At 35.7% G+C, this 72,089-nt stretch overlaps 1 protein-coding gene across 1 annotated transcript; it reads left to right on the forward strand.

The window, feature by feature from the left end:
- Positions 1-936: 936 nt before the first annotated feature.
- LOC149800369 (phospholipid scramblase 1-like) lies at positions 937-58,655 on the forward strand. The gene is made up of 10 exons (XM_089960019.1): positions 937-1,072; positions 10,924-11,056; positions 17,922-18,053; positions 26,470-26,547; positions 27,569-27,708; positions 31,207-31,371; positions 36,100-36,261; positions 37,638-37,685; positions 41,348-41,383; positions 52,219-58,655. The coding sequence occupies exons 2-9, from the start codon at positions 10,960-10,962 to the stop codon at positions 41,354-41,356; spliced, it is 831 nt and encodes a 276-aa protein (XP_089816145.1). The 5' UTR covers positions 937-1,072; positions 10,924-10,959; the 3' UTR covers positions 41,357-41,383; positions 52,219-58,655.
- The last annotated feature ends 13,434 nt before the right edge of the window (positions 58,656-72,089 follow it).

Consider the following 72,089-nt stretch of genomic DNA (forward strand, 5'->3'; position numbering starts at 1 on the left):
ACCATTTTTGTTGAAAACTCTTGAAATTTACATTACACTTGTTAAAAAAACAGCAAATACTATATCTTACGAATACTGTTTAAATAATCTCTCCTTCCCACATGCCAGTAATATAGGGAATTGCTAGGATAAACTTAAATTATTATGTAAGGGAACACAGAAATCCAACAAACATTTTTTTACAAAAATGATTTAGACAGCAATCATCAGCACAAAAATTTTTTGGGAAAATCAAATAATAACAAATATGAAGATGAAATGCACATCTAGTTAAGAAATGGTACTAATATTAGTACCCCAGCTTCGTGGACGTTGCTAGTTAATAAAATGCAATGAAATATACTAAAGTACACTCAGAAAAAAGTGACTTATTTCAATTATCTAATGAAAGAAATGGATGTTTTAATGATTATAAAAAATATTTAAAAAAAGGAAAGGAAATGCACATATCGTGACAACAGTATACAGCTGTAAATCGGACTCGGTGTAAAATTAACAATCTCATTTCAAATTTTTTAACGTATTATATGGTAAGTTTCACATTTTGTTTACTTACAACATATTTTAACAAATAAATTTGCATTATAATGCATTTTAAAGGTGGTTTGCGGTAGGTTTGTGGTGGTTTGCGGTGGTTTATGGTGGTTTGCTGTAAATACATAGACCCTCTCTTACAGTGCAACAACTTCAGCGTGTTTATATTTATGCACTCTTGCCTTTAGAAATGGTCTTTAAAAATAACTTCGAGTAAAATATTTATTTGCGGTTTTATTTTCATTATATATGTCAATGCAAAACATAATAATTCTCCAGGTCCATCACACTCACAAAAAGGCACAGGCACTTGATTCTGTGGAAACTAATGCGTATACTCACTATATATGGTGAGTGTACACATTAGTTTCCACAGAATCAAGTGCCTGTGCAAAAAGCTGATGCTAAGGTGTCGATATCTCGCTCATGGTTTAACAATATCTCGAGAAAGGCCGTAACAACCTCGGATTGGAGTTATTCCAATCTGTTGCCCATCGTAAATACAATTGACCTAGTTTGAGACGAAAGCTTAGCTTAAGTAAGTCATTTAATTAATTATATTTAAACTGCGAATTAACCAGCGAATTAACGTTTCTTTTCACATGTTTTCTCAGCTTTTACACACGTTCCTCGAAAAGACCGAGTTCATTACTGCATACAGTTTAGATACCTCCTAGGCTTCATTTTTTGATTTACTAGATGAATGGTGCCTCTCCCCACAGGGGCTCGTTACAAAGAAAATTTGGAGTATTCGTGCTTGGATCAAGGGATGGGGGTTCTAACCTGTAACAATATAACACTATTGTTACAGGTTTGAACCCCCATTCCTTGATTCAAGGACGGATACTCCAAATTTTCTTTGTAACAAGCCCCTGTGCCCCTCCCTAATAAACATTATCAATTGAGCTGGGTCCATATTGAGAATCATGGGACTTGATTAGCATCATTTCTTTTGATAGAGTTTTGAATACAACAAATATATTTATATTACAACATTCATGGAAATTTGCTTTAATTTTCCAGGAGAATTAAAAAAATACTTTTAATACAAATCAAGAATTTGTTAATTAACTTGAGTCTGGTGCATCCACATTGGTTCGTTACAAATAAAATTAGGAGTATCCGTCAATGAATTAAGGGATGGTGTGTGTGCACAGGGGCTCGTTACAAAGAAAATTTTGAGTATTCGTCCTCGAATCAAGGAATGGGGGTTCTAACCTGTAACAATATAACACATTGTTACAGGTTAGAACCCCCATCCCTTGATTCAAGGACGGATACTCCAAATTTTCTTTGTAACGAGCCCCTGTTGTGGGTGTGTATGTGTAATAGTATTGTTACACGTTAGATCCCCCATCCCTTGATTCATTGATGGATGCTCCTAATTTTCTTTGTAACGAACCCCTGTGGGTGCATCCATTCTTAGTCTTACGCTTTTGAGGCAGTTTTACGGCATGAATCAGGTAGGGACCATGAGGCACAGTTTTATGGAATGAATCAGGTAGGGACCATAAGGCACAGTTTTATGGAATGAATCAGGTAGGGACCATGAGGCACAGTTTTATGGAATGAATCAGGTAGGGACCATGAGGCACAGTTTTATGGAATGAATCAGGTAGAGACCATGAGGCACAGTTTTATGGAATGAATCAGGTAGAGACCATGAGGCACAGTTTTATGGAATGAATCAGGTAGGGACCATGAGGCACAGTTTTATGGAATGAATCAGGTAGAGACCATGAGGCACAGTTTTATGGAATGAATCAGGTAGGGACCATGAGGCACAATTTTACATCATGATCAGATAGGGACTATGAGCCACAGTTTTACAGCATGAATCAGGTAGGGACTTTGAGCCACAGTTTTACAGCATGAATCAGGTAGGGACCATGAGGCACAGTTTTATGTAATGAATCAGGTAGGGACCATGAGGCACAGTTTTACAGCATGAATCAGGTAGGGACCATGAGGCACAGTTTTACAGCATGAATCAGGTAGGGACCATGAGGCAGAGGCACTCAGATTCATTTCTGTCATCAGTGTTGCACATAGACATCAGGCTCATGGACCGCAATGTGCCATCCTATGTTTTCCTATTTAAGTCAGGAGAAAAAGAAAAAAAAATATGTCTGCAACTTATCATTAGTGGCTGTCCAACCATGTCTCTTGACATTAGCAATGACCAAAGTCTAGTGGCTGTCCAACCATGTCTCTCTCAGCATTAGTAATGACCAAAGTCTAGTGGCTGTCAAACCATGTCTCTCTCGACATTAGCAATGACCACAGTCTAGTGACTGTCCAACCATGTCTCTCACGACATTAGCAATGACCAAAGTCTAGTGGCTGTCCAACCATGTCTCTCTCGACATTAGCAATGATCAAAGTAGCAAAATGTGATAACAATAGACCCTATAAGATAGCAATGAATTTCTATTCTGAAACAGTGTATCTGCAAATGAAAGTTTGTGGCAGTCAGCCAAGTGGCAATGTAAAGTGTTTGACAGCCGTTTAGTCAACTGTAAATTTGAGACTCAAGCCATCCCTACAGTGAAGAAGATTCGAGTCAGTTTATTTTGAGATTGCATTAATGACAAAGCATTTGATCAATGATTTGTTAATTCAGAAAACATAGGTATTTATCATAACTTCTGGTAACTAAGTTTACCCTGAATTTAAATCACAACAAGGTCCAGAAAGGAAATTTCATGGCGTAGCTCATTTGAGGTTAAACTGAAACACATTATGAACAAACAGTAAAACATATATTACATCAATTTAAGCATTAAAGGAAAATATAATATTACAGTACTGCAGACCACAAAGTTTGAATGGCAAAACTATTGAAGCATACAAGATTATTTCATTTTATAGCACTATTAGTGCATTATGTGCTATTAATTTCATTTGTCCCAGTAAAATGTTGCATGTCCACCAGATTTGGAAAGAGAAGAACATAGTGTCCCTTGCCCATGAGACCCTGTATGTAACACTGTTATTGTGTGTGTGTATGTGCATGTGTGTGTATGTTTTGGATTTTTAATATATCTTTAACAATTTTTCAGTCATATTGCTATGATATCTGCAGTGTGGCAGTTTAAAGTGATGTCTAGCACTGGGACATCAGGCCGCAGACATGTAGCATCATGTCCCACCCAGACACATTATCCTGACACCAGGCCAACCAGTCCTAACACTAACCTCTTAAAGCTGAGTGCCTAGCGAGGCAGCTGTTAGTACCATTTTTATAAGTCTCTGGTATGACATGGTCGGGGTTCGAACCCACTACTTCCCGCATCCGAGCAGATGCTCTAACCACTAAGCCACCAGCCCGGTCAGTACTGTGATTATAAAAGGGAATAATACAAGATGAAGACCTGTGCACTGATAATCGGGGAATTATCACATTATGGATTTTGTCTATAGCATGATCTTCTGCAGATTTTAAAAATGAAAAGTCTCATAAATAAATAAAATGCCTTAAACTGAGTGTACTTTCATGCATTAATTTATCATTTTTAATCCAATTGTTGCCTGGCAGTCCCTAACACTGTCATCTTGTTTGCTTTTCAAACCAAATGGGAATTTCTTGGCAAACACTATGGCCATATTTGTATAGGTAAGTCTATTTTTTAGACAACAGGAGTGAATAGTTCATCCTTCTCAGTGAATTATGAGTAATTCTGCAAACGTCTAGAACTTTGACTGTTACATAAAAGTTACACCGCTTTTTAGTTTGTTTATTTCATTTCAAGAAAAACTAGACTTTGCATATCTTGATGCAGACAATACTGTATTTACTTTCCATGTATGCATAGTCCTAGGACCTCACCTGTTCACGGAAAATTCGCTTTTCAAGGAACTTGAGAAATGACAGTAAGCTTGTTTACACTGAAAACTTGTTTGGTTTAAAACACGAAAAAGATGTCGGTGTTAGGGACTCCTTGGTGATAGAAAGGTTATAAATTTTAAATCATCCAATGAAATGTGTGTTGGAAACTCCATGTGATAGACCTGTTAGATATTTTATATAAATGAATGAAATGCTGAGTATTTTTTTGAGAAATGTCATAGGGTAACAAATTAATGTAGGGACTAAATCATAATATAATAGAACAGGCATCTGAAACGCATGTTGAATTGAGGACAGTTTTGTTGTATCATCAAGAAGTTATATAATCATTGCTGAGAATGCACAGGGGTAAAATGAAATTGAAAATCCATGATTGTTCCTGTACAATTAATTTTGAAAATCTGGTTTCACTGCAGATTTGTCTGCTTACCCATTGCCTCAGTATTGCAGTAGTCCAAATTATTCAACAACTTTTTGTCGCATATGTATAGCTAGTCCTCATTGATACACATACATATAGCTAGTCCTCATTGATACACATATGTATAGTTAGTCCTCATTTATACAGATATGTATAGCTAGTCCTCCTTGATACACATATGTATAGTTAGTCCTCATTGATACACATATATATAGTTAGGCCTCATTTATACACATATGTATAGTTAGTCCTCATTGATACACATGTATAGCTAGTACTCATTGATACACATATGTATAGTTAGTCCTCATTGATACACATATGTATAGCTAGTCCTCATTGATACACATGTATAGCAAGTCCTCATTGATGCACATATGCATAGCCAGTCGTCATTGATACACATATGTATAGCTAGTCCTCATTGATACACACACACACACACACACACATATATATATATATATATATATACATATATATATATATATATATATATATATATATATATATATATATATATATATATATATACACACATACAGTGGAGCCTCGTTAATCTGGACTCTGTTTATCCGGAAACCTTGCTATCCGGACATAATTCAACGGGAACAGAATTCCTAAACGTTAATTTCCTCCGTTAATCAAGAAATCCGCGTTCCGGATCTGGAAATCAGAATCGGGTACCAAAGTGTAAAATTACATTAAAACTTGTCTCGATAATTCGGAAATAATCTGTCCAAAAATAAGAAAATTCGAAAAACCGTATGTGAAAATACAATCAGAAGAATAATACATAAAACACAGTAGTGAAGCCCTTGAGAATCTATGGCCACTATCAATAACTAAGTATCGTGACCATATTGTAACCAGCGATTGTATAAACAGTGTCTGTTTTAGCTAGTCACCGACGGGGGTGTTAATAATTAAATAAGCACACTGGGATCAAATCGTCCATGCTTTTTGACATAACATATGGTAAATAAATTAAAAGTGTCATTAAGCCTCTTTGTTGTTTACCAATTGTATGTAACAATCACAGTTTATTGTTTGCTGTGCAAATACAGTTGACATTTTTAGGCTGTGGACAGTATAGGGCTTCAAAGAATCCAGGCAAACAAAGGTTACAGACTTCTTCAGGAAATTGACATAATAAATGTATGTACAGTACATACACGTACATGAACATAGTGTGATGTGTTCGATGTGTTAATTGTCTAAACTTCTATTTACTGTATATGTACGTACAAGCACATGTTATAATAATGTGAAATAAACACAAATTAATAGATGTATTCATTAATTTATTTCAGCCATTATTGAATATACAGTACATTACATTTAAAGCTAGCATATACATGTACATAAATACGGTGTGATGATATCATAAAATAAAAAATGTGCATGATTCAATTATCCGGAAAACTCGTTAATCCGGACATATTCGCTGGGAACGAATATGTCCGGATTAACGAGGCTCCACTGTATCTATCTATCTATCTATCTATCTATATATATATATATATATATAGTTTTCACTGATGCACATATGTATAGCTAGTTCTCATTGATACACAGTTGATACACATATGTGTAGTTAGTCCTCATTGATACACATTATTATATAGTTAGTCCTCATTGACACACATATGTATAGTTAGTCATCACGGAATTACAGGTAAATTGATCAGTTTGTAATGATTGTCATTATAACGTTTTGTAAATGTTTTACAGGTAAAAGATGCAGCTTTAGAAGTATACCATACAAGTGGTTCCTTACTGTAAAGCTGTTTGTGAAATTAATAATATATATGTACTTTGTATAACATTGTCCTTGGTAGAACATGGTTTTTGGTATAGCATGATTCTTGGTATAAAACAGACCTTAGCATAACATGGGTAGTGTCATGGATACTGTTATACTGGTTGAATTGTGTCTTTCCATGTAATAATTATTGATGTGTATTATGATATTGCTTTGGTTATGCACATTACTGATGTATGTTATGATATTGCCTAGGTTGTGCACATTACAGACTAGTGTAATAATTTAGCCTGTCTTACATATTACTGATGTGTGTAATGATATAGCCTTACATATTACTGATGTGTGTAATGATATAGCCTGTCTTACACATTAATGATGTGTGTAATGATATAGCCTGTCTTACACATTATTGATGATTGTAATGATATAGTCTGTCTTATACATCAATGATGTGTGTAATGATATAGCCTGTCTTATACATTATTGATGATTGTAATGATATAGTCTGTCTTACATATCACTGATGTGTGTAATGCTATAGCCTGTCTTACACATTACTGATACGTGTAATGATATAGCCTGTCTTACACATTACTAATACGTGTAATGATATAGCCTGTCTACACATTATTGATGATTGTAATGATATAGTCTGTCTTACATATTACTGATGTCTGTAATGCTATAGCCCATCTTACACATTACTGATGTGTGTAATGATATATCCCATCTTACACATTACTGATGTGTGTAATGCTATAGCCTGTCTTACACATTACTGATACGTGTAATTATATAGTTAGGTTTTTCACATAAACATATGTAATCATATAGCCTAGGTCTTGCACATTATTGATGTGTGTAATAGCCCAAATGTTGTAGACTGTTGTTTGCATATATTTTCAGTATAAAACATAATGATGTGTTTTCGGTGTAAAACATAACCATGGGTTTTCAAGTATATAACATATCCATATGCTTTCAGTATAAAACATAACCATGGGTTTTCAATATCAAACATAAACATAGGTTTTCAATATCAAACATATCCATATGTTTTCAATATAAAACATAACCATAGGTTTTCAGTATAAAACATTACTATGGATTTTCAACATAAAACATAACCATGGATTTTCAGTACAAAACATATCCATGGGTTTTCAGTATTAAAATATAACCATGGAGTTTCAGTATAAAACATAACCATGGGGTTTCAGTATAAAACATAACCATTGGTTTTCACTATAAAACATATCCATAGGTTTTCAGTATAAAACATAACCATGGGTTTTCAATATCAAGCATAACCATAGGTTTTCAATATCAAACATAGCCATATGTTTTCAGTATAAAACATAACCATGGGTTTTCAGTATTAAACATAACCATGGGTTTTCAATATTAAACATATCTATATGTTTTCAGTATAAACCATAACCAAAGTTTTTTAGTATAAAACATAACCATGGGTTTTCAGTATAAAACATCTCCATTGGTTTTCAGTATTAAAACAACTATGGGTTTTCAGGATAAAAGATAACAATGGGTTTTCAGTATTAAAACATAACCATGGGTTTTCATTATAAAACATAACCATGGGTTTTCATTATAAAACACAACCATAGGTTTTCAATATCAAGGATAACAATGGGTTTTCAATATAAAACATATCCATGGGTTTTCGGTACTGGATTGTATGATTTTTCAATATAAAATGTAACATACTGTACTTGGTAAAAAGAACTGTTGGTGTCAAAGTCACACTTGAAAAGCGCATCTTTCACAAACAACTTCTCACAAACTGCAGTTCAGAATTTTATAAAATTTTAGAGATAGAATCCTGGTATGATGGCATTTCAGGTGTGTAGAAATGATGCCACCATTGCTGAAAATGATTATTGCTTCTTTTTCCAAGCCACTAAATAAAAGTTTACCAAACTTGACAGAAATTATCCTGTGGTGTGGTCCTTTCTTCAACTGATGCTAATTCACCATAGAATATTGGTGTCACCACTAAATATAGAAAGATTAGTTCCTTTCTTGAACTAATGCTAATTCAACATGACATATTGGTGTCATTACTAAATACAGGGGGCCCCCGAGTCGTCTAAAGTGCTCTTTGTTATGGATCACTGCCATATCACCTCTGTCTGCATAGATCTGAGTCTTGGATTTGGCCAATGTAGGTATGTGAGAAAGCTTGCCAGTATCTTCTTGTGGGTTGGTGGTTCTTTCCGGGGTTTTCCCGGTTTCTTCCTCCACCATTAATACTGGCCGCCATGTATAGCCTATCGTGTGCTGAAAAATGGCGTTAAACCCCACAACAACAACAACGGGTAAATACAGAAAGATGAGGTCCTTCCTTCAACTAATGCTAATTCACGATACAATATTGGTGTCATCACTAAATACAGAAAGATGTGGTTCTTTCTTCAACTGATGCTAATTCACCATAAAATATTGGTTTCATCACTAAATACAGAAAGATGTGCTCCTTTCTTCAACTAATGTTGATTCACCATAACATATTGGCTTGATGAATAATTAAAGAAAAACCTTTAAATGACATCTTCTCAAAAGCTGCTTAACTGAATATGTACAAATTTGATAGAACTCATCTGGACATAAGGAGCTTCCTGGCATGCATCCAGGCATATGGGGCTTCCTGGCATAGAATGCATCCAGGCATAAGGGGCTTCCTGGCTTAGAAAGCATCCAGGCATAAGGGGCTTCCTGGCATAGAAAGCATTCAGGCATAAGGGGCTTCCTGGCATATAAAGCATCCAGACATAAGGAGCTTCCTGGCATGCATCCAGGCATAAGGGGCTTCCTGGCATAGAAAACATCCAGACATAAGGAGCTTCCTGGCATAGAAAACATCCAGGCATATGGGGCTTCCTGGCATAGAATGCATCCAGGCATGAGGGGCTTCCTGGCATAGAAAGCATCCAGGCATAATGGGCTTCCTGGCATAGAAAACATCCAGGCATAAGGGGCTTCCTGGCATAGAAAACATCCAGGCATAAGGGGCTTCCTGGCATAGAAAACATCCAGGCATAAGGGGCTTCCTGGCATAGAAAACATCCAGGCATAAGGGGTATCCTGGCATAGCAAACATCCAGGCATAGGGAGATTCCTGGCATATAAAACATCCAGGCATAAGGGGCTTCCTGGCATAGAAAGCATCCAGGCATAATGGGCTTCCTGGCATAGAAAACATCCAGGCATAAGGGGCTTCCTGGCATAGAAAACATCCAGGCATAGGGAGCTTCCTGGCATAGAAAGCATCCAGGCATAAGGGGCTTCCTGACATAGAAAGCATCCAGGCATAAGGGGCTTCCTGGCATAGAAAACATCCAGGCATAGATAGCTTCCTGGCATAGAAAGCATCCAGGCATAAGGGGCTTCCTGGCATAGAAAGCATCCAGGCATAAGGGGCTTTCAAGTTCATTAAACTGATGCTGCTATACCTTAAAGCATGGCCAGCACTAAAACAAACAGGCAAATATTTTAACTTCTGAGTAGAAATATAACAGCTCACCAAGTAGTATATTTAGAAAGCCATTGTGTCATGAGCATCTCAAGTCTCAAATAAACCAAAAATGTATTAATTTCCTTGTACAATCAGAGATCCATCCATAATAAACACCCACAGGTCATCAATCTCATAACAAAGGATGCCTCCATTGTAAAGATGACATGAGTTTCTGCACTACTTCACTCCCAAAAATTTGTAAATTTGTTCACTTGCTCAGGCCAGATAAGATCTCAAATATCAATTGTCTTATTTCTGCACTACGCAGTGTATTAGTGACATAACATCACAGTTAATATGCTGAACATGCATCATGACTGAAAAGGTTGTGGGCTTGAATCATACTGTCATCAGGTAGAATCATACTGTCATCAGGTCGGCTGTGATGTCATGTTCACCATGGAGGCACAGTTTACTCCAGTGCCATGGCACTAATTAACCTACTGGTGTTGCTGTGCTATAAAACAACAAACCAAACCAAACCAAACCAGTCATTTATTTAATAATAAAACATTGTCCAGAAAATTAAATTGTAACTAACAAAAGTAAATATTTTGTACCCATTCGGCAGCATATACTTCCTTTGTAGGCTGTTGCAGTGGGTTAACTCCCCTTAGCTATTTAGTACTAAACAGTTTTCAGGTTTGACAGTTATTGAGGAATAAAGATATACTTTAATGTCTGAAAGCATCCATTATGGAAATCAAGTTACATGTACATTGCCATCAACAGGAGTACAATTCTAAACAATCCATATAATGGAGAAACCATATAAGATGAAACTTAATGGTTTTATTTATTTTTTGTTTCAGAGCATTTGACGTCAGCATCTTAGAGAACAAAGTAAAATGTCATATCCTAAACAAGCACAGCCTTCAGCTCCACCGATGCCACATGACGGCATTGCTGCTGCTGGTCAGCCAATAGCCATGCAGCCCATACCAGGTACATGTATATTGATATGTATATCAGCCAATAGCCATGCAGCTCATGCCAGTTACATGTATATTGACATTTATGTCAGCCAATAGCCATGCAGCCCATGCCAGTTACATGTATATTGACATTTATATCAGCCAATAGCCATGCAGCCCATGCCAGGTACATGTATATTGACATTTATATCAGCCAATAGCCATGCAGCCCATGCCAGGTATATGTATATTGACATTTATTACAGCCAGTAGCCATGCAGGCCATGCCTCATACATGTATATTGATTGTTATATCTGCCAGTAGCCATACAGTCCATGTCAGGTAATTGAGGGTATTGTTGGGATTACTTTTGTTTATAAACAACATCTTACATGTACATAGCTAATATTTGTCTATGATTGTAGATTATATACTAAGATTATTGTTATTTGTTGGTAAACATGTATACTTGGGTTTGAATTCAGGACATTGGTATTCCCCTTGGGAATTCCTTGTGTACCTGCAGTTTTACATGTTCTTTAATTGGGTCTTGAGTGGCTGAGTGGTCTAAAGCGCTCATTGTTATGGATCATTGCCATCTCACCTCTGTCTGCGTGGGTTCGAGTCTTGGCTTGGCCAGTGTGGGTATGTGGGAAAGCTTGCTGGTAGCTTCTCATGGGTCCGTGGTTCTTTCTGGGGTTTTCCCGGATTCTTCCTCCACCATTTATACTGGCTGCCATGTATAGCCTATCCTGTGCTGAAAAATGTCATTAAACCCTACAACAACAACATGTTCTTTAATAAATTTTTATTAAGAGACCTGAACTTGTTTACAACTTAAAATGTTATGGATTTGAATTTTATTGGAAAATGACCTACATCATGGTGATTGTGTCCTAGTTTTTATATGTATGGGTGAAGTAAATAGAAATTCTTCATTCCTGTCTTAACATCAGTCTTCAGATGAATCAGTTTTATTTGCATTCAGTTTTAATTTTAGAGGATTTATTTATTTGAATTATTCATCAGAATTATAAAGGTTCATTAGTACTTTCTGGTCTAAATAACTATTTTGGATTTATTGTGAATTCATTCAAGGACATTATGGATTATATCATTGTGACACATCAAGACTGTTAGCACATCAGCACTGTTCCAGGGTATTTTTACATCAGTACTTTCAAGGTGTTGGAATTCAGTTCAGAACACCGCTGGAATTCATTCAGAGTACTCTATAAATTTGGACATGATAGAACTTTTAGGACTATTAGGGATTTAATTCACGATACTGTAAGTACTTTTTAAATTTTCACTTTTTATTCTTGGGAAATAAAGTATTTGTTGAATTTTGCTTGGTTTTTGCTCTTTTCAGTCACTAACTTTATGACCATAGAGTCATAACACATCTTTTTATTTTTTTTAGTTGTAAAAGTATATATTTAATGTACTGTATTTCAGTATGAGATGATTTAATTATAGGGCAGTAAACTCCATTGACAGTATTATCATTAGAGGGAACTTTACTTTAGCTAGTGAGAGGGCCAGATTCTGTAGTCATGAATCAGTCTGTAAACAAAAATCTCAGTGTTTGCTGAAATTTAAATATTTTGCATTCAGTTTTAATTTTAGAGGATTTATTTATTTGAATTATTCATCAGAATTATAAAGGTTCATTAGTACTTTCTGGTCTAAATAACTATTTTGGATTTATTGTGAATTCATTCAAGGACATTATGGATTATATCATTGTGACACATCAAGACTGTTAGCACATCAGCATTGTTCCAGGGTATTTTTACATCAGTACATCTTCAATAACTTTGCTCTGAGTTAGGCTCGAAAGACAAAACTAATTTTGGTGTTATCTTATTCAAAGTAAATCTACTTATAATGTACTCATGTTTTTTTTTTTTTTTTGATTAACATTGTTGGAACTGTGCATTATTTCCCCCTGCTGCATTGTAGCATACTGCACAACACAGAACATATTCTTGAATAGCGAAAGACTCAAAGTATTTCTTTTGAATTTTTTGAGTTCAGGTTTTGTATTCAACATTTAGCCTCCTCATACATGCCAACCATTATGCTTTTGGCATAATCATCATGTTTTTTTCCAACCAAATTATGTCTTTTGCTAGATTGTTGATAGATTATGCTTTTTTCGTACAGTAAAAAATAAAATTAAAATAAAGCAATAAAACATTGTTTTTGTCATTCTTATTATCATCTTTTAATTTCACTCATATACAGTTGAGAATATTCTTAAAAAGGGGACTGCTGTGTATGAACAGCATAAGAGCACTTTCCTTATTTGCTATTTATAGCAACTGTATATGACCCATTTCCAAGAAAACAGACGGGTTTCTTTAAATTTGAACTTTAACTCACAGATTCATTTAATTGATAAGCTAGTTAGTTAATGAACCAGAATACTTTAAAATTGGTGCCAGATGTTAGGTGAAATGCTTTACAGTGTGAGTTGTGGATGTTGTATGATGGAAAATGTTAGAGCAGATGGATCTTTTCAAACCTCAAAACAAATCAGATCAGAAAAAACATTCCTTTCAAACTTAAAAAGAAGAATATGAGAATAATGTATTACAGCACTCTGAGCACCTGACTATGATAATTACAGTATTCCAGGTCACGATCATTCAGCAAAAGTTACACATGTAGACTAGTTCGAGTGAGTGCTGGATATAAATAATTTTTCAGTAAATTTTGTGTTTGTATTCTGATTCTAATCAATATGGATTCTGCCCTTTGTGACAAGAATTTTGACCAGCTGCAGAACCAGGTTAGTCGTAACAATGTATCTTATACATACTTGCTGTAAATTTTAATTCTGGCCTGTAATGTATTGATTACACTTTTTACGCCCAAATTATGCTTTTTTGCCACTTATAATAGCCATAATTACACTTATGCCGGGAGGTTGGGGGGTTGGCATGTTTGCCTCCTGTGAGTAGTTACATTATGTTACATATTAATGTAGGGAAATTTGTCAGAGTTGGTCTAACATCATGACCATGGGTCCTGGTGTCAGTAGTTACATCATGTTGTATATTAATGTATGTCAGTGTGTCAGAGTTGGTCTAACATCATGACCATGGGTCCTGGTGTTAGTAGTTACATCATGTTGTATATTAATGTATGGCAGTGTGTCAGAGTTGGTCTAACATCATGACCATGGGTCCTGGTGTCAGTAGTTACATCATGTTGTATATTAATGTATGGCAGTGTGTCAGAGTTGGTCTAACATCATTACCATGGGACCTGGTGTTAGTAGTTACATCATGTTGTATATTAATGTATGGCAGTGTGTCAGAGTTGGTCTAACATCATGACCATGGGTCCTGGTGTCAGTAGTTACATCATGTTGTATATTAATGTATGTCAGTGTGTCAGAGTTGGTCTAACATCATGACCATGGGTCCTGGTGTTAGTAGTTACATCATGTTGTATATTAATGTATGTCAGTGTGTCAGAGTTGGTCTGACATCATGACCATGGGTCCTGGTGTCCGTAGTTACATCATGTTGTATATTAATGTATGGCAGTGTGTCAGAGTTGGTCTAAGATCATGAGCGTGGGTCCTGGCATCAGTGTGTGCCTTACGTCAAAGTTGGTCTAAGCTGGTCTAACATGACCTGGTGTCAGTAGTTACATCATGTTACATGATAATATAAGGCATCATTACTGCACAGTCTGGTGTGAGTAGTATCATCATGTTACATAATGTAGGTCAGAGAGATTTGCATGATGATTACATGACCTAGTGCAAGTAGTCACATTGTGTTACATAGTAATGTAGAGGAGTGTGTTGGAGTTGGTCACACAAATGAGGAGGGGGCCTGTTATGAGTAGTTAAGTCAATTTACATAGTAATGTAGAGGAGTGTGTTGGAGTTGGTCACACAAATGAGGAGTGGGCCTGTTATGAGTAGTTAAGTCATTTTACATATTAATATAGGAGAGTGTGTTGGAGTTGGTTCCACAAATGAGGAGGGGGCCTGTTATGAGTAGTTACGTCATGTTACATATTGATGTAGGGTGTTGTGTCACATTTGATCCCAGATATGACTAGAGAGCAAGGGTTTATAAACTCCACTGGCCTGACTCTGGGACAAGCTCAAATTCGGCTTGGGCAAGCTCAGGTTTCCAAGGTACCTGCCTGTGGGCAAGTCCAAAAACTGTATTCGGATTGTGTTCTGCTAAATACTTCTGTTACATAATTTGCCACAATTTTTGTCATCTACATTGTATTTTATGTCATTTCCATCTGTAGTCAAAGTCAGTGATTTCAGAGTGACTAGATAATAATTGTTAATTCATGGATTAAACAAGAGTTCACAAATCCTTCAGTTGTGAATATAAATAAATCATTAAAAATTACAAACAGTCTTTCTTTCCTTGTTGAAGTACAGTAGTTCCCCACTTACTGTATACTACCATCCCTTCTGCACTGGGAAGTGGCCTTATAAGAGGGGTTGCATTTCCAGAGGGAATCTATATTTTTGTTTGAAGTATATATATATATATATATATATATATATATATGTGTGTGTGTGTGTGTGTGTGTGTGTATGTGTATATATATATATATATATACATGTATATATATATATATATATATGATTATGAAGTAGGTAAACTACATGTACCTTCAAAATATTTAATATCTTCATTTCAAAGTAACATTAATTATCAAAAGCTTCCTATTGTCTGAGGAATATACTTGTTTCAAGCCAACATACATTAATAGTTCTTAATTCATAAGCATGAAATATATATCAAGATTTTTTAGTATCATGTTGTCTACAACACAACCTTGAAAAAACTTAGTCATTTAAATCTTGGCATTCAGAATCATTATCTTTCTATTTACTCCATTTTCCCCTGTGCTGCCAGATAGTTTTATATGTTACGATATCGTTTATTTGACTCATATAATTTGTACTTTTTCTTATAAAGTAAGAATTTTCCATTTATGTGATGACATGTTAAACTTTTGTAATGACTTACTCCTATTTTATTAATTGTACTACAATTTAATCATGCAGACAAAACTTTTATAGAGTCGACAAAATGTCTTGTTTATAAAGGACATGATACATGTACTCTCACATAATTTGTCAGTCTTTGCCTGGTACCCTGTTTTATTCAAGGTTCATTTCTCTGGTGTGAATCCACAAAAGTTATATTTAGCAAATACTATCAAAGTTACAATCTCTGTTTGTAATTACCAAAGAGTTGAACTCGACAGCTGTGTGAGACCAAAAACCCTATCATGGTGGTGGGGTGTGTGTAATAAATATCTTATGCAGGCAAAAAAGGGAGTTTCTTTACAATATCCCAAATTTTATTTCATCTTATTTTTTTTACTCATGTTGGAATATTATCTTTAGGGCCATATTAGATTTCCCAAGGGCAGGTTAAATTTTTATTAAATTTGTTGTTGTTGTTGTTGTTGTAGGGTTTAACGCCATTTTCAGCACAAGATAGGCTATACATGGCGGCCAGTATAATTGGTGGAGGAAGAACCCTGGAAAACCCAGGGAAGAACCACCGACCCACGAGAAGCTACTGGCAGGCTTTCTCACGTACCAATGTTAGCCGAGGCTGGACTCGAACTCACGCAGACAGAGGTGAGATGGCAGTGATCCGTAACGGATTAAATTTGTAAATCCCTGCTGGGGGGCCTGCTGTGTGTAATTACATTTTATTACATATTAATGTAGGGCATTATGTTGGTGTTGGTCACACAGACCATGCTAAAATTTAAGAAAAAATATGCACCTCTGGCCGTAATTAAGTGACTTTAAGCTACAAAGACTTACAAAATACTGCTTTCATTGTGCTGAAATTTGGAAATTTTCCTTACTTAGTTTCAATAAAAAGTGTGTTTTCCTTTCAGTGTTTCAATAGGTAGTTTGTTTTACTTCCTGAGTTTTAGTAAGAAGTCTGTTTTCCTTTCTGAGTTTCAAAGATAAGTCAGGTTTCCTTTCTGAGTTTCAATAAGTAGTTTGTTTTCTTTTCTGAATTTCAGAGATAAATTTCTTTTCCTTTCTGAATTTAGTAAGAAGTCTGTAGAAGTTTGAACTTTGTGACCAGTAGAAAAAATAATATTATAGCAATTTAAGTTTATATGTAATAATGTATATGTGTCTTTAGCGTTTATTTCTCTATTTGCAAAAATTCATTATGTTAAATTGAAAACAACTGAAGTATTTTATTTGTTTTGGTATGTACTGGTTAGTTAGCAGAAGACCTTTTTTGGAGAGAAAAATAATAATAATAATAATAATAATTATTATTATTATTATTATCATTATTATTATTATTATTATTATTGAATTAATTGATTAACGAATGAATGAATAGGAGTGTATACTAAACAGAAGTTTGCACAAACAAAATTTATTTTCAAAAGTTCCTTAGTATGTTATGATTTAGCAGGAGGAAGATATTCTTGTTAATGCCAAGAGAACTTTGTACAAATTCATATAATGCCAAGAGAACTTTGTACAAATATATATATAGTGTCAAGAGAACATTGTACAAATTCATATAATGTCAAGAGAACTTTGTACAAATTCTTATAATGCCTAGAGAACTTTGTACAAATTCATATAATGTCAAGAGAACTTTGTACAAATTCATATAATGTCAAGAGAACTTTATCCAAATTCATATAATGCCAAGAGAACTTTGTACAAATTCATATAATGTCAAGAGAACTTTGTACAAATTCATATAATGTCAAGAGAACTTTGTACAGATTCATATAATGTCAAGAGAACTTTATGCAAATTCATACAATGCTAAGAGAACTTTGTACAAATTCATATAATGCAAAGAGAATTCCTGTTCATGTTGGCATATTCATATTCTAGGAGGCTCCCCTGCACCAGGTGGAGGGTGGATGGGTGCCCACCAACAGATTCAAAGTAATTGCCCACCAGGACTGGAGTATCTCTGCCAAGTGGACCAGCTTATGGTTAAACAAAAAGTTGAGGGTTTTGAAGGTATGCATACAATATTTGTACTTGTGTTCGTATTTGTACAGTGGTACCTTAATACACTGCACATCAAAATCAGAATTTTGTAAGGCCAGTATGGTATTGTATCCCATTATATGATGTATATAGTACATGCATTTGCGAATTTTGAATTGCTGCTCAAATCGGGGATTTTAGACTATGGGGCAAGGGATTAAGTGTATTGGATGGCCACTAAGCCTGTTGGATATCCTTACAGTCTAGTGGAATTCCATCACAGATTTCTGTTTGCATTTGTCACAGAATCTTGCAAGAATCTTTTAAAATTTTTACCATGATGTAGCAGAAGATGAATGTACCATATATCATTTATGTGGACTTTTAATGTCTGAATGTTTCCATGGAAAGTTTATAATACAGGTTGCTGAAGGTTGCAGGTTTGAACCCCAGCCAAGTCATACCAAAGACTTATAAAAATGGTACTAGCAGCTGTCTCGCTTGGTGCTCAGCATTAAGAGTTTAGTGTTAGGACTGGTCGACCTGGTGTCAGTATAATGTGAGTGGGTGGGACATCATGCTACATGTCTGCTGCATGAAAACCCAGTGATTGACATCACTATAAACTGCCACACTGCAGACATCATAGTGATATGACTGAAATTATTAAAGCTACATTAAAAATCCAAATCACACAACCCGAACCCCACTCTCAGACATATATGGATTCTGCAGAGGCTTTTGTAAGGTATTTTTCAAGCCAAACATGGTCGTATTAAAGTGAAAGGGCAATGGTAATGATGCAATTTGGAATCATGGTGCCCTTGCCAATGATACAGTTGAGTTATCCAAATTAATGGTAATGATGCAATTTGGAATCATGGTGTCCTTGCCAGTGATACAGTTGAGTTATCCAAATTAATGGTAATGATGCAATTTAGAATCATGGTGCCCTTGCCAATGATACAGTTGAGTTATCCAAATTAATGGTACTGATGCAATTTGGAATCATGGTGCCCTTGCCAATGATACAGTTGAGTTATCCAAATTAATGGTACTGATGCAGTTTGGAATCATGGTGCCCTTGCCAATGATACAGTTGAGTTATCCAAATTAATGGTACTGATGCAATTTGGAATCATGGTGCTCTTGCCAATGATACAGTTGAGTTATCCAAATTAATGATACTGATGCAATTTGGAATCATGGTGTTCTTGCCAATGATACAGTTGAGTTATCCAAATTAATGGTAATGATGCAATTTGGAATCATGGTGCCCTTGCCAATGATACAGTTGAGTTATCCAAATTAATGATACTGATGCAATTTGGAATCATGGTGCTCTTGCCAATGATACAGTTGAGTTATCCAAATTAATGGTAATGATGCAATTTGGAATCATGGTGCCCTTGCCAATGATACAGTTGAGTTGTCCAAATTAATGGTAATGATGCAATTTGGAATCATGGTGCCCTTGCCAATGATACAGTTGTGTTATCCAAATTAATGGTAATGATGCAATTTGGAATCATGGTGTCCTTGCCAGTGATACAGTTGAGTTATCCAAATTAATGGTAATGATGCAATTTAGAATCATGGTGCCCTTGCCAATGATACAGTTGAGTTATCCAAATTAATGGTACTGATGCAATTTGGAATCATGGTACCCTTGCCAATGATACAGTTGAGTTATCCAAATTAATGGTACTGATGCAGTTTGGAATCATGGTGCCCTTGCCAATGATACAGTTGAGTTATCCAAATTAATGGTACTGATGCAATTTGGAATCATGGTGATCTTGCCAATGATACAGTTGAGTTATCCAAATTAATGATACTGATGCAGTTTGGAATCATGGTGCTCTTGCCAATGATACAGTTGAGTTATCCAAATTAATGGTAATGATGCAATTTGGAATCATGGTGCCCTTGCCAATGATACAGTTGAGTTATCCAAATTAATGGTAATGATGCAATTTGGAATCATGGTGCTCTTGCCAATGATACAGTTGAGTTATCCAAATTAATGGTACTGATGCAGTTTGGAGTCATGGTGCCCTTGCCAATGATACAGTTGAGTTATCCAAATTAATGATACTGATGCAATTTGGAATCATGGTGCTCTTGCCAATGATACAGTTGAGTTATCCAAATTAATGGTAATGATGCAATTTGGAATCATGGTGCCCTTGCCAATGATACAGTTGAGTTATCCAAATTAATGGTAATGATGCAATTTGGAGTCATGGTGCCCTTGCGAATGATACAGTTGAGTTGTCCAAATTAATGGTAATGATGCAATTTGGAATCATGGTGCCCTTGCCAATGATACAGTTGAGTTGTCCAAATTAATGGTAATGATGCAATTTGGAATCATGGTGCCCTTGCCAATGATACAGTTGAGTTATCCAAATTAATGGTACTGATGCAATTTGGAATCATGGTGCCCTTGCCAATGATACAGTTGAGTTGTCCAAATTAATGGTAATGATGCAATTTGGAATCATGGTGCCCTTGCCAATGATACAGTTGAGTTATCCAAATTAATGGTAATGATGCAATTTGGAATCATGGTGCCCTTGCCAATGATACAGATGAGTTATCCAAATTAATGGTAATGATGCAATTTGGAATCATGGTGCCCTTGCCAATGATACAGTTGAGTTATCCAAATTAATGGTACTGATGCAATTTGGAATCATGGTGCCCTTGCCAATGATACAGTTGAGTTGTCCAAATGTATATTTTGGATGCCATCGGTAAGTCTTTCAGTGGACATAGAAGCATGTTTGACATCATTTATGAAATCTGGTGGAATATCTATCTCATTTCTTGCAGTGAGCAAAGACTTGCACCAAAGTACCATTTGAGCAGAATTATCATGGCTATTAAGAACCTAACCATGTGTTGCTACACTGCAGCACACGTTTATAGCATTTCAGCTCATAAACTATCAGAACAACCAGCTGAAAAGTCAGATTTATTCACAAAACTGGCATGGAGATCTCATGGAGGTTAAACAGTCACCTAGAACCTTTCAAAAACATGTTGCTTAACTAAGACAACAATCAAGTCACGTGTCAAAATACTTGGACTGAGACAAAAATGTTGAAACTGACTTGTAGATTTCCCAGCATTCATTAGTACCCAATTTACTCTCATTCATCTTGACTTGATTATGCAGTCTTTAGTGAATATATACTTCAAATCACATGTAGGAGGAGAGACTGGTGATCCTGAGTGTAAATCTATCGCCTTGTTCCTATCTGATAAGTTTCTCTTGTTTGAGGCTGCGAGTGGCCATATAAGGTTAAATTGACTGCCTGAAGAAAATTTGTAGTTGTTGCAATTGAGCAGCAGAAATAAAAATATTGTCATGTTGCTAAGTTTAGGTTGGTCTTAGTGAAAACCAGCTTCTGAAAATAAAAAGTGCAATAAAAAAACAATGATTGGCTCACACTGAGGCCTTCTTTGAAAAGTTAACTGGAAGTGTCCCCATGTGGCTAATCCATACACAGCTTAATAAGCTCAATGCAACAAAATGAAAGCACACCATTGTAACATTAAAGTTGTCAGCATCTGAGGTGATGCAAATGCAAAAGAGCAGTGGAACATTTACATTTCTTACAGTGATTCCAGCCTTTTGTTGGTGGCTGCAGCTTCTAGGGCTGGAAAATAGCTGCATTGGGGGTGTAGGGACTGCATTTGGGATGAAAAGGTGGTTGGTGGACATATAACAAGTCGTAGACAAATAAATAATGGAAAAGGTGTTCAATTAATTTGTTGGAGACAAAAGTTCTCTAGTGGAAACTGTCTGAAATTGTAGCCTCTCCATTGACCAGTTTTGATTTACTCACAATGATTAAATCTGTCAAGCATTTCTGAGGTGTCTTTATTTTGATTTACTCACAATGATTAAATCTGTCAAGCATGTCTGCGGTGTCTTTATACAGAATTAACTTGCTTATGACCTGATTATGCAATTACCTATTGCTCATGGAAGGGCTGTCAGCATTTCTTGTCTCTTAGTAGTTGGTATTGTGTGCTACATGTAGAAAATCTTCGCAAATCTTGCACTAAAATATGGGAAATAAATAGTAGCTTTGACCCAACCTTTGCTTTGGTTTGACAAAAATTTGAACTTGCCTTTCTTTTAGTTATTTTGATACACTATGAAAGATTTCTATTACTAATGGGCATGGGAAAGGCTTATTGCAAATTTCAGATTGGTCCATTATGGTTTTCTCCATCATTCCATCAGAAAAGTGAGTAAAGGGTAAGAGTGGGCTTGGAGTGTTCTTCCCATCCTTAATTGCCTTGTTACAAAATGACCAATTTGTGTTAATGTGCCATTAAGGACCAAATCAAAATCAGACCAGGCTCCAGCTACAGTCATCTTACATGTAATTTGTATTTCAAATTCCTGTGTGCAAGCAAACATTTTGTTTGAATTTGACATGGAAGATTTGTTTTTGGTATTGTTAATATTAAATATTCCAGTTACTATGTACACTTGCTTGTAAGTCGAGTCCAGCTGCATACTGTATACTTGTATGTCAAGTCCAACTGCATACTGTATACTTGTAAGTCCAACTGCATACTGTATGCAAGTCAAGTCCAACTGCATACTGTATACTTGTATGTCAAGTCCAGCTGCATACTTTATACTTGTAAGTCAAGTCCAACTGCATACTGTATACTTAGAAGTCAAGTCCAACTGCATACTGTAGCTTGTAAGTCAAGTCCAACTGCATACTGTATACTTGTAAGTCCAACTGCATACTGTATGCAAGTCAAGTCCAGCTGCATACTTTATACTTGTAAGTCAAGTCCAACTGCATACTGTATACTTAGAAGTCAAGTCCAACTGCATACTGTAGCTTGTAAGTCAAGTCCAACTGCATACTGTATGCTTGTAAGTCAAGTCCAACTGCATACTGTATACTTGTATGTCAAGTCCAACTGCATACTGTATACTTGTATGTCAAGTCCAACTGCATGCTGTATACTTGTAAGTCAAGTCCAACTGTATACTCTATACTTGTATGTCAAGTCCAACTGCATACTGTATGCTTGTATGTCAAGTCTAACTGCATACTGTATGCTTGTATGTCAAGTCCAACTGCATACTGTATGCTTGTATGTCAAGTCCAACTGCATACTGTATGCTTGTATGTCAAGTCCAACTGCATACAGTATTGATTCAAACCACTAGATCTGGGTCTACGTCTATTTGTTAGGAGTAGTCAGTAGTACAAAGACCCTGATCTTCCGGCACATTATGCAATGGCATAAAATGATCTGTGTTGTCTGCAGTTGGACCTCATCTTACAAACATGTAAATATGATATTCTTCCAGATTTTTATATATATTATTTTATTGAACATACATTTTCAGGATGACCCGTGGCGCCCCTTCCCTACGCCAATCGGGTGGGACTTATAACCCGTAAACTGTCAGCTTCCGTGTTGTTTCCTCACTCAATAGCGAGACTGGAGTGTCCTCTCCAGGGCGCAAGCCTGGGCGTGGAGTATGGAGATCCTGGGCTGCCCAGACGTCAGGATCCCCCTCTCGTCCTTGCTGGTGGGGTCCAAAGGAATGCTGAGCATGACATTTGGCACCAGTTTGGATGCAGGAGCTGCCGGAAGGAGGTCGTAGTCGACCCCCAGCCGCCTTAGGGGCTCCACTCCTGATTTTCTGTCTGGGTTTACTCCCATAGCCTTTCCTTCTCCCGAAGATATCCACAAGGCAGTGGAGCCATAATCCAATGGATGGGACTTGGTTGGTTTTGAATCAGAGTTTCCTTCTCCTAGATGAACTGCCTGACAAGGCTAACGAGCTTCATCTGCCCGGGTTTGGGGTCAGAGTTTCCCTTCTCTTAGACTGGTTGCCTGCCAAGGCTAATGAGCCCAGTCTGCCCACCCAGTTATACCGCCGGGTACTCGGTCGTGCCACACAGCAGGCTCTGTTAAAAACAGGGGGCACCACATGAATGTAGTGCTGTGGACACAATAGTGTAGGAGAGGCCATATGCAAGTAACCTCCTGCCCCGCAGAGCGAGACAGTGGTCCTGCGGCGATCACTACACCTGGGAAGGAGAGGCTATGAGAGACGCTTCACTTTCCTTTGGCAAGCGGGACGTCAGGCCCAGGCCATGCACCCCCTGGCAAGACCGTGTTCCACACAGCGAGATCCTGCAGTGTGCAAGTACCCCCAGCATGTACTCCCTGCTAATTAAACGCTGCCTTCGATGGCTGGGTCACGTCCGACGCATGGAGGATGGAAGGCTGCCAAAGGACATCTTATATGGACAGCTGGCCACTGGCATGAGAAGAGTCGGACGCCCCTCACTCTGTTTCAAAGATGTATGCAAGAGGGACATGAAGGCATGCAACATTTCACCCGATGGCTGGGAAGAGCTGGCTGAGGACCGAGGGACCTTGAGACTGATGGTAAACAATGGCATATCAGTCGCTGATGCGAGGAGAGGCCAGTTGGCGGCAGAGAAACGTAAGAGAAAGAAGAACGCAACAACAACCACAGTAACGCAGACTTCCCAGTATGTCTGCACCAACTGCAGTAGGGACTGTCACTCACGTATAGGCCTGCACAGCCACAGCAGACGTTACCAACAGAGACAGACAACACCCCAAGGGCGCTATTCGCATGGTCTTTCGAGACCGAGTCGCCAATGATGATGATGAGAGCAAAGTTCTATAAGTACCGATAGGTACTGTATAAAATTTGTTTGGGTTGTTTGTTTTATTTCATCAAAACTTAATTGAGATCCTTGAGCATCAAAAAGTTGTTTAATAAGTACTTAATACATGCTCATTTTTGTCTCTGTTAACTTTAAATTGTCACTATCGTGCAGTAGTTTACAATACTGAGAACCTTCATATTGCACACATGTGCATGACAGGTGTGCCGGAAGATAGTATACATGTAGTGTATTAGGAACTACATTGTAAACAAACCATGTCCACTTGTGTAGTAGACACTTTAGGTTTTGGTTGATTTGTTTGTGAATGAACTAGAGCAGCTGTTTCATCCATTTGAAAGTATAGATGATGAAGTTAATGATGTGGACAAGTTCATTGAGTAAGAGACAAAAATTTCAAAGAAGCAAATGGATGATCATGATATTCACCATGTCAACAACAAACATGAGAGACACAGTAATTGAAAATACCGCTATTTAGGAGAGTGTTCATCTTTTCGCAAATAGAATGGTTATCACTATGATGAGTGCTCACTAGGGTCTAAAAATAGAACATATAAAAGCACATTGAGGCCAAGGGACGTACCATTTAAAATGTCTGTCAAAATACTAGATTCAAGGAAAAAATGCAACTGAAGGTTTTGGTAAGAGCCTCAGAGCCATTAAGACAAAATTAATATTTGTGCTGAGTAAATGGAGTGTGACACAACAGCTGCACTTCATTTTTCCCTGTATAACTATTTTGATACAATGTTAGGCTTGTGATGGAAGGCACACTGTACGATACAGGTCATAACTGGGGTCCCTTCAACAGTGAGATGCAAGTGACAGGGAATAAGCATGTTTTCTTTTGCTGGTAATAAGAATGGTAAAAAAACATACATTTATGCATCTTGAATTTCCTTAGATTGTACTTTTTTAGTTAGTTCTTCAAATCCAACAGACTTGTCGTACAAAAGCTGATACAGACAGACACTGAACTGGAATTTTGAGTAGCCTACATTACCAGCTGTAATCCATTCACCTTACTGCACTGAATTGACCCAATAATCCAGCCCCTCATAATCAGAAAAGCAGAATTGAGTTGAATCAACATAGAAACACAATCCATGTGCATACATTCACAATATGACTCGAAATTAAAATTTTAAGTAGACATTTAATGACAATTCATTTTGATACTGATGTAGGGCATGCGACTAAGTTAAAAGGTTACTGGGTGGAGCTATTTGCACATGAATACTGTTATCGTGTATTGATGAAGCTATGGTTGTAAATTTATTTTGGAATAAAGCATACATTCAACTACATTGTTTCTTGTAATGCATTTTATTGTTAAGCCTTATGTAGTTAAACAAAATGAGTATATAATAAAAAGGTTACTGCATTTGTATGGGAAAATATGAACTCGTTTTTTTAAATACTGCACTCAATAAGGTCATGCAGTATTTTGTCAGAAAAAACTTGTTCATATTTTCCCATGCAAATGCAGTAATTCATAATTCTCCCAGATTTATATTAATAACATCGTGACTTCATTAATGTGATTTTCATATGTCACATTTAATAAAATTGGATTCAGACAAACAACTGCACAGGTGATGATAAATCTGATTGGTCACTGATCTGCTGGGATTGCTGAGTTTGTTTGCTTATAAATCATGATAGTGCACCCCTCCCCCATAATTATGATACCAGGTACATTTTTCTCTATATTTTTCCAGCAATTACCGGGTTTGAGATGAACAATAAATATGAGATTGTGAACAGCATGGGTCAGAGAGTCTTCTACGCTGTTGAAGGTAAGGTCACAATGTGCAGTACATCTCAAAATTTTTGTAGACACAAAATGGTGTAAAAATTGTAAAAATGCAAAATCAGCAATATTCACAAACTGAAACGATGGCAGAATACATGTAAATGGAGTTCATGAAGGATGATTGCAGATTTAACATCGCTGTGTTTCACTTTAAAAACCTGAAATTTTATTATTCTAACAAGCAAAAGCAGGAATAAAATCAGAGGTTCTATTTTTGAGTTTTTGGGTTTCCATTAGCAAAAGAAAATGTATAGCCCAAGATAGGGGTGGAAGATATAGGAATGCTATTTTGGTACCAGATATTTCTTAAAAATAATGAAGAACAGATGTTTAATAAGTATCTCAAGGATTTCCTTGTAGAAGAACTAACACAAAATGATGTATGCTTTTTTATGTATTGAATTCCAGTTGGAGTATCCTTATCCATTTTTATGCAAATACCTGTGATATATCAAAGAGGTAGCCATTTTGATCAATTATATTGATGAGGGCTACCTAAATATATGATGGCACCCATGGCAAATATTTTTGTATGTACATAAAAACTATAATATTAATTTAACAGTGTGACTCGGATGCCAGTCAGACAAGAAATACCACTTATAAGTTGTCTGACTGCAAACAACACAGACCCTGATCGTTCTACTGTTGCATAATGTGCAGGCACATCAGGGTTTGTGTTGTTTGTTCTACTGATTACTCCCAACAAATTGCATAGACACAAATCTGGGACTTTGTATTTTCCTGCTGTAGATGACCTATAAGCAAGTACATATGGTAATTAAACCATAGATGTTCAGGAAATAGTTTGTTGGCCTTGTACTGGTTTGTTTGCACTAGAACTTTGTATTGTTTGCTATTGTTTTCACACAATGGAGAAATCAGTCTGCTTTATACATATGTTTTTTTTTTGGGTGAATTAATGGAAAGGCTTATGTTGGATAATGTCTGTAACACTGATTATTATTAATAACTGGGTCTGATGTTTCTTTGCTTTCCCACAGATACTTGTTGCTGTTGTCGTAACTGCTGTGGTCATCACCGACCATTTGACATTAAAATTCTGAACAACCAGAGTAAAGAAGTGATGCACCTGTCCAGAGGGCTTAGATGTAGTACCTGCTGGTGTCCATGTTGTCTTCAGGTATATTGAAAAATAGATAATAAATTCAATAGCAACATTTCTTTCATTAAATTTGTTGGATTTTTTCAACCCCGTTACAGTGGCAAAAACTGAATCTCATGATATGAAACAATGATTACAAATGTCAAAATCACAAAAAATAATAGTGATAATTGTTAAAATTCTTTAAGCAGCAAGAAGTAACAGCACAGAAATTGTTCCACGTATTAAGCAACTGTCGCTGCATATTTGTTATTATTGAAAAGCACTGACAGTAAGATTTTTATGATTTTAGCAACAAACAAATTCAAATTTAGACAGCTACATTATTATATTAGCAACAGACAAATTCAAATCTAGACAGCTACATTATGATATTAGCAACAGACAAACTCAAATCTAGACAGCTACATTATTATGATATTAGCAACAGACAAATTCAAATCTAGACAGCTTCATTATGATATTAGCAACAGACAAATTCAAATCTAGACAGATGCATTAATGTGATATTAGCAACAGACAAATTCAAATCTAGACAGATGCATTAATGTGATATTAGCAACAGACAAATTCAAATCTAGACAGCTACATATTAGCAACAGACAAATTCACATCTAGACAGATGCATTATGATATTAGCAACAGACAAATTCAAATCTAGACAGCTGCATTATGATGTTAGCAACAGACAAATTCAAATCTTGACAGCTGCATTAATGTGATATTAGCAACAGACAAATTCAAATCTAGACAGCTACATTAATGTGATATTAGTGGCAAATTCAAATCTAGACAGCTACATTAATGTGATATTTGTGACAGATGAATTCAAATCTAGACATAAAATTCATGGCCTCTTCATAACAGTCTCACAATTATAAATGTGATCAAAGAAAGGAAAGGCTTTTTGACTGAAAGTTTTCATCACTATTGATTGATATGCAAAGAATTGATTCCACATGATTTGTCCTTAATATTTGTGTAGGATAGCTTTGAAAATCACTGTCCCATGAAAGTTAACATGTTGCTGTATCGATATGTATATTTCTGTTGTTTGAAAGTACCTGTATTGGTGATGTATAAACAGAAATAATTGTCATAAAAGCATTCAGAACCGCAGGGTTTTGCCCATTGTAGACTGGTATTCAGTTCAAAGTGTTTAATATTCTTGGATCATAGAACCATTCTGTTGTTTATTCCTTTTGACAAAAGCCAAGGTTTTTGAATGAAAACATTAATTCTATCATTCTGTGTACACTTGGGAAAACAAAATATGGCTGTTGTTTCACTAAAATTTATTTTAAACCCATTTGTTTCATAGCTGAATTACATATTTGAGTAGAAGTTGTCAGCAGGCCTATCTTCTGACACTGGCACTCAAAAAAATGCGTATTTCACAGCATCATTTGGTGGTAGGGGTAAGAAATGTACTTGAACTCTGCAGAGACACTGGTAATGCTCAGGTGATGGTTTCATTCCTTGTATGACTAAGTGAAAAGCTCGTCACTCGTTCTGGCTGCAAACACCAACTCTGGCTGTCACAGCAGACTGACAAGGTATAAACATCAACTCTACCTGTCACAACATTCTGACAAGTTATAAACAGCAACTACGGATGTCACAGAACTACTGTAATTAATAATAATATATATGCCTCTCCCTCAATAAATCATGATCAGAGGGTCGATAAACATCAGTGGGTCAATAAATCATGATCAGTGGGTAAATAAATCATAATCATTGTGTCAGTAAACACCAGTGGGACAATAAATTATGATCAGTGGGTCAATAAACATCAGTGGGTCAATAAGTCATGATCAGTGGGTCAATAAACATCAGTGGGTCAATAAGTCATGATCAGTGGGTCAATAAATATCAGTGGGTCAATAAGTCATGACCATTGGGTCAATAAACATCAGTGGGTCAATAAATCATGATCAGTGGGTCAATAAACATCAGTGGGTCAATAAATCATGATCAGTGGGTCAATAAATCATAATCATTGGGTCAGTAAACACCAGTGGGACAATAAATTATGATCAGTGGGTAAATAAATCATGATCAGTGGGTCAATAAATATCAGTGGGTCAATAAGTCATGATCAGTGGGTCAATAAACATCAGTGGGTCAATAAGTCATGATCAGTGGGTCAATAAACATCAGTGGGTCAATAAGTCATGATCAGTGGGTCAATAAACATCAGTGGGTCAATAAGTCATGATCAGTGGGTCAATAAATATCAGTGGGTCAATAAGTCATGATCAGTAGGACAATAAATCATGATCAGGGGGTCAATAAACATCAGTGGATCAATAAATTATGATCAGTGGGTCAAAAAATCATAATCAGTGGGACAATAAATCATCATCAGTGGGTCAATAAATTATGATCAGTGGGTCAGTAAACATCAGTGGGTCAATAAATCATGACCATTGGATCAATAAATCATGATCATTGGATCAATAAATCATGATCATTGGATCAATAAATCATCAATGGATCAATACATCATGATCATTGGGTCAGTAAATCATTATCAGTGGATCAGTAACATCAGTTGCAGCACAAGCTAGGGTGCAAGATAGCAAGGGAAATAAATTATAGCAACTTTTTATGGATACATGAGAATTATAAATTTTTGTTCATAAGTATTTGGTATAATGGATTTCAATATTAATGAGAATTAGATATTAAAAATAGTTAAGCTTAATACATTGATGACAGACTCTTGATATAAATTAAGTTGATATATTTTACTGAAAAATTAATCAGTACAGATTGAGTTGCCTTTCTTTTAGTATCATTACATGTATATATTCGAAGTAAACACGAACCAACTTAACCTTTATAGCAAGAATTACACTCATAAATCTCTGGAACCAAACCCATCATTATGTTTGCACTGGTTAATTTCTCAAGATAGCAAGTTTAATTGTCACTTTACATTCCTTATCAATAGTACATGTCCTGGAAAACTTAATCTGGATTGAAAAAAAACCCACTGATAAGAAAGTGAAAAGACTTACTTTTGTATATTTTATTGGAATTTGTAGTTTATTTTTAAAATATATCATTGCAAATTTTGAAGAATTCATGTTGTCTTTCCACATGGCCATCCACCTGTGAACATCCACATGGTAACACCATGACTTTTATTCCAGTGCACATATTGAGACCAAATTGTAAGAATAAGGTATATAATACCAAAACTGAGTGGTAATGACTTTCTTTTCAGTGTTTATTTTACCTTTCACATTTTGCTACTTAAGTTGAAAAGTGGGTGCATTTTAGATGAACAATTCTTGTGCACTAAATTGGGTCATTGTGACCAACTTTCCAGGAAGTTCTCTATATTACTTTCCAATATTGAATATGTAACATCAAAAAAGAAATAGTATTGTTGCATTTTTATTGTTGTATAAATTGTGCTTCATTAGCAAAACTTTTATTTATTTGGGATGCAGGTTTTAGGATAAATTGTACAGATTTTGCAAATGTAATCTCTCTGCCTTTCAGAAAGTGACAGTGGAGGCCCCAGCAGGAAATGTAATTGGCTATGTGGCTCAGGCTTGGAGTATTTGTAAGCCACGCTACAAGATTCAGAATGCCAATGAGGAAACAGTGTTACGGGTTAAGGGACCCTGTTGTACCTGGAACATGTGTGGTGACATTGAATTTGATGTAATTACTCAATTTATTTTATATGCCCTGCTGCCCACCAAAAGGTGAAGTACATTGTATTGTCAAGTTGCCTGTCCATCTGTTACCAGTTTAATTTAGCACAAATTGTCCACCTCCTACAGTTGCCAAAAATTGTGCATGGCCTGCACTTGGGGCAAGGAAAAACCCTGTCAGTGTCCTGGTCAAAGGTCATGGTCACTGTTAGTGAAAGAAGAAAAATGGTGTCTGTATAATAACTCAAGTTTTCCACAATGTACAGATACAAAACTCTGGCACATAGTGTGCGGAGGAACTAACCTATTTTGTGTTGAAAAGGTCATAGATCAAGGTTACTGTGGCCCTGGCACATAATGTACTGAGGAACTAATCAGTTTTGTGATGAAAAGGTCATAGATCAAGGTTACTGTGGCTGAAAGAAGATACAAAGTTTTCGCTCTTGGTCGATGTCACATACCTGGACCAAGCTTTGTTGATGACTCGTACTTTGAGTCAGGAAAAATCATTGATTTTGGAGTCTAAAGGTCAAAAATCAGGGTTATTGTAACTGAAAATAGAAAAATAGTTTCAATAAATAAATTTCAGTTATCATCCATGTACTTTCACCATGGTTTGTGGATAAGTTGGGTAAAAATTGAATTGAATTTCAGTTTCAAAAATGGTTTGGTCATAGTTACTGTGACTGAAGAAGAAAAATGGTTATTTCATAACTTTGGTTCCTTAATGTTATGACATTCTTGAAGCTCATACACCTTCATCTCCAGTGCAGGGTGTATATAGTTCAGGATGGTCATACTATTCATCTCCAGTGCAGGGTGTATATAGTTCAGGATGGTCATACTATTCGTCTCCAGTGCAGGGTGTATATAGTTCAGGATGGTCATAATATTCTCTACATGCTGGTAATCAAACTTGCAACTGATATTATCAGTTTTAAGGATGATTGTTCGTGAAATATATTTAACTTTTTGAAAAATACATTTTCTTTCATAGCTAAGGGGTCAGTCAATCAAATATTACAAAATCAGTTTATAAATAAGCAAATCAGTATACAATTAAGCAGATCAATGGACAAATAAGCAAATCAATAGACAAATATGCAAATCAATAGACAAGCAAATCAGTTGACATATAAGCGAATCAATAGAAAATAAGCAAAACAGTATACAAATAAGCACATCAGTATACAGTTAAGCAAATCAATAGACAAATAAACAAAACTACAAATCTGTAAATCAAGAAACAAATCAGATCAATAGATAAATAAGCAAATCAATAGACAAATAAGCCAGTCAGTAGACAGATAAGCAAATCATTAGACAGATAAGCAAATCAATAGACAGATAAGCAAATCAATAGGTTGATGTGCACTTCTAGTGAAGAACAGGAGAGCTTATGCTGTAACCTAGGCAACATTGGTGTTGGGGTAAACTTTGATATCAGAGGGTGTAAATGTTAATGTTTGTGTTTAAGGTTTTCATTATGGTTCTCAGGAGGAAACTATGTCTTCATTATCATATACCTAACATTAGTATGAATCTTTGTTTAGCGGGACAAAATGGAGGTTAACATTTGCGTTTGAAGTATGCTTTATGTTGACAGCCAATGCAGTGTCGATAAGTTCTCTGATGCTTGCGCAAATTCGGCCTTACGGTCAACACAAAGAAGACTGAAATAATGTATCAGCCAGCCCCAGGAAAACCGTATGCTGGGCCAAACATCACAGTCAAATGCTACAAACTGAGCGCAGTGTAGAGGTTCACCTATCTTACAGCACTCTGGCCCATAATGTTGTAATCGATGATGAAGGTAATGCCAGGATTGCAAAGGCCAGCAGACTACATGCCAAGGTCTGGAACAGAAGAGGCATTAGTCTACAAAGTTGAAGGTGTACAGAGTGATAGTACTCCCTATGCTATTATGCACTTGTGAAACCTGACAGTGTACCAGTACCATGCGAAGAAGTTGAATCACTTTCATACAACTTGCCTCAGACAATTCCTCAACATCAAGTGGCAAGACAGGACCTCGCATCATGAGGTCCTTGCCCAAGCAAGCCTTCCCAGTATCTACACCATCTTGACACAGTCACAGTTGCGATGGGCAGGCCCTGTAGCTCGCATGCCAGACCACTGGCTTCCAAAAAAACTCTTTTATGGCGAGCTTGAACAGGGAAAATGCAACAAAGGAGGCCAGATAAAACGATACAAGGACCCTGAAGACATCATTGAAGAACTTAGGCATTAGCTATGACATATGGGAGCACACTGCCCAGGACAGGGTTGTGTGGCTCTTCCATCACTAAAGGTGCTGCAGCATGCAAGGCCAACAGGACAGCCGCAGCAGAACAATGGAGGCAGGCTAGGAAGTCCCGAGCCAGTAACCCCACGCTCAGTGTTGCTTCCATCCCATGTCCACAATGCCACAGAACATTCAGGGTGCACATCGGCCTCATCAGCCACCTATGCACTCACAGACCATTTGTTCCCACTATAACACTGGATGGGATGCCTAAAGTGGTCCTCTTTGACTTGATGGACGAACTTTATATATATATGTAGATAGGTTAAAATTTGTGTTTACAGTTTTGTTTATGGGTTGTAAGATGGAAGTATGCATTTAAGTTTAACTTCTCTGTATTAAATTGCATGTACAACTTTATTCAACTCTCTTTTACCTAATTTTATTGATTTATTGCAGCATTTTATGGTCAAAAGTTTGCGGCGAAAGTTTGTGTTTACAGTTGTGTTTATTGCTTGTAGGATGGAACTGTGCATTTGAATTTCAATTATATATAGCATGTGCTTGACCTTATTTCACATTTTCTTCACCCAGTTGTACTCTGCTCTATTTTGTCAAAATGATAGGAAGTAGTGTTGGGTTAAACTTTGCATGTCAGGTTTGTTTAAAGGTTTTATTTAATGTTTGCTTCATGAGGCCAAAGTTTTGAAATCCTCTTTTGTGTGACATTGAGGCTAATATTTTGGTTTTATTCAGAGGAAAGAACCGTTTTTGTATGATTCTCAATACACTTGAAATGGGTATGTAGGGTAAACCTTTAGTTTTGAACTCTTTAGATGTCTATTAAGGCACTTTCACTCATATTGTCTTTTAGTTTAGTATGTGGATCTAATTTGGAAAGAACTAATCGGTCTTGCCAGAAGTAGGTAACCATGACCTAGGTTTCATACTCAGGTGATGTCTTTTACCTTAGGCATTCAGTCAGTGTGTCACACAACTTCAGATGTACAGTCATGTATCTTTGTCAATAAATCCATTATGCAGAGGGCCACTTGATTAAAAAAAGTAGATCACTACAACTTATATTTCATACTCAAGTGACATCTTTTACCTTAGGCATTTAGCTAGTGTGTCACACAGTTGCAGTTGTACAGCCATGTATCTTTGTCTGTGAAACATGTGGAGGACAACTTGATCATAAAAAGTAGGTCACTACAACCTGCATTTCATTCTGCTATGACTATCAATGAGCTGCACTTTTTTATTACTTTCTCAAGCAGTCTTACTGGTAGGCCTATATGACTTTATATGGATACTTTATGGGATTATGATATCATCATTCCAAAAGTATGTCACTATAAATTAAATTTCATGTTTCATTCACTTTTCTAACAGTTTTTTGTGTAGAAATTTTGTTTTGTGTACTATTGACTGTGCTGGAATGTGTTTATTTCTGCTTAATGATGATGGTGAGTAATGGCCAGGCTAATTAGAGTGCTATGCTCAACTCACAAGTTTCTACAGTTTTCTAAAATTGAAATGTAAAATGCCAAGTTAATTGTGTCCCAAAATGAAAGCTATGCTGTCTGCAGGGTTTGTGATGCTGAACCTTCATCGTAAAAAGAGTTACAAATTACCTCACAAGCTTGAATTTCCTTGGAACAGTTTGGCCTTCATCAAATTACCTCACAAGGTTAAATTTCCTTGGAACAGTTTGGCCTTCATCAAATTACCTCACAAGGTTAAATTTCCTTGGAACAGTCTGGCCTTCATCAAATTACCTCACAAGGTTAAATTTCCTTGGAACAGTTTGGCCTTCATCAAATTACCTCACAAGGTTAAATTTCTTTGGAACAGTTTGGCCTTCATCAAATTACTTCACAAGCTTGAATTCCCTTGGTAAAGTTTGGTCTTCACTGAATTACCTCATAAGCTTGAATTCCGTCAGAACAGTTTGTTGGTCATGAAATTACCTCACAAGCTTGAATTTCCTCGGAACAGTTTATTGGTCATGAAATTACATTGGCATTGATGTACAGCCTGGCAGTGCTTTGTTTGGTCTTTATCAGATGTTATCTGTTGGCATTGATGTACAGACTGGCAATGCTGTGTTTTGGTCTTCATCACATGTTACTAACTGGCATTGATGTACAGACTGGCAGTGTTTTGTTTGGTCTTTATTGCTAAATCACAAAGGTATAGATGTTTAAGATGCTTGAAATAAGTTTTACATAAAAATGTACCCTGATTTCTTAAATGTAATGAAAATGAAATTAATAGTGAGTATGCAAGAAAAGATAAAAATGATTGACATCACTCTAGGTGTTGTCATTGCAATTTCCAGTAAGATTTTTGTTGAGCCATAGGTAATTAAGTAGATAAATAGTTAGCAGGTAGATAGGAATAGGTAGATGGATAGACTAAGAGAGAGAGGGAGAGATAGGAGCAAATAAATAAACTGATAATTATTGTTACATTTTTATTATACAGGTGACAACTGCAGATGAGATGAGTTTTGTGGGACGCATCACCAAACAGTGGAGTGGTTTGGTCAAGGAAGCCTTCACTGATGCTGACAACTTTGGAGTCTCCTTCCCAATGGACCTTGATGTCAATATAAAGGCTGTAATGATGGGAGCTGTGTTCTTAATTGTATGTTTGCACAAATATATGAGAAGTTCAAAATGTTCCCTGGGCTGATATCATGATGTTAATTCAGATAATCTGCTAAGCAATTTAAAGGCCATGTAGCTGTTAAATTTTATATACTATAATGAAATCTGGAAAGCATTCAGTAGGGTCAGTGGTTGGCCAGCAGTAGGCAAATAATCCTACTGTATAGGGTACCAAAATGATCCTACTGTACAGGCTGCCAAAATAATCCTACTGTACAGGCTGCCAAAATAATCCTACTCTACAGGCTACCAAAATGATCCTACTGTACTGGCTGCCAGCGAATGATGCATTCAATAAGGCTAGTATTAGGCAAGCACTAGGCAAACAATCCTACTGTACAGGATGCTGGCAAATGATGATAGATGGCAGATGTTAGTAGTTGAGAAAAGTAGCTCATTGCAAGCAGCTCATGTCAATTTTGTTTCATGCACTGTAAAGTTTGCCAACTGAGATGTATGAGCAGAGGTTTGTGTTATGTATATCTGATTTAATATATATATATATATATATATATATATATATATATATATATATATATATATATATATATATATATACACATATATACATATATATATATATATATTTAAATTTAATTGTTTGTTTGTCAGTTTTAAATTTTTAATTTTCTTACATGCTGTTGTAATGTAAATTTATTCACTGGAGATGATATTTTTTCAGAAAATTGGTTGACCTGAATCATTCTTTTCATAAACACCAGGTGTTGGCCTGGAACCTGACCTTGATTCAAAATTAGTAAACAAAGTTCTATTTTATTTTAAAATGATTGGTTGTTGTCAAGGTCATGATAGGTTAATAAGTAAACACTTTTTTTATTTTAAAAAGCATGTTGTTTTCACTCTTTCTGTGCTACTGTTTATTCGAGCCTAAACACGTAACACTTGGAGAACCTAGATACATGGTTAATTTACCATCGATATCATATGCTTGATGTGTATTTTGACCTGGTTCATGAATTATGCAGATAATTTATATATTTTATAAATGGAGAAAGTAATGTTTATTTATTAATCATTGAAGAGCATGATTTAAAATGATATAATTCAGCACTGTTCCAATTGCTGATTCAATGCATTCATTTTCCCATCATGTTGAAAATTCCATAGAGGTCAGGCTGTTCAGTAGAGGAGTATTGCCTTTCACACTAACAGTGAACAGTACTATCCATAGTGAATGCAGCCAGGTGTTAGTATTGTAGACGTGTAATATTATTTTGATGATTTGGCTTCTTGGAAGCTGTTGTATTTAGATTTTTATGTTCTCTTTTCTTTGAACAAAATATGCATGTATTTCTTTTTAAAATTTAATGGTGTTATAATTTTTACTTGCAGGACTTCATGTACTTTGAAAATAACCAGAAGAAAATCAAGAGCAAAATTGTAAGTACCCTAATCAAAATTGGAAACACTGCCATTTGGATTTAGCTCACCCTGATGCTTATATTTTCTTCTATCTTCACCATCTTGTACTACATCCTTGCATCACACTACTATAAGAAAATTTTGGATAATTGCTGGAAAAAGTTGCAATATTTTATTTTCTTAGCCACTAATGTGCACAGAGTGCTGTTAAAAACCAACCAGCAATATTATTATATTTATACATTATTTTCATTTTGGATAGTCACATCTATGAACAGTACAACATATCTTTAGTTTCTATGCATTTTGATTTACTGGTTTAAGTAAAATGTGTTTAGGAGAGAAAGCCAAAAAACCAACAACATTTGTACACACTGCTTTAATTACCATAGATGTGCATTAGAAAGTATCAACATATGTACATAATGCTTTAATTACCATAGATGTGCATTGTAAAGTATCAACATATATACACAATGCTTTAATTACCATAGATGTGCATTAGAAAGTATCAACACATGTACACACTGCTTTAATTACCATAGATGTGCATTAGAAAGTATCAACATATGTACACACTGCTTTAATTACCATAGATGTGCATTAGAAAGTATCAACATATGTACACAATGCTTTAATTACCATAGATGTGCATTAGAGAGTATCAACACATGTACACGCTGCTTTAATTACCATAGATGTGCATTAGAAAGTATCAACATATGTACACAATGCTTTAATTACCATAGATGTACATTAGAAAGTATCAACATATGTACACAATGCTTTAATTACCATAGATGTACATTTGAAATTACCAACTTACGTACACAATGCTTTAATTACCATAGATGTGCATTTGAAGTATCAACATATATACACAATACTTTAATTACCATAGATGTGCATTAGAAAGTATCAACACATGTGCACACTGCATTAATTACCATAGATGTGCATTTGGAAGTATCAACACAGGTGCACACTGCTGTAATTACCATAGATGTGGATTAGAAAGTATCAACACATGTACACACTGCTTTAATTACCATAGATGTGCATTAGAAAGTATCAACACATGTACACACTGCTTTAATTACCATAGATGTGCATTTGAAAGTATCAGCTTATGTACACAATGCTTTAATTACCATAGATGTGCATTTGAAAGTATCCACATATGTACACAATGCTTTAATTACCATAGATGTGCATTAAAATGTATCAACACATGTACACACTGCTTTAATTACCATAGATGTGCATTAGAAAGTATCAAGAGTAGATTTATTGCATTTTTTGTTATAACAAGTTAGAGGTTTTCTTAAATTTTATTAACTTGTTTGTTTTCATGTACAGTTCAATACCAGTATCATTCTATTATATACTTTATCTTGTATGTGGAGACATTTCATTAGCTAGTTAAACAGTCATGTTGTTTGATGTAATACTGCAATATAGTGAGTACACATTTTTCACAAAACATGAAATTTGCATGAGTTTTTTCAGGTAGAATTAAAAGTTTTTTAAAAAGTGTTAATAGATGCATGTTTACACACACACACTGTTAGCAAATAAATGGTTAAAATTTTGTCAGGTATGTTGAATGTAGTGCAATTCCAAAAATTATTAGGACTCTAAATTGAGGTAAATTATTTACTTCATTTGAAGTCATTCATTTGTGTAAATTGGATTGTGTTGTATAGCATATCCACTGATTGTCATTATTACTTGACAGGGAACTGAGAAAATTTGTCAAAATTATTTTTTAATTATTTAGTAGCATAAATAGCAGATGTTGGATGTTTGTTAACATCTGTCATGCTTGCATTAGTTGATGGTGCTTAATAGGAAAGGCTTGTATTAGTTGATGGTGCTTAATAGGAAAGGCTTGGAATAGTTGGTGGTGCTTAATAGGAGAGGCTTGCATTAGTTGATGGTGCTTAATATGAAAGGCTTGCATTAGTTGATGGTGCTTAATAGGAGAGACTTGCATTAGTTATGGTGCTTAATAGGAGAGGTTTGCATTAGTTGATGGTGCTTAATAGGAAATGCTTGCAATAGTTGGTGGTGCTTAATAGGAGAGGCTTGCATTAGTTATGGTGCTTAATAGGAGAGGTTTGCATTAGTTGATGGTGCTTAAACATTCTTGCATTCGTTGATGGTGGTTAATAGCAAAGGCTTGTATTAGTTGATAGTGCTTAATAGGAAAGGCTTGCATTTGGCAATCATGCTTAATAGGAAAGGCTTCCAGTAGTTGATGGTGCTTAATAGCAAAGTATTGTATTAGTAGATAGTGCTTAATCTGGCTTGCTTGCATTACTTGTTGGTTTTTAATAGGAAAGGCTTGCATTAGTTGATGGTGCTTAATAGGAAAGGCTTGCATTAGTTGATGGTGCTTAATAGGAAAGGCTTGCATAAGTTGATAGTGCTTAATAGGAAAGGCTTGCATAAGTTGATAGTGCTTAATAGGAAAGGCTTGCATTAGTTGATGGTGCTTAATAGGAAAGGCTTGCATAAGTTGATAGTGCTTAATAGGAAAGGCTTGGATTATTTGATGGTTCTTAATATGAAAAACTTGCATAACTTGATAGTGCTTAATAGGAAAGGCTTGCATTAGTTGATGGTGCTTGATAGGAAAGGGTTGCATTAATTGATGGTACTTAACAGGAAAGGCTTGCATAAGTTGATAGTGCTTTGTAGGAAGGGTTGCATTAATTGATGATATTTACTAGGAAAGGCTTGCATAAGTTGATAGTGCTTTGTAGGAAAGGGTTGCATTAATTGATGGTATTTAACAGGAAAGGCTTGCATAAGTTGATAGTGCTTGATAGGAAATGGTAGCAGTAATTGATGGTACTTAACAAGAAAGGCTTGATTAAGTTGATAGTGCTTTGTAGGAAAGGGTTGCATTAATTGATGGTGCTTAATAGGAAAGGCTTGCATAAGTTGATAGTTCTTTGTAGGATGTTGTTGTTGGGTTTAACGCCATTTTTCAGCATATGATAGGCTATTCATGGCGGCCAGTATTAATGGTGGAGGAAGAACCCTGGAAAACCCCGGGAAGAACCACTGACCCACGAGAAGCTACTGGCAAGCTTTCTCACATACCCATATTGGCCGAATCCTAGACTCGAACCCACAAAGACAGAGGTGAGATGGCAGTGATCCATAACAGAGAGCACTTTAGACCACTCAGCCACTCGGGACATTAATTGATGGTGCTTAATAGGAAAGGCTTGCATAAGTTGATAGTGCTTTGTAGGAAAGGCTTGCATAAGTTGATAGTGCTTAATAGGAAAAGCTTGCATTAGTTGATGGTGCTTAATAGGAAAGGCTTGCATTAAGTTGATAGTGCTTTGTAAGAAAGGGTTGCAATAATTGATGGTACTTAACAGGAAAGGCTCATAGTAACAGTTGCTGATTGAATTGTATCTTTTCTGTTGTGATATTCTTATTTTATCTTAAATATATTGACATTCTTGGAAAAGGTTTATACAGTTGTGAATTGAATTATATCATCATTGTGGTGTTCTGACTTTGTGTTGCAGATTGTTAAATTTGCATAAGATCACATTAGTGTATGAGAGAGCCCCATGAAAACCTGTTTCACCTCATTTTGATCTTTTTTTGCACAATTTAGTTCTACCTTGTAATTTTAACTATATTCTGATTTTCAGCACCATTAAGAGCCGTGTAGAAGAAGTTTATTGGAGGTATTTCTGAATGTTTGCTTGCAAGCATCGCTATTTTTTCTTGGGGCATGGAAATGGAATTGCTAAATCTTACTTGTGCAAGTAATAATTGCTTTATTGATGTTAGTAAATTTACTGTATATACTAACCTATAAATCAGGTGTAGGCAACATAGACCCTGATCTGCTGTTGTATAATGTGCAAGCAGATCAGGGTTGTGTTATTCATCTACTTAATAATCCATATAAGCTGCATATACCAATGGCAGATCAGTCAGTGTGGTTTGGAGTTGGATCCAAGGTTTATGTGAGTATACATGATAGGTTTCATAGAATTTCTATCAGAATATATTGGATATGTTGGATGGTTGCCATTTGAATATTTGTTACATGTATTCACAAAGATTATGAGATCATAAATGGAACCAAGCTGAGTTAGGAATTTTTAAACAATTATGCAACAAAGAGTTTGGTGTTTGTTGTTGTATTCAAATGAAAAGGTATAAAATTATCCCAAAAGGGGCTAAAATCTACACAGAAATGTTTTGTAATGAGAAAAACATTGTTTCATTAGCATCTAGAAGAAACAATTCAAATAGATCTTTTAAAATTTTGTCTCATCAGCCAATTCTTCATTTATCAAAAACTTTCGCTTTTTTGACAAATATTTGCTTGCCCAACAGTAATTTATTTTTGTTCAGGCTAGTTGGGCTACATAATTGTCATCCCCTGTCCAAGCTAGTTGGGCTAGAGAGTTGTCATCCCTTTTAACAGGCTGGTAGGGCTAGAGTATTGTAATCCCCTGTAACAGCTAGTATGAGAATTGTCATCCTCTGTCACAGTTTAGTTGGGCTAGAGAATTTTCATCCCCTGTAACAGGCTAGTTGGGCTAGAGAATTTTCATCCCCTGTAACAGGCTAGTTGGGCTAGAGAATTTTCATCCCCTGTAACAGGCTAGTTGGGCTAGAGAATTGTCATCCCATTAACGTGCTGGTAGGGCTAGAGTATTGTAATCTCCTGTCACAGGCATGTTGGGTTAGAGAATTGTCATTCTGTATCACAAGCTAGCTGGGCTAGAGTATTGTCATCCCCTGTGACAGGCTTAGCTTTTTTTGAATCTTATAGATGCAGTTTATTGAAAAGCAGTTATCCAGATGACCATATTTACAGTCGTTGTCTCTGTGTCTAATCAGTGTGTTACTGTTACAGATCTTGCTGAAACAATTTTCTCGTGACTTTTCATGAAAAGCTTGGTTTTAGTATCCAAGTTTTTGTCCATCATTCTTTCCATCCATCCATCACATCCATTTCAGCTCTGTAACTTTGATGCTATTTGAGATTAAAGGATGAAACATGCTTTACTGATTTGTCCTTATTAGGATGTGTGTTGCATATCACCTGGGTGTCCATTATGATGTGTGTTGCATATCACCTGGTTGTCCATTAGGATGTGTGTTGCATATCACCTGGGTGTCCATTATGATGTGGGTTGCATGTTGCCTGGGGGTCCATTAGGATGTGTGTTGCATATCACCTGGGTGTCCATTAGGATGTGTGTTGCATATCACCTGGGTGTCCATTAGGATGTGTGTTGCATATCACCTGGGAGTCCATTATGATGTGGGTTGCATGTCGCCTGGGGGTTCATTAGGATGTGGGTTGCATATCACTGGGTGTTCATTATGATGTGGGTTGCATATCGCCTGGGGGTCCATTAGGATGTGGGTTGCATATCACGGGGGTTCATTAGGAGGTGTATTGCATATCACCTGGGGGTCCATTAGGATGTGTGTTGCATATCACCTGGGTGTCCATTAGGATGTGTGTTGCATATCACGGGGGTTCATTAGGATGTGTGTTGCATATCACCGGGGGGTCCATTAGAATGTGTGTTGCATATCACCTACTGGTCCATTGGGATGTGTGTTGCATATCACCTGGGTGTCCATTAGGATGTGTGTTGCATATCACCTGGGGGTCCATTAGGATGTGTGTTGCATATCACCTGGGGATTCCTATCTTCAAAGCCATGTTAATTGCTCAATATTTTGCTTCTCATCATGCTTTCTTTCCTACTCCAAAGCTTTCAATCCATTTGAGATAAAGGAATACAACTTGGTGTAATTATATACCATCAACAGCAGGTGTGTCTTGAACCATATTGGGATTCTGTTGTCAAGGTCAAGGTCACAGTTCAGTATTTCTAGTATTTCCATACACTTTTCATTCCATTTTTAACTATTGAGCTATTTGATGTTAAGGACGAAACCATGAATACTTATATATTATTATAAGACAGTGTCTTGCATACCACATTAAGGGTGCTGTTTTCAAGGTCAAGGGTCAGTAGTTTATAATTATTTTGACACTTTTCATTCTGCTCATTAACTTTAGAAACTCTGAGAGATTATATTATGGAATCTAGAATCCTAATACATCATCATTAGAGGTGTGTTACCTACCACAATGGAGATGATATCTTCCAGATTAGGAGAGATAATATCATCAACATAAAGGTCACAATATATTTAACATTTTCCAGCATAATTTTTTAGAACTTCAGAGGTATTAGGGGTTAATGAATGAAGCATGGTATACTTATATATCATCTTTAGAAGCTGTGGTATCTACCACTTAGGGATCCTATCTGCACGATCAAGGTCAAAGATCAATATTTTTCCGTAACATGTTCGTTTTGCTCTTTAACTTTAGAGTCTTTTGAGATCTGTGGATGAAATTTGGTATATGCAGTTTATACATTGTCATTAGAAAGTGTCTTTTTTATCACTATGGGAGTTGCATTTTTAAGGTCAAGGTCATGGGTTAGCACCATAAATTTTCTATCACATTTTCCTTTCCTGTCTATGAATTAGGAACTGTTTGAGTTTAAGAGATGAAACTTGGCAGACTTTTTAACTGAAATTGTGAGGAATTCCCCCCCCCCGCCTTCTTTGTCACAAAGGGGGAATTTTCTGAAGCATTTAATGAAGTGTTAATGTATGGCATGAAAATGTTTTGCATGATTTTCCCACATTCAGTTGATGTTTTAAAAAAAAACGAAATAAGCACAGATCTTGTAATCACACATTCTTGAATAGACCCAGCTCAACATTCTTACACCTCATCATTGGCAGGTGTCTTGCATATCACATTTTGGGTCCTGTCATCAAAGTAGTGGGTCAGTATTTAAGGTTTTCTTTCATACTTTACTTTTTATCCTTTAACTTAGAGCCATTTGTGATTAATTGGTAGAATATGGTTTATTTATTGAGTTGAATATTAGGGGTCCTATCTTATGTTCAAGGCCATAGGTCATATGTTGTATGTTTTAGTTAAATTTTCCCCCTGTGTTCTATAATGTATAAGCTATTTTAGATAATCAAATGAAATTTAATATACTTCTGTATTGTCCCCAGAAGATATGTTGCATTCCAAAATTGGGTTCCTATCTTCAAGGTCTAGGTCACAGGTATATATTGGTTGTTTTTCTTTCTGCTTTACATATTGAAAGGTGTTTGAGGTTCAAGGCATTGTACACTGATACTTCAGTCTCATGGTATCTGATTAATTTCTTCTACACTTCCTTGCTTGTATCCTTTGAGATAGACAGATGAAAACTTATTAGATTCCATGTTTATCTGGTAACTCTACAGCTCTGTCCACAACAGCTACTGTCTGATTCCATATTTGTCTGTTAACTCTGTGGCTGTGTACACAACAACAACTCAGATTCCATGTTGCCTGTTAAATGTTAAATATTTGGCTGTTTACACAAGAGCTACAGGCAGATTTCATAAATGTACACATTTGGAAACCACATCATAGTAGACAGAGTACAAAATGAACTTAATTTCTTTGTTGTTCTTAATGATAATCCTAGATTCTTAAACTTCCTAATTGACCAGTTGGCTATTAAGCTTCCTAATTGACCAGTTGGCTGTTAAACTTCCTAATTGACCAGTTGGCTTTTAAACTTCCTAATTGACCAGTTGGCTTTTAAACTTCCTAATTGACCAGTTGGCTTTTAAACTTCTTAATTGACCAGTTGGCTATTAAACTTCCTAATTGATCAGTTGACTATTATTATTCGTCTTTTTTGTTATAATTTCTTTTAGATTCAGGATTCAACAGCCTTTTTGAAAATTTTGCTGAAATTATGCAATATATATTTTGCTCAAATTGATCAATATATTTTGCATTGTTTAGTGAAAATCTCCCAGGTGGCAGAGGTCTCTTTCTAACAGCTCTGATGAACAACTGGCACCTTGGTGATTATGTAATTCACTAACATGACTTTTAATATGATTGGTTAAGGGTGTGGTAAAATTACTTGTATCCATTTGTTGATTGATGTCTGGACATAGGTCAATTACCCCTTGTTAGCTGCTGTATGTCTTTTCTGTATTCCTTATTATAATTCAGATCCCTAACACAAATTGTACGGTATTGTTAGAATCTTTTGTATCTTTAGAATTGAAAACAGAAATCGGTTGTATATTATTCTTCTGCTGTACTAAAATCAATACTGATGAATATTCTGTATATATAATAGCTTATATGTATTTTCCTGGACTGCATATTCAAAAATGTTACCTGCCTGCAGTTGCTGCATGATATCCAATATTATTAAATGTTAAACGCATTGCACATAATGCAGTATTATATTAGATATTTATGTGTCTTATGTTATACAATATTAAATATTATACATGTATGTTATACAATATTATTAAATATTATACATGATATATGTTGTACAATAATATTAAATATTATACATGATGTATGTTATACAGTAGTAATAAATATATATATATTGCATGTTATACAGTATTATTAACTCTTCTATATATGGTGGGTGCTATGTGCACATAATTACTGTTACTGTGTATTTCATTAACTTCACTTGTCTGTTTACTTTGGAATATAGCAGAAATTTAGACATTTTGTTTCGTGTAATGTGTTCTTTTTGTTATTTAGCCGTAGGTAGAAAAACAAAATGAGGTACAAAATATGAAGGTTACTACATTTGTATAGGACAGTATGAAATTTTAGCATCATTACAGTATAGCTCAGAAAAACTCATTTGTATAGGACAGTATGAAATTTTAGCATCTTTACAGTATAGTGCAGAAAAACTCATTTGTATAGGACAGTATGAAATTTTAGCATCATTACAGTGTATCTCAGAAAAACTCATTTGTATAGGACAGTATGAAATTTTAGCATCATTACAGTGTATCTCAGAAAAACTCATTTGTATAGGACAGTATGAAATTTTAGCATCATTACAGTGTATCTCAGAAAAACTCATTTGTATAGGACAGTATGAACTTTTAACATCATTACAGTATAGCTCAGAAAAAGTCATTCATATTTTCCCATACAATTGCAGTAGCCCATAATTATTAAACATTATACATGCTGCATGTTATTCAGTTTTATTGAATGATTTATGTGCAATTTTTTACTGTTGTGATATCATTGACATCAAGTGACATTATAACATATGGCATTATCACTGTTTAGAAGTAGGTTTGATTTATAAGTTGTGCACTAAAACATGTAATTAAACAGTTATTACTCCCATGAAGAAAAGTGTGGATTATGTTCTCCTACTTGTCAGGACTTATCATGCCTGCATGACTGGTGTCATGTAAGGCCTCCTGCTCCATTTAAAACTGCGATTTCAGACCTTTAGTAGAAATTTGTTTCATTGAATATGAAGTCCTATAAACCAGAAAACCCATTATACCAATGTTGGTTTTTGGTTTGTCAATGTTATATATTTAGGATCTTACAAAATATAACAAGAAAAAAGTGAAGACAACAAGCTTTATAAAATTTAACAAATAATTTATTTCCCTAGAAAAACAAGTTAAAAATGAGAAAAAGCACTTACAGTTTTACAAATCAATGAACTCCTGAATGGAAGACAATGATGTCAGTTGTAACCTGTGAAGTGCTGCAGTGTCAACAGTCTCTTGTTGAATCACAGAAAATAATATTCCAATTTGAATTCTGTATATACTTTGATAAATGTCCTTGTCCAAGAATCAATTTAGGGCACTAGTATTTCCAGAGAAAAGAATCACTTTTCTTTAAAATAAAATAATGAGCCCCAAAACTGGTCACAATATAAAACACCTGGACTTCTCCAGCGTTAAGGCAGGAACAACTATTATTTATCAAAACATCAACAATAAATCTAGCTACAATGCAAAACAGATGCCCAGATGTGGGTCAATCCTCTGGAAAAACTTAATTGATACTTGTTATTTGTTACATACTCCAAGTATGGCCACGATTCCACTTTATGAATCTTACCCAGAGAAAGAATAAAAATAAAAAAACAAAAAAGTTGTTTACTACAAACTATCACTGGTTCTGAATCAAGGTCAGTTACTAGGTCAGCATTAGATACAATGTTTCTATAAAGTTGTTTACATCAAAAAATTTAAAAAATCAGTCAGAACTGAACTCTGTTCCAGTAAAAAAGAAAGGTTACATTACAATAGCAAGTGTGTGTGTGTGATTTGGAATTTTAACATAGTTTTAACAGTTTTTTAGTCATATCGCAACAATGTCTGCGGGAGGTCATGGGTTCGATCCCTGGCCAAGTCATACCAAAGACTTTAAAAAATGGTACTAACAGCTGCCTCGCTGGGCGTCCAGCATCAAGAGGTTAGTGTTAGGACTGGTCGGCCTGGTGTCAGGATAATGTGACTGGGTGGGACATCATGCTACATGTCTGTGGCATGGTGCCCCAGTGCTAGACATCACTATAAACTGCCACATTGCAGACATCGTAGTGATATGACTGAAAAATTGTTAAAGCTACGTTAAAAATCCAAATCTCATCACACATTGTCTATATTAGGTTTCATCATTCCTAAAGCTTCATATTCACCTCAGTAAAGGTAAATTTTTTGCACAGTATGGTACTTTGGTTGAGGCAACATGATGGACCACATGGAACCAATATTGACTGAAGCTAGGTGTCATGGTCAAAGCTTCGTCAAGAATTCATAGCAGACATTAACTCACTATAATTCACGAGTGTAGAACAGGCCCAATTACACCTGTATCACATAGATATCACAGTGTAGCGGAGTGTACATCAAAGGCAGTTACACAGGCATGTTGAGTAAACAATGGTCAGTATACTTTCTGTGTACTGTAAAGCACAACATGCTTAATTGACACTGTGACCGTAACATTGACACATGGAAGAAAAATGAATCAGATGGTTTTGAATATACATGTACTTGCTTATAATGATCAGTAGATTTGTTTTACATAATTTCTCATTTTTCTGATTTTGATTTTTCACAGATTGTTTCAGTCTTAATTAAGAAGAACAGTTTTAAAACAATTTCTTTAAGTTAAAGGGAAACATTCATGGTGCAGCATTTAACATTATTTTGGGTAGAATGCATGTCTCACCAATCATTGTCACATTTTTATACGCCATCAGGGAAACAGTATCAACATAGGGTGTTACCCTTTTGCATCCATATGTACGCATGTCCATGACACATCAATTGAGTTTGGCATTTCTATCATTTCAGGCACTATTATGGGAAATGCATGCTATATGAAAAAGATTCTAGTTTTTAACCCAGGTGGCCCTATGTCTTTGTGCATAATTTGTTGTCCATCCATCAATATTGCTTGTTATCAATTTGGAGTCCAAAATTTCTGGTCCAATTTCAGACTTGAAATAGGGCATATATCACCAAAATCACAGACAGTAGTGTGCAAACTCCATGCATATTAATGAGGTGATCCTGCATCTGATTTCTTGACTTTGTTAAAACTCAGCTTCTAAATTTATGAATTTATTTTGATCAAATTTGGTATATTGGCCTATATCATCAAGATTTTGGGTGAGTTCGATAATGAACTTGATCCAAGCGTACTGATAAAATGATCTTGCCTCAAATTGACTGAGCAGGTTAGCACTATCGATGCCATATTTCTGATCCAACTTTGATCCAGTTTGGAATAAGCTTTTATCTTCAAGATCATGGACATGTTCAGTAATGAGCAAAATCGACACATATTAGTAACACGATTGGCTAATCTTGTCATTATTTTAATGACTATTTTTGGTCAAGCCTTATTTCACCAACATAACTGAAGTGTTGATGTAAATTTAAGTCTAGTATACAGTGATTTGTTTGGTTGCAATATAAATGTGACTTAAAACTGACCAGTCAGATTTCTTAAGATTTAATCTTCAAATACATGTTGGTAGAATTGGGACCATACTTTACTCAATCTTAGTAGATAAGCTTATAAAATCATTTTATCCAATATGTTTTACTCTGATGAAGATTTGCATAAATTTCTGAAATTAAGTTGAAATAGTTCTTTATTCACTTGATGTGTAATCAGTTTATTTTCTTTTTAACAATTGTTTCTCTCTGTCTCTCTCGCTAAAGGAAAGCAAGGGAAGTAACCCTTAATAGTGACTGTTGACAACCGATTAGTATTTTAGAGTTCTTTCATTTGCTTTTAAAATATCAAAGTAGATGCAACAATTTATCAGAAAACAAGATGTATACATTTCAGTAAAACAATGTATAAAATGAGCAAACTATTTATACTATGCTATCAATTTCTTTTGGATTTCTTAAATATTTTGGATGCAAGTTTGGTATGTTTGGTGAAATTGAGTTTGATTATTGCTAGTATTAACACATGTTGTTGTTGCATGTTTAATGCCATTGTTGTTCATATGTTGTTGCATGTTTAATGCCATTGTTGTTCATATGTTGTTGCATGTTTAATGCCATTGTTGTTCATATGTTGTTGCATGTTTAATGCCATTGTTGTTCATATGTTGTTGCATGTTTAATGCCATTGTTGTTCATATGTTGTTGCATGTTTAATGCCATTGTTGTTCATATGTTGTTGCATGTTTAATGCCATTGTTGTTCATATGTTGTTGCATGTTTAATGCCATTGTTGTTCATATGTTGTTGCATGTTTAATGCCATTGTTGTTCATATGTTGTTGCATGTTTAATGCCATTGTTGTTCATATGTTGTTGCATGTTTAATACCATTGTTATTCATATGTTGTTGCATGTTTAATGCCATTTTCAGCACATGATAGGCTATACATGGCAGCCAGGGTAGCTGGTGGAGGATGAACTTGGGAAAACCCTGGCTAGAACCACGAATACATGGGAAAACCCTGGCTAGAACCACGAATACATGGGAAAACCCTGGCTAGAACCACCAATACACGGGAAAACCCTGGCTAGAACCACCAATACATGGAGAAACCCTGGCTAGAACCACCAATACATGGGGAAACCCTGGCTAGAACCACCAATACATGGGAAAACCCTGGCTAGAACCACCAATATGTGGGAAAACTCTGGCTAGAACCACCAATACATGGGAAAACCCTGGCTAGAACCACCAATACTTGGGGAAAACCCTGGCTAGAACCACTAATACATGGGAAAACCCTGGCTAGAACCACCAATACATGGGAAAACCCTGGCTAGAACCATCAATACATGGGAAAACCCTGGCTAGAACTACCAATACATGGGAAAACCCTGGTTAGAACCACCAATACATGGGAAAACTCTGGTTAGAACCACCAATACATGGGAAAACCCTGGCTAGAACCACCAATACTTGGGAAAATCCTGGCTAGAACCACTAATACATGGGAAAACCCTGGCTAGAACCACCAATACATGGGAAACTACTGGCAAACTTTTTCACATACCCACATAGGCTGGGCATGGGACTAGAGCTCACACAAAGAGAGGTGAGATGGCAGTGATTAGTAATGGCAAGTGCTTTAGACCACACGGCCACCTGGGGCCCCATAGTATTTGACATATTATTGTGACTGAAACATTTGTTGTTGATATCTTTATTATTTTATGGCATTTCATGTGTTCAGTGTTATTTCTCACAAATCATTTAAAATTTATATTTTGTAGTTTTAGTTTTTAATAAATAAATGCACCAGTATGCATTTCTCCTGAAACCTTTCCAAATTTAATTTACCAAGAGTAGCGAAACCTGTGGCCATGACTATAAAGTTGAAATTTAGAGCATGTGAGACCATATGTCTATATAGGCCACACATTAAAGCTTCATCTGTAACTTTAAAAGATCTTGGATGGCTTAGATTGAATAAGAGATTTTATATTAATTATCATTGGAAAGAATTTGCAACAGACTTTAGAAAAATATAATAAATTAATTTGGTACAAAGTTTTTGAGATGGTTTACATATATTGTTTCACAAAGTACTACATAGACCTGCTTAGTGAAATTGTAAGTTGTTACATTACACAAGCCAGGTGAGCTGTATCAGGCCCACATGTGACTCTTGTTTTCAAAATCAACTTTTATATAAAAAATATTAAAAAATATTAACTTCCCTAGGATGATGTATGGACTCTTAATTTGAGGTACTCAACTTGTTTTTAGAACTGTTTAAACCCAGATCTCATGACACATTATGTGATGGCAAGTTCGGGTCAACACAGTTCATGGTTTATGCACTTTATACACTGCTTACTGTAGCAATCACTTCAAAACGAGGTAACTTGGCAGCATATTAACGGACAATAAAAAATGTATTTTTAAAACTTGAGCAGTCAGAACCCGTCAATTCATTTTTAGCAAACTCCACCTTAGAAATACTTGAATGGAGTGATACATCATAGAAATTACTGGGAGAAAAAAGGCAGAAAACTCACATGATGAAATTGCAACATACCAAAACAAAGTCCATAGGTTACTGTAATATTATGTGACATAAGATTATTTATGATCATGCACAGTAGCTGCAGTGGTTGCTTTTGTAATATTTCAGAGATGTTTTACCAATCATTGTTGGAAAGACCAACCATTTGAAGAACAAAGGGGTTGACAACTATGAGAAAAGCATCACAGGAAAATTTTGGGAAACCAATAAAAGTCCTAAGTAACAATTTCAATAATGTTACTACCTCTATTGTGTCTTTTTGAAAATTGCATTGGAATGATCTGTAATATTTGTTTGACATTGAAAATATGTTTAATTTGTGACTTTACAACAGTAATGTTTTTGAGCTTCTTCCATGGCTTAAACCTTAGCCGAATTTTGTTTCTTCCAGAGTGGAATAACAGGAACAACAGCAAAAATCTCTCCAATAATATTACTTTATGGTTGGTTTATATACATTTGAGTTACTTTTAATTTTGAACAATATAAATTTCCTGCTTGGAGATTGGTTCTAAATATAGAACCAAGTAAAGTAAAAGATGAGTTTTGTCAATTTCTAGAAACTCAGGAACAAATTACTGACCTTTTTGAAGCTTTCTGTTGCTTTAAATTTTGATGTCAGATGAATCTGATAGCAGGTTAGAATTTCTTATTGTCAGTATTTTTCCAAGGTCACAAGTTACATTTCAGAAATGTTTCTGTATACTTCAAATGCTTTGAAACTATTATTCGTTAATTTTTTTTGCATTTTTAAGATCTTTTGTTCCTATTTATTGTTTTGAACTTCCTATCTTACAGGATTAATTAAGCCATGAAGCTTGCTGTATGGACCATTGTAGTGAGGTCAAGGTCATTTATGTATAGTGTGTAATCGATTTTTGGGCTTTAAAATTGATTACATACTCTGCATGGACCATTGTAATGAGGTCAAGGTCATTTATGTATAGTGTGTAACCGATTTTTGGGCTTTAAAATTGATTACATACTCTGCATGGACCATTGTAGTGAGGTCAAGGTCATTTATGTATAGTGTGTAATCGATTTTTGGGCTTTAAAATTGATTACTTACTCTGCATGAACCATTGTAGTGAAGTCAAGGTCATTCATTTATTGTATGTAATCGACTTTCAGGCTTTAAAATTGATTACATACTCTGCATAAACCAGTGTAGAAAAACCAAGGCCATTCATATGAAATCGATTTCCAGGCTTCATTACTTCATGAAGCCTACAAAATATGAAGTTAAGTCCTGTAGTTAATTTATTAGAAGTATTTATAGAAATCTTAATGAATCTTTAGAAATAAATAGAGGAATTATACATTTTTGTACCATTTATTATTGGACATGTATACAAGAAATAGTTCCTTTCTGATGTTAACTAATTATTTCAGGCATTCTACCTTACCGGAAAGTGATCAAATTCACTTTAAGTGCTTGTTACAGAGGTTTAGTAAAAAATTTTAATTATCTCACTTTCAGTATGTCAAGTTTGAATAATGCAGTCCATTTTATATAGCCATTTTAATTCCATAAAATATAAAACTAACATGCACCTGGCACTTTTTTCTTCCTTAAAAAGATTGTAAAAGCAGCAAAATGGATTTTACTTTACCTGGTGTGTAAAGTTCTAGTTTTGATTGAACAAGCCTCAGCATTTGTTCCTATACAGAAATAGCATCAATACACAGCCTTATATGTTTGTTTATTGTTGTTGCTGTTGAGTTTATTACATTAGTTACTAACCAATATAAATTTGAGTAGATTGGTCAGTCTGCTTACTTAATTTTGTATTAATATACTAAGTTAAAATCTTTATCAGATTTTATTGCTATAATATGTTTTCCATCTTTGGAAAGAATACTTCCCATTTTAACTTGTTGATTTCTCTTTTACAATTTACTTTACATGTACTTTTTTAATATATTTTCATTGCAATATTTTGTAAAAAAGTTTGATATACCTGTTTATTGTAACTGGAGAAATCATACTTAATGGCTATGATAGGTTTTCAAGGCATGTAAATTTATTATTTTGCTGCTTTCATATCAGTAACCAAGGTTATTTCATTGTCATTGTGAAAAATATGTACATACCAAGCCTGTATGATTTGTACTTTCAGAGCTCAAATATTTTACAATACTTTTGTTTATATCAAATCTGGATTTAGTAAAGATGAGACATAAATATCACTCTTTTAGTTGTGCTGGTTATAAGCCAGAAGAAATTGTGTGATGAACTTTGTCTAGCATCTGGTGTTTGCTGGTACAAGTTTATTATAGCTACCACCGGTTAAACAGATGGTTGATATAAAAAGATACTGCTACAGTACCCATCTTAAAGGTATGGTTGAAACTAGATCATTATAGATTGCCATATAGTGGTTGTAACTCCTTATGATTGTCATATAGTGGTTGTAACTCCTTATGATTGTCATATAGTGGTTGTAACTCCTTATGATTGTCATATAGTGGTTGTAACTCCTTATGATTGTCATATAGTGGTTGTAACTCCTTATGATTGTCATATAGTGGTTGTAACTCCTTATGATTGCCATATAGTGGTTGTAACTCCTTATGATTGTCATATAGTGGTTGTAACTCCTTATGATTGTCATATAGTGGTTGTAACTCCTTATGATTGTCATATAGTGGTTGTAACTCCTAATGATTGTCATATAGTGGTTGTAACTCCTTATGATTGCCATATAGTGGTTGTAACTCCTGATGATTGTCATATAGTGGTTGTAACTCCTAATGATTGTCATATAGTGGTTGTAACTCCTTATGATTGCCATATAGTGGTTGTAACTCCTTATGATTGCCATATAGTGGTTTTAACTCCTTATGATAGCTTGTTGGCTCTAAATAAAAATAAGGTTGTACAACAGTGACCATCAAAAAAATCCTGTTCTCACTACTACTTTTAAAGGGACTGTTGTTTCAACACATGGTGTCAGTAAGACATTTCTTACAATGTAAAGTTGTTACTAAATGGAAATGATGCCAGTGTGACCCCCTGTTTAGGCAAGTTCAGTAATAAGAAAGCTTCATGCATATGGATGATACTGGCCTAGCTTGTTATCACTCTGGAAGCAATATTCATATTTTAACTCATTTTGATTAAATTTGGACAATTTGCTTATATTTCAACCAAGTTCGATATACTTGCTTATAAGTCATGTCCAGCTGCATAGACCCAGATCTGCCATTATAGAATGGATCAGCTGGATTGTGACTGTGTATGTTGTTAGGTATAATAATTAGAACAAAGAACATAGAACCTGATCAGCTGGATCATGACTGTGTATGTTGTTAGGTGTAATAATTAGAACAAAGAACATAGAACCTGATCAGCTGATAATGATTGTGTATGTTGTTAGGTATAATAATTAGAACAAAGAACATTGACCTTGATCAGCTGGATCGTGACTGTGTATGTTGTTAGGTGCAATAATTAGAACAAACAACATAGACCCTGATCAGCTGGATCATGACTGTGTAGATTGTTAGTTGTAATAATTAGAACAAAGAACATTGACCCTGATCAGCTGGATCATGACTGTTTGTAGTTAGGTGTAATAATTACAACAAACAACATAGACCCTGATCAGCTGGATCTTGACTGTTTATGTTGTTAGGCATAATAATTAGAACAAAGAACATAGACCCTGATCAGCTAGAGCATTATGGGATGCAGATCAGTCTCAGCATCATACAAGATGTTTATTTAATGTCAAATCCTTCTTTCATTTCATTGATATGCTTTTATGGATTATTTTCTGTGATATGAATGAGAACTTTGTGTGCAAATCCATGTTAGTTATTTACCTTTGAAAGCTTTTGGAATTTAAAAAAAATTCCTCATAAGTGTTTCCTACAAGTATTTGATGCGATTTGTTTATATTTACTTATTGATGCACATTTTGTTTCATCATTCATACTTCGAGTAGCATTTAAAATTTTAAATCTTCGTCAGTGCATTTGGTCAACTCCTCCTGCCTTTGTTAGCAGATAGAATTTGGATGAAATTACTTTTCTGGTAGCGTTGTTAAGATTTAGTGTTAAATGATAAATAGGCTAGACATGTGAAAAAGTTGGTCTGCAGGTGAAACATGGTGTTTGGCATGCCTCGTGTTATCAAGACCACGTTGGTGAATGCCCAGTGTAGCTATCACTGTGATGCAAACATGAATTTCATTCTGTACATCAGTCCATCTTCACCCTCCATTCACTTTAATGTTAAATGTTATACTTTCATTTCCAATATGTTTATATCCCATCCTGAAGTGAAGTACATGGTGAAACACCAGGTTCCTTATAACTTAATTAATCTATACAGCATATGACACCTGCAGCTCTATCATTGGTTCAAGACATATTTTTCATGAAAAGAATGTATACTACTTCATATTTTGTCATCACATGAAAATGTTTTTGTCAAAGGGTAAGAAATAATATTTTTTTTATAAGTATGCTAGATGTGTTCAGTTTTCTTTTTCATGATATTGGTTTTTGTTTTAGTTTCAAATTCAAGTTTTTAATTTGTAGATTTATTTCCCAATTTATGTTTTAGCATAAGCTGTAACTAAAGTTGACAAAAATTTCAGTGTGTTTATTCCTTTTTGAGCCAGTATTTTTAAAGTGATTTTTATTTCTGTTGTTTTCCCATTAAATACCATAAAATTTGTTTGACACCTCTGAAATTGACATTAGGGCCTTAGTAGACCACCTCTGGGATTTAGATTATGGGCATATGCTGCCTCGCTAAGTGTCATTAGGGCCCAAGTAAGTCACCAACAACATTGACATTAGGGCCTTAATAGGCCACCTCTTGGATTGACACTAGGGCCATAAATGGCCACCTGTTAGATTAATATTAAGTTCTTAATAGACCACCCCAAGGATTGACATTAGGTCCTTAATAGGCTTCCTCTTGGATTGGCACCAGGGCCTTAATAGACCACCTCATTGATTGACACCAGGGCCTTAATAGGCCATCTCTTGGATTAACATGAGGGCATTAATAGGACATTTGTTGGAATTGACACTAGGGCCTTAATAGACCACCTCTTGGAATTGACACTTAGGGCCTAATAGACCATGCCTTTGAATTGACATTAGAGCCTCAACAGACCACCTGTTAGATTGACATTAGGGCCTTAATAAACCTTCTCTTGGAACAGGCATTAGAACCTTTTTGGGCCACCTCTGCAATTGACATTCAGGTCTTCCTAGGCCACTTCCCTACTTGACTTTAATCTTGTCAAATATCTTTGTTGTAAATATGTACACACATACACACACCAGCTCCAAATGGAAATGTATTTTAACGTGTTAATGTTAATAATCATAACCTGAATCACCTAACTTGTAATGGCATCAGAACTTACAGCTGACATAATACTTGATGGGCTAAAGTTGTGCAAGTTTTGGTAACATTTCATCGCCTGATCCATTTCTGATAACTGCTCCAAAGTATGGCCCATACATTCAGTGTGGCCCATTTGTAATTGATGGATTGCCAAAGTAAAGTTCAATTTGCCTTCTCATTACGCTTTCCGTTACATTCATTGCCATGTCACCTCTGTCTGCGTGGGTTCGAGTCTCGGATTCGGCCAATGTGGGTATGTGAGAAAGCTTGCCAGTAGCTTCTTGTGGGTCGGTGGTTCTTTCCGGGGTTTTCCTGGGTTCTTCCTCCACCATTAATACTGGCCGCCATGTATAGCCTATCGTGTGCTGAAAAATGGCATTAAACCACACAACAACAACAACAAAAAGCCTTCTCATTAGCATATCAAATGACGTAATACTCAAAGTCATCACTAGGGCAGATACTTTCAGTGATGTTCAAGTAATTCCCAGTAAATTCAAGCCCCATGTTCTCACCCTCGCCACAACAAGACTACCCCAATATTCTCACCTCCACCCCCACAAGACCAGCCACATATTCTCACCCCCACCCACACAAGACCAGACCTGCAATCTCAAAAAAGGTTAAGCACCTAACTCCAGTTCTAAATGCCAAACTCTGGAATATCACCGAATCTTAGAGTTTATCTACATCACTAAAATTAAAGATGCAAACAGATGAAATGGAGGTAAACAGTTTTGAAAGTTATAATTCTAACTTTATATTTTATTACTATTGTTGCATAATTTCCAGAATGTTCACATTAGTGCTTAAATTTTTTATATTGCCAGCATTGGTTGTAGTATGTGATCATATCAACATGTAAGTGAATTTCTTACAGAAACTTGTTTTTGTCTTTCAGGAGCTTGTTTTTGTCTTACAGAAGCATGTTTTTGTGTTTCAGAAGCTTGTTTTTGTCTTACAGAAGCCTGTTTTTGTACACCTTAATTTAAAGGTATAAAGAAGCTTTTCTGCATCTTTTGCTATTTGCTAAAATAGAATTTTTAAAGCGTATTCAAATGTAGTTGATGTTTAATATATCATACAAGGCTGTTGTGTTCTTGCATACATATGATGCATTTACATTTTAAAGTGTTTGTACTTGAGCCTGTGAAATAAATTATGTACTGATGAAGCACTGAGTCCTTATTTACCCACGTTAGTAATTTGAGTACAAAATGGGCGAAAGTTTAAAATTGTTATAGAATAACTCACAAGGCATGACAAGGAAGGATGGAAGAACTATTCTTGATATGTAATGATACAAAAGAATAGAACTAAGCCTGTAATGATACATATAAATAGTACTAAGCCTGTAATGATACAAATGAAAAGTACTAAGCATGTAATGATACAAGCAAATAGTACTAAACATGTAATGATACAAATGAATAGTACTAAGCATGTAATGATACAAACGAATAGTACTAAGCCTGTAATGATACAGATGAATAGTACTAAGCATGTAATGATACAAATGAAAAGTACTAAGCATGTAATATACAAACAAATAGTACCAAGCATGTAATGATACAAATGAATAGTACTAAGCATGTGATGATACAAACAAATAGTACTAAGCATGTGATGATACAGATGAACAGTACTAAGCATTTTATGATACAAATGAATAGTACTAAGCCTGTAATGATACAGATGAATAGTACTAAGCATGTAATGATACAAACAAATAGTACTAAGCCTGTAATGATGCAAATGAATATGACTGTGTAATGATAAAAACAAATATTACTAAGCCTGTAATGATACAAACAAATAGTACTACGCCTGTAATGATACAAATGAATAGGACTAATCCTGTAATGATACAAATGAATAGAACTAAGCCTGTAATGATACAGAAGAATAGTACTAAGCCTGTAATGGTACAAACGAATAGGACTAGGTCTGTAATGGTACAGAACAATATTACTGAGCCTATAATGATACGAATGAATAGTTATAATCCTGTAATGATGCATGCAAATAGGACTATGCCTGTAATGATACAAACGAATAGTACTAAACCTGTAATGATACAAACAAATAGTACCAAACTTGTAATAATATAAATGAATAGTACTAAGCCTGTAATGATGCAAACGAATATTATACTAAGCCTGTAATGATAAAATAAATATTATACTAAGCCTGTAATGATACAAAATAACTACTAGGGCTGAATGAAATAAAAGCAAAACAGTAATAGGGTTGTAATGACATAGGATGACAGTACTGGAGTTGTACTGATATAGAAGAACAGTGCTAAGGCTGTCAAGGGTCACAAAAACAGTAATGGGACTATAATGATATGAAATAAAAACAGTACTGGTTTGTAATGTAATGATGCAAACCCATGTAGTGATGCAAAAAAGCTATTAGGACTGTATAAATATAAAACATCAGTACTTTGCCTGTAATGATACAAAAGAACAATTCAATGGATGTAATATAAAAATGTACTGGGGTTGTACTGATACAAAATAACAGGACTATGCTTATAATCATGCAAAAGGGCATTATTTTTTCTGTAAAGATACAAAGGAACTACTGTGGCTGTAATGATACAAAACAGTACTGTGGCTGTAATGATACAAAATAACAGCAGTAGGGTTGTAATGATACAAAAGAACAATATTAGAGTTGTAATGATACAAAAGAACAGTATTAGGGTTGTAATGATACAAAATAACAGTTGTAGGTCTGTAATGATACAAAAGAACATTATTAGGGTTGTAATGATACAAAATAACAGTTGTAGGTCTGTAATGATACAAAAGAACATTATTAGGGTTGTAATGATACAAAGGAACAGTTGTAGGGCTGTAATGTTAAAAGTAACAATTGTATGGCTGTAATCATACAAAAGAACAGTTGTAGGGCTGTAATGATACAAAAGAACAGTTGTAGGGTTGTAATGATACAAAAGAACAGTTGTAGGGTTGTAATGATACAAAAGAACAGTTGTAGGGTTGTAATGATACAAAAGATCAGTTAGTTGTAAGGCTGTATTGATACATAAGAACATTAGGGCTACTAGGGTTGTAATGATACCAAGGAACAATACTAGGGTTGTAATGATACCAAGGAACAGTACTAGGGTTGTAATGATACCAAGGAACAGTACTAGGGTTGTAATGATACAAAAGAACAGTGGTATTTTTGTAATCATACATACGAACAGTTGTCGGGCTGTAATACAGAAACAGTTGTATGGCTGTATTTATACAAAATAACAGTTGTAGGGCTATAATGATACACAAGAACAGTGGTAGGGCTGTAATGTTAACAATAACAGTTGTATGGCTGTAATGATACAAAATAACAGTTGTATGGCTGTAATGATACAAAAGAACAGCATTTGGGTTGTGATGATACAAAGGAACAGTTATATGGTTGTAATGATACAAAAGAACAGTTGTAGGGCTGGAATGTCACAAAAGAACGGTTATTGGGCGTGTAATGATAACAAAGATCAGAACTAGGGATGTAATGCTACCAATGCAGCGTTGCTGACATGTAATATGCATATATTAATTTTTGAGGACTATCAGCATGAAAATGTTTCTTTCTTCCTTAAACAGCTCAATTTTTAATAACAATTCTAGTTTTTCTAGTGTGGAGAAAGGAGACATTAAAACCATATCAGTTATTTGGATGAATTTTTATAAAGTTACATGTCCCTTTTCGTACCCTAGTTTAATAATGGATTATAAAACTAATAAATTTCCTTGCCATGATATAATCAATAATGTGTTGAAAGTGTGTGTGTGTGTGCGTGTGTGTGTGTGTGTGTGTGATTTGGATATTTAACGTAGCCTTAAAAAAATTTCAGTCATATCGCTACGATGACTGCAGTTTATAGTGATGTCTAGCACTGGGGCATCATGTCGCAGACATGTAGCATGATGTCCCACCCAGTCACATTATCTTGACACCAGGACGACCAGTCCTTACACTAATCTTTTAATGCTGAGCACCTAGCGAGGCAGCTGTTAGTACCATTTTTATAAGCCTTTGGTATGACTTGGCTGGGGTTCGAACCTAGACCTCATGCATCCGAGGCGGACGCTCTGACCACAAGGCCACCGGAGCGCTCAAGTATAGACATAAAACAATTTAACCTTTTGCAAGAAGTACAATGACACGTGTCTTATGCCAACCCGACCATGTTCTTTAAATATCTGATTGCCAACAAATTTGGGGATATTATATTTTGCCTATTACTTAAGGGCTTTTTTCGTTCAGATTCGTTTATTACCTTAATATATTGGACTCTCTTTCACTACATTCATGAAAATTGATATGTGGATATATCTCAGGAAGAATAACTCAGCCTTACAAAACTAGGTCATTGTGACCTATCTTTTAGGCTCGAGTGAGTGGCATATTTTTAGCCATTTGTTTGTTAAACTCTCGGTATTATAAACCGTATTTTACCAGACACAAACTGACACGTGGATGCATATCAAGAACATTAACTCAGACGTACAGTAACTAGGTCACTGTTACCAAATTTTAGGCTTGAATGACCTTTGTATTGTCATTCATTCAGTACATCCTTAATATTATGTATCCTAGTTTACACGAACGCATGAAATTTGGTATGTGAATGAATGTCAGAAAAGTTACTCTATCACTGCAAATGAAATTCAGTGTGATCATCTAATTTTCATGCTCGAAAACAATGTTTTGTTTTTAGCTGTCAGTTTGGTACCCCCTCAATATATTATTCCCTGTTTCACTACACTCGTAAATGGTATGTAGATCTACTTTAAAGTGTGTAATCCATCAAAACAAATAATTGGTCACTATGGCCTAATTTTCATGGTAAGTGACGTTTGCATTTTCGGCAATTTGTTATGCCTTTAATATCTTAGACCCTTTTTGATCTGCACTCATGAAACTTGACGTGTTGATGCATCTCAAGATGAGTAACAAAACCATACCAAAGTAAGTCACTGTAGCTACATTTTAAAGCTGGAGTAACTTTTTTATATAGTTCACGCTCGATGTCATATTGGACCTTATATTACGTACGCTGATGAAGGTCTGTATGCTGATTAACCTCGAAGAGGTATAACTCAACGATAACAAAATTACGACACTGTGACCAAATCTCCGTGCTTCAGGGAGTTGTGTAGTTTCAGCGATCCGCTGCATAGATCCTCAATATCTTGGAGTCTGTTTCGCCTACATTCATGAAGAAAAGAATGTGGATGCATTCGAAGGAGAATAACCGAATCATACCAAAACTAGATAACTGTGACCAAATTTTCATACTTATGTGACGAGTTTTAAAAAAAATCTAATTGTTCGTTACACCCTCATTATCTTGGATCATATTTTGCCTTTGCACAAAAACTATTTATAAAAAAATTGATGGATGTATCTAAAAAAGTAACTCGAACATGGCAAAACCATTTCACTGTGATCTATTTGTTGATACAGCCAAATGCTCATATAAGCATAATTATCCCGTTCGAGTTAAGAGAAAAAAGAAAATTGTATCGGTGTATCAAAGGCTTTTTCATACTTTACGAAAATCGTATGTGTCAGTGCTAGATTCGCAATTTGTTCATGAAATTCAAATGTTTGTCGCCAGTTTTATATTTGGTTTCAAAATTCTCACCATTGTCAGTGAAAGAAATATTACTTGTTGTTTCCAAATTTGCATCAATCGTGATGCTATTCTGGTGGTTATCAAGATCGTCGTCGCAATCAATATTTTTTGGATTATGAGAAAACGTAACGCTGAGACCTCCCAACCTTTGTGGCCATTGCGTGCTTGAGGTTGGCGGCAATCCGCATATTTTCACCTGACAGGACTTATGCAGTTACTTTTCTACATTTGCTTTTTAGTACTGAAGTGTTCAGTGTGTCCAAAATCGAAATAGGTTTATTTATTAAAGTGCCTTCCTAGACTAAGCTACAGTTAAGTTTTCCACGGCTATCATGAAAGTTTTGGGGGAGGCTAAAGCAACGTGCCACGAGTCACAAATTTCGCTTCCGGGACATAAACAATGTCTGATTAATCGCTGTGTGTTATAACCACATATATACAAATACAATCACATAATCATCCTCACGTTCTAAAGAACAAACAGTTTCGTTTAAATCAGTACCAATAATGTCTACACCCAAGCCAAGCATCACCACCAAAATATTAGAAAAATATTCTAAAAAGTTATATGGACAACATTCATGAGAACTGAGTCGAATGTCAGAATTGTACTATAAGCCAATCTGCACATGCTATGAGCTATCACGATGGATGTGTGAGCTATCACGATGGATGTATGAACTATCACGGTGGATGTATGAGCTATCACGATGGATGTGTGAGCTATCACGATGGATGTGTGAGTTGTCACGATGGATGTATGAGCTATATCACGATGGCTCTGTGAGTCATTATGATCGATGTGTGAGCTATCGCGATGTTTGTGTGAGCTATCACGATGGATATGTGAGCTATCACGATGGATGTGTGATCTATCACGATGGATGTGTGAGATATTATGATGGATATGTAAGCGGTTACCGTCTTGTGTCAGTGTTCCTTAGCCAACCAAGCAAAATACTCCAGTTGGAAGGCACATCAATTTTTTATAATCAGTTAGGGCAGTACAGAATTATATATCTGGACATATTGTTTATAAACCTCATTCAAAATTTTCACTATAGACATGATCATATGCAAAGAAGTCGTTTTTTTATATAGACTTTCTTGACATTAATGGGAACCTGAGGTTCGTGTGTTTTCCTCTGTGTGTATAATATCTTTGAAAATAACAAGGGAGGACACATTATGTAGGTGGGTTAGTCATAGAATAATGCTATTTACATGGATTTTATCGAATAAATGCTTTAATGACCTTTTACAGTGAACTTGCATCTCAGCTCAATATCGTCTGTATCAAATCGTTCCTTTTTATGGTTGAAAATCCCTTGACACATCCGAATCGATGCAATGCATGATTGTTTCGCTGCTCATTCCGGTAACTATCAGACTGAATATGTTCGCATGGCTTAATTGGCTACTTCACTAGCGACAAACTTGACCGAAATGACGACAAAAAATATCCCATTAAAAACATCGAAGACACCATCCTGTTGAATAGATCTCTTTGTATTTTGCGCTAAATGTCAAAACTGTGTTTCTGTTTATGAATCCAACGACGATGACGTAATAAGTTCGATCCCTAACCTGAAGTAGAAGTGAAACAATGATGTCGGGCCCCTCAAAGTATTTGTGTCCCCATTGAAACAATGATGTCGGGCCCCTCAAAGTATTTGTGTCCCCATTGAAACAATGATGTCGGGCCCCTCAAAGTATTTGTGTCCCCATTGAAACAATGATGTCGGGCCCCTCAAAGCATTTGTGTCCCCATTGAAACAATGATGTCGGGCCCATCAAAGTATTTGTGTCCCCATTGAAAGGAACTGCTCCATACAGTAGCTAGGCATTCCTGGCAATTGCTGTTCGTTCCGCGTGTCTCGTGACTTCCGATCAAATAAATTCAGGCGGAACGAGGAAAGATTTTTCCCTTTTCTTGACCAGGTTGTGTGCTCGCCATCCGGAAATTGCTAGAAATCTCACGTAATCCTTCTCATAGCCTGCATTCTAAAATAATTCGTTTCCACAAAATTTGGTCGCAAATTTTCTGGTGAAAAAGGAAATTCCAGGAATTCGCATTTCCCGGTTTAGTTGAAGGAAGGGGAGTGAGCGTAGCTCTCTACTTCAAAGGGAAATGTGACTAGTGTATATCACCTTTGTCACCTAGCCCTTTCTTGTAGAAAACTAGACTCAAATGAGGCAAGGTACATTTGTAACGAAAGACACTGCTGATGATATAGAATACAGACCAGGGAGCCATCTGTGGTCTTATCACCTTACATGTCCATACGAAATTTGGCCCCAACGCTTAGCGACCATTAAATGATGGCACAGGAAGCTGAAAATCAAATTCTACTGGTCAGTGTAGTTGCATCCAAAATGTGACTCCAACACTTAGAGGCATAGGAAGCTGATAATCAAATTCCACAGATCCAATAAATTTCATATAAACGTATCCTGAAATGAAGTAATTTCACAATTTTCACCGTGTGACGATTCTTGATAAGTTACCATCACACGGAACTTCATTTAAGAGATTTCAACAAACATTCAGGAATTTCATTTACTGCTACGTTTTATTGTTTTAAACTAATTTTGTCACATTATTTGCAGTGATAGTTGATAGAAAAAGCTAAAGAATGAAATTTTGATAGATGATGGATCGGCCAACCAATCAAAGGACGGAAAGAAGGGCAGAAGAACCCCAAAGTACATCCATAGGTGATGCAAATTATTAAATTCATGTGTCACTCTTAGCATCGTTAGAACAATGCGATAAATCCTCAAATTGATAAGCTGTTAGCTAGACTGGTCCTTGATGAAAAGTCGTCAAGCAGTTAGCTAGACTGGTCCTTGATGAAAAGTCGTCAAGCAGTTAGCTAGACTGGTCCTTGATGAAAAGTCGTCAAGCAGTTAGCCAGACTGGTCCTTGATGAAAAGTCGTCAAGCAGTTAGCTAGACTGGTCCTTGATGAAAAGTCGTCAAGCAGTTAGCCAGACTGGTCCTTGATGAAAAGTCGTCAAGCAGTTAGCCAGACTGGTCCTTGATGAAAAGTCGTCAAGCAGTTAGCTAGACTGGTCCTTGATGAAAAGTCGTCAAGCAGTTAGCCAGGCTGGTCCTTGATGAAAAGTCGTCAAGCAGTTAGCCAGGCTGGTCCTTGATGAAAAGTCGTCAAGCAGTTAGCCAGGCTGGTCCTTGATGAAAAGTCGTCTAGCAGTTAGCTAGACTGGTCCTTGATGAAAAGTCGTCAAGCAGTTAGCTAGACTGGTCCTTGATGAAAAGTCGTCAAGCAGTTAGCTAGACTGGTCCTTGATGAAAAGTCGTCAAGCAGTTAGCCAGGCTGGTCCTTGATGAAAAGTCGTCAAGCAGTTAGCCAGACTGGTCCTTGATGAAAAGTCGTCAAGCAGTTAGCTAGACTGGTCCTTGATGAAAAGTCGTCAAGCAGTTAGCCAGACTGGGCCTTGGTGATAAGTCGACAAACAGTTAGCTAGACTGGGCCTTGATGATAAGTCGACAAGCTGTTAGCTAGACTGGTCCTTGATGAAAAGTCGTCAAGCAGTTAGCCAGACTGGGCCTTGGTGATAAGTCGACAAGCACGTAGCGAGACTAGGCCTTAGTGATAACTGACAGAACTTCTGATAGTAGTTCATCGGTTTCATCAGATAACTAGGTGGAGAGGAAAAATAAATTTAAACCGGAAATGGTAAATTTCCCAAAATGATTTTCTTCTTCTTTCTCATCTGTTAGTGACGAAGTTGACTGGCTAGTAGACAGCGATTCTTCTTAAAATCACACGAAAACAAAAGGTAGTCAAGAAAAGAGAAACACAGATCAGGCATGGTCTTCAAAGTTAGCGATACAGTAAGATATCCTCAAATATGGCCTCATTGTTCTCTTCCAGTTTGAATAGTTTGCATAGGATGTCAGTGTTAATGACCTGTCATTGAAACTGTTGCTAGACAGCTTGAAATAATTACAGGAACATATTTGTCTCGTGAAAAGAAGAAGAGCAGACTGGCCTTTTTGAAAAAAATCATTTACTAAAGTAATGTGTTCGAGTGGTATGCCTTACCCGCTTTGTATGCAGCTTGGCTTAGGCAAATTGAATTAGGATTAAAACACGAGCAGACGATCCAAGTGAACTTGATCCTGGCCAAAAATATGTTCTAAATTTTGAAAAGGGAAACACAGGGTTTCGGGGTGTTAAGTCCAACCAATGGTACACATATTCACGTTCTGTAACAAGTCACGTTCTGGAACAAGTCACGTTCTGTAACAAATATCAACGAAAGATCATATGGCCAACGCCAAAGATCAGAAACGTTTAGTTTCAATCTATGTGCTGCAGGCTGGTAGAAAGAAATGGTGGATCCCACACTTTGCGAGAATTAAGATATGACACAGGAAGCTTCAAATAAAATTCCTCTGCTCCATATTGCACATTACCTTTTCTTGAAATCAAGAAATTATTGTGTAAAAGGAGGGTGGGTTGCTGGAATAATCAGGGCCAAAATCTCTGATTTCTAATGATTATGATGGAACACTGAACATTCAAACTAAGCCAAGGTCTTCCAAACCAAGTTGCATACCATAGCTGACTGAATTTAATTAGGGATTAAAGCAGATATTGTGCATAATCTAAAGATGGTGAAACAAAACAAACGGATGCCATAAGTCCACTAATGGTTGCTGTTGCATGCTAAGTATTTAACTAAGCAACATTTAAAAATCTAACGAGGTTTCATTAGGTACACACAGATCTGATGATTCTATCAAAATACATGGTTATGTACACAAAGCATGGACTTGTCCTGGAAAAAGGTGAACAGCTTTCCATAACATGCACAAAAAACTGCGACATATTTCTCCCTGCATATGCGCGTCTAGACATGTATATAAGATAGACTCGCGTAAATGATGCATGTTCGCGTCTAGATATATATGTTAGAATCGTGTAAATGATGCAAATGAGCGTCTAGACATGTATCTAAGGTAGAATCATGTAAATGATGCATGTGCACGTCTAGACGTATATAAGACAATCGTGTAAATGATTCATGTGTATGTCTAGACATGTATATAAGACAATCGTGTAAATGATGCATGTGCACGTCTAGACATGTATATAAGACAATCGTGTAAATGATGCATGTGCACGTCTAGACGTATATAAGACAGAATCGTGTAAATCATTCATGTGTATGTCTAGACATGTATATAAGACAATCGTGTAAATGATGCATGTGCACGTCTAGACATGTATAAAAGATAGAATCGTGTAAATGATGCATGTGCACGTCTAGACATGTATAAAAGACAGAATCGTGTAAATGATTCATGTGCACGTCTAGACATGTATAAAAGACAGAATCGTGTAAATGATTCATGTGCACGTCTAGACATGTATAAAAGATAGAATCGTGTAAATGATTCATGTGCACGTCTAGACATGTATATAAGACAATCGTGTAAATGATGCATGTGCACGTCTAGACATGTATAAAAGACAGAATCGTGTAAATGATGCATGTGCACGTCTAGACATGTATAAAAGATAGAATCGTGTAAATGATTCATGTGCACGTCTAGACATGTATATAAGACAATCGTGTAAATGATGCATGTGCACGTCTAGACATGTATAAAAGATAGAATCGTGTAAATGATGCATGTGCACGTCTAGACATGTATAAAAGATAGAATCGTGTAAATGATGCATGTGCACGTCTAGACATGTATAAAAGATAGAATCGTGTAAATGATGCATGTGCACGTCTAGACATGTATAAAAGATAGAATCGTGTAAATGATTCATATGCACGTCTAGACATGTATATAAGACAATCGTGTAAATGATGCATGTGCACGTCTAGACATGTATAAAAGATAGAATCGTGTAAATGATGCATGTGCACGTCTAGACATGTATAAAAGATAGAATCGTGTAAATGATTCATGTGCACGTCTAGACATGTATATAAGACAATCGTGTAAATGATGCATTTGCACGTCTAGACATGTATAAAAGACAGAATCGTGTAAATGATGCATGTGCACGTCTAGACATGTATAAAAGACAGAATCGTGTAAATGATTCATGTGCACGTCTAGACATGTATATAAGACAGAATCGTGTAAATGATGCATATGCACGTCTAGACATGTATAAAAGATAGAATCGTGTAAATGATGCATATGCACGTCTAGACATGTATAAAAAATAGAATCGTGTAAATGATGCATATGCACGTCTAGACATGTATAAAAGATAGAATCGTGTAAATGATGCATATGCACGTCTAGACATGTATAAAAGATAGAATCGTGTAAATGATGCATGTGCACGTCTAGACATGTATAAAAGATAGAATCGTGTAAATGATTCATGTGCACGTCTAGACATGTATATAAGACAATCGTGTAAATGATGCATGTGCACGTCTAGACATGTATAAAAGATAGAATCGTGTAAATGATGCATGTGCACGTCTAGACATGTATAAAAGACAGAATCGTGTAAATGATTCATGTGCACGTCTAGACATGTATAAAAGAGAGAATCGTGTAAATGATTCATGTGCACGTCTAGACATGTATAAAAGATAGAATCGTGTAAATGATTCATGTGCACGTCTAGACATGTATATAAGACAATCGTGTAAATGATGCATGTGCACGTCTAGACATGTATAAAAGATAGAATCGTGTAAATGATGCATGTGCACGTCTAGACATGTATAAAAGATAGAATCGTGTAAATGATTCATGTGCACGTCTAGACATGTATATAAGACAATCGTGTAAATGATGCATGTGCACGTCTAGACATGTATAAAAGATAGAATCGTGTAAATGATGCATGTGCACGTCTAGACATGTATAAAAGATAGAATCGTGTAAATGATGCATGTGCACGTCTAGACATGTATAAAAGATAGAATCGTGTAAATGATGCATGTGCACGTCTAGACATGTATAAAAGATAGAATCGTGTAAATGATTCATGTGCACGTCTAGACATGTATATAAGACAATCGTGTAAATGATGCATGTGCACGTCTAGACATGTATACAAGATAGAATCGTGTAAATGATGCATGTGCACGTCTAGACATGTATAAAAGATAGAATCGTGTAAATGATTCATGTGCACGTCTAGACATGTATATAAGACAATCGTGTAAATGATGCATGTGCACGTCTAGACATGTATAAAAGACAGAATCGTGTAAATGATGCATGTGCACGTCTAGACATGTATAAAAGACAGAATCGTGTAAATGATTCATGTGCACGTCTAGACATGTATATAAGACAGAATCGTGTAAATGATGCATATGCACGTCTAGACATGTATAAAAGATAGAATCGTGTAAATGATGCATATGCACGTCTAGACATGTATAAAAGATAGAATCGTGTAAATGATGCATATGCACGTCTAGACATGTATAAAAGATAGAATCGTGTAAATGATGCATGTGCACGTCTAGACATGTATAAAAGATAGAATCGTGTAAATGATTCATGTGCACGTCTAGACATGTATATAAGACAATCGTGTAAATGATGCATGTGCACGTCTAGACATGTATAAAAGATAGAATCGTGTAAATGATGCATGTGCACGTCTAGACATGTATAAAAGACAGAATCGTGTAAATGATTCATGTGCACGTCTAGACATGTATAAAAGAGAGAATCGTGTAAATGATTCATGTGCACGTCTAGACATGTATAAAAGATAGAATCGTGTAAATGATTCATGTGCACGTCTAGACATGTATATAAGACAATCGTGTAAATGATGCATGTGCACGTCTAGACATGTATAAAAGATAGAATCGTGTAAATGATGCATGTGCACGTCTAGACATGTATAAAAGATAGAATCGTGTAAATGATTCATGTGCACGTCTAGACATGTATATAAGACAATCGTGTAAATGATGCATGTGCACGTCTAGACATGTATAAAAGATAGAATCGTGTAAATGATGCATGTGCACGTCTAGACATGTATAAAAGATAGAATCGTGTAAATGATGCATGTGCACGTCTAGACATGTATAAAAGATAGAATCGTGTAAATGATGCATGTGCACGTCTAGACATGTATAAAAGATAGAATCGTGTAAATGATTCATGTGCACGTCTAGACATGTATATAAGACAATCGTGTAAATGATGCATGTGCACGTCTAGACATGTATACAAGATAGAATCGTGTAAATGATGCATGTGCACGTCTAGACATGTATAAAAGATAGAATCGTGTAAATGATTCATGTGCACGTCTAGACATGTATATAAGACAATCGTGTAAATGATGCATGTGCACGTCTAGACATGTATAAAAGACAGAATCGTGTAAATGATGCATGTGCACGTCTAGACATGTATAAAAGACAGAATCGTGTAAATGATTCATGTGCACGTCTAGACATGTATATAAGACAGAATCGTGTAAATGATGCATATGCACGTCTAGACATGTATAAAAGATAGAATCGTGTAAATGATGCATATGCACGTCTAGACATGTATAAAAGATAGAATCGTGTAAATGATTCATGTGCACGTCTAGACATGTATATAAGAAAATCGTGTAAATGATGCATGTGCACGTCTAGACATGTATAAAAGATAGAATCGTGTAAATGATGCATGTGCACGTCTAGACATGTATAAAAGATAGAATCGTGTAAATGATTCATGTGCACGTCTAGACATGTATATAAGACAGAATCGTGTAAATGATGTATATGCACGTCTAGACATGTATATAAGACAATCTTGTAAATGATGCATGTGCACGTCTAGACGTATATAAGACAGAATCGTGTAAATCATTCATGTGTATGTCTAGACATGTATATAAGACAATCGTGTAAATGATGCATGTGCACGTCTAGACATGTATAAAAGATAGAATCGTGTAAATGATGC

Source organism: Sinohyriopsis cumingii, chromosome 5 (genome assembly GCF_028554795.1).
Source record: "Sinohyriopsis cumingii isolate HCF-2022 chromosome 5, ASM2855479v2, whole genome shotgun sequence".
Taxonomy (NCBI): domain Eukaryota; kingdom Metazoa; phylum Mollusca; class Bivalvia; order Unionida; family Unionidae; genus Sinohyriopsis; species Sinohyriopsis cumingii.

Bases quoted from the DNA above. Each gene is read 5' to 3' on its own strand.
- LOC149800369 (XM_089960019.1), top strand. From the start codon at position 10,960: ATGTCATATCCTAAACAAGCACAGCCTTCAGCTCCACCGATGCCACAT. The intron at 27,709-31,206 runs GTATATTGAAAA...TCTGCCTTTCAG, and splicing joins GGTGTCCATGTTGTCTTCAG to AAAGTGACAGTGGAGGCCCC. The intron at 31,372-36,099 runs GTAATTACTCAA...TTTATTATACAG, and splicing joins GTGGTGACATTGAATTTGAT to GTGACAACTGCAGATGAGAT.